We start from the raw sequence: 70,829 nt of genomic DNA, 5'->3' as shown, positions 1-70,829 counted from the left end.
AACCACGCCTGGGGGAAAATGGGAATGGAAATCTGGGAATTCTGGGAATTATGGGAAATCTGGGAGTTGGGATTTGGGGGTTTGGGGTTGGGAGTTGGGGATTTGGGGTTGGAATTCTGGGATTTGGGGATTTGGAATTCTGGCGGCTCCGCATCTGCGCCAGCTCTGGGACAGGGACCACGCCTGAGAAAAAATGGGAATAAAAATCTGGGAATTCTGGGAATTCTGTCTGGGAATTATTGGGAATTCTGGGAGTTGGGATTTGGGATTGAGGATTTGGGATTTGGGGATTTGGGGTCGGAATTCTGGGATTTGGGATCAAAATTCTGGGATTTGGGGTCGGAATTCTGGCGGCTGCGCATCTGCGCCAGCTCCGCCACGGGGACCACGTCTGGGAAAAATGGGAATAAAAATCTGGGAATTCTGGGAATTCTGGGAATTATTGGGAATTCTGGGAATTCTGGGATTGGGGATTTGGGGATTTGGGGTCGGGAGTTGGGGATTTGGGGTCGGGAGTTGGGGATTTGGGGTTGGAATTCCAGGATTTGGGGATTTGGAATTCTGGCGGCTCCGCATCTGCGCCAGCTCCGCCACGGGGACCACGCCTGGGAAATGGGGAGAAAATCTGGGAATTCTGGGAATTCTTGGGAATTCTGGGAATTCTGGGATTGGGGATTTGGGGTCGGGAGTTGGGGATTTGGGGTCGGAATTCCAGGATTTGGGGTTGGAATTCCAGGATTTGGGGATTTGGAATTCTGGCGGCTCCGCATCTGCACCAGCTCCGCCACGGGGACCACGCCTGGGGGAAAAGGGGAATGGAAAATCTGGGAATTCTGGGAATTCTTGGGAATTCTGGGAGTTGGGATTTGGGGATTTGGGGTCGGAATTCCAGGATTTTGGGTCGGAATTCTGGGATTTGGGGATTTGGAATTCTGGCGGCTCCGCATCTGCGCCAGCTCCGCCACGGGAACCACGCCTGGGAAAAATGGGAATAAAAATCTGGGAATTCTGGGAATTCTTGGGAATTCTGGGAATTCTGGGATTGGGGATTTGGGGATTTGGGATCGGGATTTCGGGATTTGGGATTGGAATTCTGGGATTTGGGGTCGGAATTCTGGGATTTGGGGTCGGAATTCTGGCGGCTCCGCATCTGCGCCAGCTCCGCCACGGGGAGCACGCCTGGGGGAAAATGGGAATAAAAATCTGGGAATTCTGGGAATTCTTGGGAATGCTGGGAATTCTGGGATTGGGGATTTGGGGTCGGGAGTTGGGGATTTGGGATGGAAATTCTGGGATTTGGGATTGGGAATGCCGGGAAGAGGCGGCTCCGCCACGGGAACCACGCCTGGGAAATGGGGAGAAAAACGGGAATAAAAATGGGAAAATTGGGAAAATTTGGGAATTCTGGGAGTTGGGATCGGGGATTTGGGATTGAGGATTTGGGATTTGGGGATTTGGGGATTTGGGATCAGGAATTTTGGGATTTGGGGATTTGGAATTCTGGCGGCTCCGCATCTGAGCCAGCTCCACCACGGGAACCACGCCTGGGAAAATCTGGGAATTCTGGGAAAATTGGGAATTCTGGGATTTGGGATGGAGGATTCGGGATTTGGGGTCAGAATTCTGGGATTTGGGGTCGGGATCCTGGGATTTGGGATGGGAATTCTGGGACTGGAGGTTGAAATTCCGAGATTTGAAGTTGGGAATTTGGGGTCGGGAACAGAGAGCAGGCCTGGGATAATGGGGAAAAATCTGGGAATTCTGGGAAAACTTGGGAATTTTAGGATGAGGGTTTGGGAAAAATAGGATTTGGGATTTGGGATTGAGGATTTGGGGTCAGGATCTGGGGATTTGGGGTCAGATTTTAAAGATTTGGGAGCGGGATTTGGGATTGGGGATTGGGGATCGGAATTCTGGGATTTGGGATGGGAATTCTGGGATTGGGGATTTGGGATTTGGGGATTTGGGGATTTGGGGATTTGGGATTGGAATTCTGGGATTTGGGATTGGAATTCTGGGATTTGGGATGAGATTTTGGGGATTTGGGATCAGGATTTCTGGGATTTGGGATTGGAATTCTGGGATTTGGGGTTGGAATTTGGGGATTTGGGATTTGGGGACTTGGGATGGGAATTCAGGGATTTGGGGATTTGGGGATTTGGGATCAGGATTTCTGGGATTTGGGATTGGAATTCTGGGATTTGGGATTTGGGAATTTGGGGATTTGGGATTTGGGACTGAGGATTTGGGATGGGAATTCTGGGATTTGGGATGGGAATTCTGGGATTTGGGATGGGAATTCTGGGATTTGGGGTTTGGGGATTTGGGATTGGAATTCTGGGATTTGGGATTGGAATTCTGGGATTTGGGGTCGGAATTCTGGGATTTGGGATTTGGGGATTTGGGATGAGGATTTCTGGGATTTGGGATTGGAATTCTGGGATTTGGGATTGGGATTTGGGGATTTGGGATGGGAATTCTGGGATTTGGGATTGGAATTCTGGGATCTGGGGTCGGAATTTGGGGATTTGTGATTTGGGACTGAGGATTTGGGATGGGAATTCTGGGATTTGGGATTTGGGGATTTGGGATCAGGATTTTGGGATTTGGGATTGGAATTCTGGGATTAGGGATTGGAATTCTGGGATTTGAGATTGAGGATTTGGGATGAGAATTTGGGATGTGGGGATTTGGGATCACGATTTCTGGGATTTGGGGTCGGAATTCTGGGACTTGGGATCAGGATTTCGGGGATTTGGGATCAGGATTTTGGGATTTGGGGTTGGAATTCTGGGATTTGGGATTGGAATTTGGGAATTTGGGATTTGGGGATTTGGGATCAGGAATTCTGGGATTTGGGGTTGGAATTCTGGGATTTGGGGTCGGAATTTGGGGATTTGGGGATTTGGGACTGAGGATTTGGGATGGGAATTCTGGGATTTGGGATTTGGGAATTTGGGATTTGGGCATTTCTGGGATTTGGGATTGGAATTCTGGGACTGGAATTTGGGAATTTGGGATTTGGGGATTTGGGATCAGGATTTTGGGATTTGGGATGGGAATTCTGGGATTTGGGATGAGATTTTGGGGATTTGGGATCAGAATTCCAGGATTTGGGATTTGGGATTGGAATTCTGCGATTTGGGATTGGAATTCTGGGATTTGGGGTCGGAATTCCGGGACTTGGGATTTGGGGATTTGGGATCAGGATTTCTGGGATTTGGGATTGGAATTCTGGGATTTGGGATTTGGGAATTTGGGATTTGGGCATTTCTGGGATTTGGGGTTTGGGGATTTGGGATTGGAATTCTGGGATTTGGGATTGGAATTCTGGGATTTGGGATGGGAATTCTGGGATTTGGGGTCGGAATTCTGGGATTTGGCATTTGGGGATTTGGGATGAGGATTTCTGGGATTTGGGATTGGAATTCTGGGATTTGGGATTGGAATTCTGGGATTTGGGATTTGGGGATTTGGGATGGGAATTCTGGGATTTGGGATGAGATTTTGGGATTTGGGGATTTGGGATCAGGATTTCGGGATTTGGGATTGGAATTCTGGGATTTGGGATTGGAATTCTGGGATTTGGGGTCGGAATTCTGGGATTTGGGGTCGGAATTCCGGGACTTGGGATTTGGGGATTTGGGATCAGGATTTCGGGATTTGGGATTGGAATTCTGGGATTTGGGATTGGAATTCTGGGATTTTGGATTGAGGATTTGGGATTGGAATTCTGGGATTTGGGATTTGGGGATTTGGGATTTGGAGTTTGGGGATTTGGGATTGGAATTCTGGGATTTGGGATGAGATTTTGGGGACTTGGGATCAGAATTCCGGGATTTGGGATCTGAATTCCAAGATTTGGGGTCTGGGATTTTAGCATTGAAATTCCACAGTTTGGGATTGGAATTTTGGGATTTGGGATTGGGAATTTTGGGATTTGGGATCGGAATTCCGGGATTTGGGACTGAAATTTGGGATTGAGGATTTGGGATCAGAATTCTGGGAATAGGAGGATTTGGGAACCAGATTCCCCTTCCACATCCCAAAATTCCAACCCCAAATCCCAAAAAATCCCCCCAAAAATGCCCCAAAACCCCCCAAAAATTCCCAGAAAATTCTCCCCAAAAAATCTCCAAAATTCCCATAATTCCAAAAGAATTCTCCCAAAAAAAAATTCTCCAAAAATTCCCCAAATTGCCCCAAAATTAAAAAAAAAAACCTCAAAAAAATTCCCCCAAATTGCCATCATTCCCCCCAAAAACTGCCCCAAAATTCCAAAAATTCCCTAAAAAATTCTCCCCCCAAAAAAACCCCAAAAATCCCTGAACTACCAAAAATTTCCCCCAAAATTTTCCAATAATTCCTAAAAAAATCTCCAAAAAATCCCCCAAAATCCCTCAATATACCCCCCAAAAATTCCTCAAAAAATCCTCAAAATCCCTAAAAAAATCCCGAATATCCACAAAAAAATCCCAAAAATCTTCCCCAAAAATCTCACCATAAAATTCCCAAATAATTCCTAAAAAAATCCTCAAAAAATTCCCATCAAGTTCCCAAAAATTACAAAGAAAAACCAAAAAAATCCCCCCCAAAAAATCCCAAAAAGGTTCCAAAAATTCCCAGAATTCCCAAAAAAAAATCCCAAAAATTGCCATAATTCCTAAAAATCTCCCCAAAAAATCCCCCCAAAAAATGGCCTAAAAATTATGAAAATAATCCAAAAAATTCCAAAAAAAATTCCAAAAAAATCCCAAAAATGCTCCCAAAAATTCCCAATAAAGCTCCCAAAAAAATCCCAGATTTTCCAAAAAATTCCTCAAAAAAATTCCCCAAAAATCATCCTAAAAAGTACCAAAAACCTCCAAAAAATCCCCAAAAAATCCCCAAAATTTCCAAAAAGTCTCCCCAAAAATTCCTCAAAGAATCTGCAAAAAAATTCTCCCCAAAAAAACTCCCAAAAAATTGCAAAAATAATTTTAAAATTACCAAAAACTCCCAAAAAATTCCCCCAAAAACTCAAAAAAATTCCCAAGAAAATTCCTCAAAAAATTCCTCAAAAATCCCCAGAAATTCCAAAAAATTCCTCAAAAAATTCCCAAAAATTCCAAAAAAATTCCCAAAATTGCCCCAAAGATTAAAGAAAAAATCCCCCAAAAAATCCCCAAAAAACTCCCAAAAAACCCCCAAAATTCCTCCACAAATTCCCAGAAAAATTCCCAAAGTTGTTCAAAAATTCCTCAAAAAATCCTCAAAAAATACCAAAAAATCCCCAAAAATTCCTAAAAAAATTCCCCAAAAATCCCCAAAAATTCCAACAAAGTTCCTCAAAAATTCCTCAAAAAAATCTCAAAAAATCTCCCAAAAATTCTCCAAAATTCCTCAACAAATTCCCAGAAAAATCCCAAAAAATTCCTAAAAAATTCCTCAAAAAATCACAAAAAAATCCCCAAAAATTCCTAAAAAATTCCCAAAAAATCTCCCAAAAATTCCAACAAAGTTCCTCAAAAATTCCTCAAAAACATCTCAAAAAATCTCCCAAAGATTCCCCAAAATTCATCAACACATTCCTAAAAAATCCCCCAAAATTCCTAAAAAAGTTCCCAAAAAAATCTTCAATAAAATCCCAAAAAATCCCCAAAAATTCCTAAAAAAGTTCCCAAAAAATCCCAAAAAATTCCAACAAAGTTCCTCAAAAATTCCTTAAAAAAATCTCAAAAATCTCCCAAAAATTCCTCAAAATTCCTCAAAAAATCCCAAAAAATCCCCAAAAATTCCTAAAAAAACTCCCAAAACATCCCCAAAAATTCCTTTAAAAGTTCTCAAAAAATCCCCAAAAATTCCAACAAAGTTCCTCAAAAATTCCTAAAAAAAAATCTCAAAAAATCTCCCAAAAATTCCCCAAAATTCCTCAACAAATTCCCAAAAAATCCCCAAAAATTCCTAAAAAAATTCCCCAAAAATCCTCAAAAAATCCTCAAAAATTCCTCCAAAAAATCTCCCAAAAAGTCCCAAAAAACTCCCAAAAATTACGAAAAAAAAATTTAAAATCACAAAAAATTCCCCCAAAATTGCCCAAAAACCTCCAAAAAATTCCCAAAAAATCCCCACCAAAAATTCCTCCAAAAAATCCCAAAAAAATTCCAAAATTACCCAGAATTTTCCCAAAACTGCCAAAAAATCTCTGAAAAATTTTTCAACAAATTCCCCAAAAAATTGCCAAAAAATCCCAAAAAATTCCCAAAAAATTCCTCAAAAATTTTCCCAAAATTACCAAAAAACTCCCAAAAATTCCTCAAAAAATTCCAAAACAAAAAATTCAAAGAAACCTCCCGAAAATCACCAAAAAAATCCAAAAAATCTGAAAAAAAACCCCAAGAATTGCCCAAAAACCTCCAAAAATTCCTCCAAATACTCCCAAAAAATTCCAAAAAAAGTCCCTAAAGCTTCCCAAAAATTCCTCCAAAAAATTCCCAAAAATCTCCCAAAGATCCCCCAAAAAAACTCCGAAAAATTACGAAAAAAAATTCAAAAAATCGCCAAAAAAACCCCAAAAATTGTCCAAAAACCCCCCAAAAAACAGCGAAATTTCCCCAAAAAACCCCAAATTTTCCCCAAATCCCCCAAAATTCCCAATTTCCCCCAGAATTCCCAAATTCTCTGACCTTCCAGCCGTGTCTCCAGCACGTGCAGGGAGTTGTGGAACGCCTGCAGCGCCCGGCGCAGCGCGGTCGGAGCGCCCTGAATTCCCGAATTTCCCGGAATTCCCGGATTTCCCGGAGTGCCCTCGGCCTCCTGGGAGGCCTCGGGGATTTTTGGGAATTCTGGGAATTGGGGGATGTCGGGAATTTGGGGAATTTGGGGGCTCTCGGCCATGAAGAGGAAGGTGCGGCCGATGGTGGCCCAGGCGCGCTGCTGCTCCACGGCGTCGTCCAGGGAACGGGCCAGAGACAGGTGCTGCAGCTGGTGCTGGGGGAAAAAAGGGGGAAATTGGGTAAAAATGGGGAAAATGGGGAGTTTTGGGGGAAATCTGGGGGAATTTGGGAAAAAATTGGGGGAATTTGGGGAAAAATTGGGGAAAAATTGGGAGGAAATTGGAGAAATTGGGACAAATTTGGGGCTCGGAGGGGTCCGGGAAAGGGAGAGGGGATGGAGGAGGGGATGGGAAAATGGGGGAAAAAAGGGGGAAATTGGTTAAAAATGGGGAAAATGGGGAATTTTGGGGGAAATCTGGGGGAATTTGGGGGAAAAATTGGGGGAAAAATTGGGGAAAAATTGGAGAAAATTTGAAGGAATTGGGAGGAATTTGGGGCTCGGAGGAGTTGGAGGAAGGGAGAGGGGATGGAGGTGGGGATGGGAAAATGAGGGGGGGAAAATGGGGGGAAAAAGGGGGAAATTGGTTAAAAATGGGAATGGGGGGTTTTGGGGGAAATCTGGGGGAAATTGGGAAAAACTTGGGGAAAATTGGGGGAAATTTGGGGAAAAATTGGTGAAAATTTGAAGGAATTGGGACAAATTTGGGGCTCGGAGGGGTCCGAGAGAAGCCAGGGCAGGGAGGGGAGCTGGGGAAAATGAGGGGAAAAAATGGGGTAAAAAAGGGGGAAATTGGTTAAAAATGGGGAAAATGGGGAATTTTGGGGGAAATCTGGGGGAATTTGGGAAAAATTGGGGGAAAATTGGGGGAAATTTGGAGAAAATTTGAAGAAATTGGGACAAATTTGTTGCTCGGAGGGGTCCGAGAAAAGCTGGGGCTGGGAGGGGAAAAGGGGAAAAGGAGGGGAAAAAATGGGTAAAAAAGGGGGAAATCGGTTAAAAATGGGGAAAATGTGGAATTTTAGGAGAAATTTAGGGGAAATTGGGGAAAAATTGGGGAAAAATTGGAGAAATTGGGACAAATTTGGGGCTCGGAGGGGTCCGAGAGAAGCCAGGGCAGGGAGGGGAGCTGGGGGAAAGGAGGGGGAAAAATGGGGGGAAAAAAGGGGGAAAATTGGTTAAAAATGGGGAAAATGGGGAATTTTGGGGGAAATTGGAAAAAATTGGGAAAGATGGGAGAAAGTGAGGAGGAAGTGGGAGAAAAATTGGGGAAAAATGGGGAGAAACTGCGGGAAAATTTGGGAGAAATTTGGGGAAAAAAGGGGGGAATTGGTGAAAATTGAGAGAAATTGGGGGACAATCTCCAATTCCCAACATTCCCAGAATTCCCAAAATTCCAATCCCGAATTCCCAAATTCCCAAATTCCCGAAATTCCAATCCCAAAATCCCAAAATTCCCCAAATCCAATCCCAGACTTCCCAAAATTCCAATCCCAGAATCACCAAAATCCCAATCCCGGAATTCCCAAAATTCCAATCCCAGAATTCCCAAAATTCCAATCCCAGAATTCCCAAAATTCCAATCCCAAATTTCCCCAAATCCAACCCTGAAATTCCTAAAATCCCATCCCAGATTCCCAATTGGGAATTGTGGGATTGGAATTCGGGATTTTTTGGGATTGGAATTTTGGGAATTCTGGGATTGGAATTTTGGGAATTCCGGGATTGGAATTTTTTGGAATCTGGGATTGGAATTTTGGGAATTGGGGACTGGATTCGGGAAATCTGGGATTGGAGTTTCGGGAATCTGGGATTGGAATTTTGGAAATCTGGGATTGGATTCTGGGAATTTTGGGAATGGATTTGGGGAATTTTGGGATTGGAATTTTTGGGAACTGGGCACTGGATTTTGGGAAATTTAGGATTGGAATTTTGGGAATTGAGGACCGGATTTGGGGAATTTTGGGGATTGGAATTTTGGGAATTGGAGACCGGATTTGGGGAATTTTGGGATTGGAATTTTGGGAACTGGGGACTGGATTTGGGGAATTTCGGGCTTGGATTTTGGGGAATTTTGGGAACTCTGGGACTGGATTTTGGGGAATTCCCTTCCTAGCACTCCCAGAATTCCCAGAATTCCCGTTTTCCCCCACCTCCAGGGCCTGCTGGAAGCGCTGCAGCTCGGCCAGGCTCTCCCCATTTCCATTCCCCTCTTTCCCAAACCCCCCCAAACCCCATCCCAGCACTCCCAGCACTCCCGGAATTCCCAGAATTCCCAGAATTCCCGGCATTCCCGGCATTCCCCACCTCCAGGGCCTGCTGGAAGCGCTGCAGCTCGGCCAGGCTCTCCCAATTTCCCATTTCCCTCTTTCCCAAACCCCCCCAAACCCCATCCCAGCACTCCCAGCACTCCTGGAATTCCCAGAATTCCCAGCATTCCCAGACCTCCAGGGCCTGCTGGAAGCGCTGCAGCTCGGCCAGGCTCTCCCCATTTCCCCATTTCCCATTCCCCTCTTTCCCAAACCCCCCCAAACCCCATCCCAGCACTCCCAGCACTCCCAGCACTCCCAGCACTCCCAGCACTCCCGGAATTCCCGGAATTCCCGGCATTCCCCACCTCCAGGGCCTGCTGGAAGCGCTGCAGCTCGGCCAGGCTCTCCCCATTTCCCCATTCCCCTCTTTCCCAAACCCCCCCAAACCCCATCCCAGCACTCCCAGCACTCCCAGCACTCCCAGCACTCCCGGAATTCCCGGCATTCCCGGCATTCCCCACCTCCAGGGCCTGCTGGAAGCGCTGCAGCTCAGTCAGGCTCTCCCCATTTCCCATTCCCATCTTTCCCAAACCCCCCCAACGCCCCCCAAACCCCATCCCAGCACTCCCAGCACTCCCAGCACTCCCAGAATTCCCAGAATTCCCGGCATTCCCAGCATTCCCCACCTCCAGGGCCGGCTGGAAGCGCTGCAGCTCGGCCAGGCTCTCCCCATTCCCCCATTTCCCTCTTTCCCAAACCCCCCCAAACCCCATCCCAGCACTCCCAGCACTCCCGGAATTCCCAGCATTCCCGGCATTCCCGGCATTCCCCACCTCCAGGGCCTGCTGGAAGCGCTGCAGCTCGGCCAGGCTCTCCCCATTTCCCAATTTCCCATTCCCCTCTTTCCCAAACCCCCCCAAACCCCATCCCAGCACTCCCAGCATTCCCAGCACTCCCAGAATTCCCGGCATTCCCGGCATTCCCAGACCTCCAGGGCCTGCTGGAAGAGCTGCAGCTCGGCCAGGCTCTCCCCATTTCCCATTTCCCTCTTTCCCAACCCCCCCCAAACCCCATCCCAGCACTCCCAGCACTCCCGGAATTCCCAGCATTCCCGGCATTCCCGGCATTCCCCACCTCCAGGGCCTGCTGGAAGCGCTGCAGCTCGGCCAGGCTCTCCCCATTCCCCATTTCCCATTTCCCTCTTTCCCAAACCCCCCCAAACCCCATCCCAGCACTCCCAGCACTCCCAGCACTCCCGGAATTCCCAGAATTCCCGGCATTCCCGGCATTCCCCACCTCCAGGGCCTGCTGGAAGCGCTGCAGCTCGGCCAGGCTCTCCCCATTCCCCCATTTCCCTCTTTCCCAAACCCCCCCAAACCCCATCCCAGCACTCCCAGCACTCCCGGAATTCCCAGAATTCCCGGAATTCCCGATTTTCCCCCACCTCCAGGGCCTGCTGGAAGCGCTGCAGCTCGGCCAGGCTCTCGCCATTTCCCATTCCCCTCTTTCCCAAACCCCCCCAAACCCCATCCCAGCACTCCCAGCACTCCCGGAATTCCCAGAATTCCGGGAATTCCCAGAATTCCCATTTTTCCCCACCTCCAGGGCCTGCTGGAAGCGCTGCAGCTCGGCCAGGCTCTCGCCCACCCTGCGGTGCGCCACGGCCGAGCCCAGCGCGTCCCCGGCCGCCCGCAGCAGCCGCAGCTCCTCCCGGTGCTGCTCCAGCGCCTCCTCGAAACGGCCTGGGACGGGGGAAAGGAACACCCTGAGCCCGGAATTCCAGCCCTGAGCCCGGAATTCCCAGCCCTGAGCCCGGAATTCCAGCCCTGAGCCCAGAATTCCCAGCCCTGAGCCCATTAATTCCAGCCCTGAGCCCAGAATTCCCAGCCCTGAGCCCATTAATTCCAGTCCTCATCCCGGAATTCCAAACTTCGATCTCAGAAATTCCAGCCCTGAGCCCAGAATTCCATCCCTGATCCCATTAATTCCAGCCCTGATCCCAGAATTCCCAGCCCTGAGCCCGGAATTCCAACCCTGAGCCCGGAAATTCCCAGCCCTAAGCCTGGAATTCCCAACCCTGAGCCCAGAATTCCCAGCCCTCCCGGTGCTGCTCCAGCGCCTCCTCGAAACGGCCTGGGACCGGGAAAGGAACACCCTGAGGCCGGAATTCCCAGCCCTGAGCCCAGAATTCCCAGCCCTGAGCCCGGAAATTCCAGCCCTGAGCCCGGAAATTCCAGCCCTGAGCCTGGAATTCCAGCCCTGAGCCCGGAATTCCAACCCTGAGCCCGGAATTATTGACCCTGAGCCCGGAATTCCCAGCCCTGATCCCGGAAATTCCAGCCCTGAGCCCGGAATTATTGACCCTGGTCCTATTAATTCCAGCCCTGAGACCGGAATTCCCAGCCCTGAGCCTGGAAATTCCACCCATTATCCCAGAATTATTGACACTGAGACCAGAATTCCAGCCCTGAGCCCGGAATTCCCAGCCCTGAGCCCGGAATTCCAGCCCTGATCCCAGAATTCCCAGCCCTCCCAGTGCTGCTCCAGCGCCTCCTCGAAACGGCCTGGGACCGGGAAAGGAACACCCTGATCACAAAATTCCAGCCCTGATCCCGGAATTCCAAACCCTGATCCCATAAATTCCAGCCCTGAGCCCAGAATTATTGACACTGAGACCAGAATTCCTAACCCTGATCCCAGAATTCCCAGCCCTGAGCCTGGAATTCCCAGCCCTGATCCCAGAATTCCCAACCCTGATCCAAAAATCCCAGCCCTGATCACAAAATTCCAGCCCTGATCCCGGAATTCCAGCCGTGATCCCGGAATTCCCAGCCCTGATCACGGAATTCCCAGCCCTAAGCCCATTAATTCCAGCCCTGAGCCTGGAATTCCAGCCCTGATCATGGAATTCCCAGCCCTGATCCCAGAAGTCCAGACCCTGATCCCACAAATCCAAAGTCTGATCCCATAAATTCCAGGCCTGATCCCAGAATTCCTAACCCTGATCCCAAAATCCCAGGCTTGATCCTGGAATTACAGACCCTGATCCCGGAATTCCAGCCCTGAGCCCAGAAATCCCAGCCCTGATCCCGGAATTCCAGCCCTGATCCCAGAAATCCCAGCCCTGATTCCGGAATTCCAGCCCTGAGCCCAGAATTCCAGCCCTGATCCCAGAATTCCCAGCCCTGAGCCCGGAATTCCAGCCCTGATCTCAGAATTCCAGCCCTGATCCCGGAATTCCAGCCATGATCCAAAAATCTCAGCCCTGATCCCAGAAATTCCAGCCTTGATCTCAAAATTCCAACACTGATCCCACAAATCCAAACTCTGATCCCAGAATTCCAAACCGTGATCCCAGAAATTCCAGCCCTGATCCCACAGATTCCAGCCCTGAGCCTAAAAATCCAAACCCTGATCCAAAAATTCCAGCGCTGATCCCAAAGATTCCAACCCTGACTGCCAAAATTCCAGACCTGATCCCGGAATTCCAGCACTGATCCACTAATTCCTGGCTTTGATCCCACAGATTCCAGCCCTGATCCCAGAATTCCAGCCATGATCCCACAAATCCAAACCCTGATTCCATAAATTCCAGCCCTGATCCCAGAATTCCAAACCCTGATCCCGGAATTCCAGCCCTGATCCCAGAATTCCAGCCCTGACCCCAGAATTCCAAACCCTGATCCCGGAATTCCAGCCCTGATCCCAGAATTCCGGCCCAGATCCCGGAATTCCAGCCCCGATACCACAAATCCCAGCCCTGGTCCCAGAATTCCAGCCCTGATCTCAAAATTCCAACCTTGTTCCCAAAAAATTCCAGCCCTGATCCCGGATTTACTGACCCTGAGCCCGGAACTGCAGACCCTGATCCCGGAATTCCAAACCCTGATCCCAGAGATTCCAACCATGATCCAGGAATTCCAAATCCTGATCCCAGAATTTCCAGCCCTGATCCCACAGATCCAATCCCAGCTCCCAAAATTCCAATCCTGGATCCCCAAATCCCAGCTCTGATCCTAAAGATTCCAGCCCCGATCCCAGAATTCCAAACCCTGATCCCGGAATCCCAGCCCTGATCTCAAAATCCCAATCCCAGACCCCAAATTCCAATCCCAGACCCCAAATCCCAATCCTGGATCCCAAAACTCCAATCCCAGTTTCCAAGATCCACTCGTAGAATTCCCCAATCCAAACCCTGATCCCACAAATCCAATCCCAGCTCCCAAAAATCCATTCCCAGTTTCCCATTCCCAGATCCACTCCCACTTTTCCCAGTTCAGAATTCCCAGTTTTTCCCAGTTTCTCACCCTGAGCAGCCAGGATCTCTCCAGCCCCATTCCCAGTTTCCCATTCCCATTCCAAATTTCCCATTCCCAGTTTCCCATCCCCAGCCCCATTCCCATTCCCAGTTTCCCCAGCCCATTCCCCCTTCTCCCAGTTTGGAATTCCCAGTATTCCCAGTTCAGAATTCCCATTTTCCCCTGGAATTCTCACCCTAAGCAGCCAGGATCTCTCCAGCCCCATTCCCATTCCCAGTTTCCCAGTTGGAATTCCCAATTTCCCATTCCCAGTTTCCCCAGCCCATTCCCCCTTCTCCCAGTTTCCCATTCCCAGCATTCCCAGTTCAGCATTCCCACTTTTCCCAGGAATTCCCTCTCACCCTGAGCAGCCAGGACCTCTCCATTCCCATTTCCCATTCCCATTCCCAGTTTCCCAATTTCCCAGTTTCCCATTCCCAGTTCCCCAGCCCATTCCCCCTCCTCCCAGTCCCATTTCCAGCATTCCCAGTTCAGAATTCCCATTTTCCCCTGGAATTCCCCCTCACCCTGAGCAGCCAGGATCTCTCCATTCCCATCCCCATTCCCATTCCCATTCCCAGTTCCCCATTCCCAGTTTCCCCAGCCCATTCCCCCTTCTCCCAGTCCCATTCCCAGCATTCCCAGTTCAGCATTCCCATTTTCCCCTGGAATTCTCACCCTGAGCCGCCAGGATCTCTCCAGCCCCATTCCCATTTCCCATTTTCCCATTCCCAGTTTCCCATTCCCAGTTTCCCCAGCCCATTCCCCCTCCTCCCAGTCCCATTCCCAGCATTCCCAGTTCAGCATTCCCACTTTTCCCGGGAATTCCCCCTCACCCTGAGCGGCCAGGACCTCTCCATTCCCATTTCCCATTCCCACTCCCATTCCCATTCCCATTCCCATTCCCATTCCCATTCCCAGTTCCCCATCCCAGAATTCCCAGTGCCCCATCCCAGTTCCATTCCCAGCTTCCCATTCCAGTTCGTTCCCAGTATTCCCAGTTTTCCATTCCCAGTATTCCCAGTTCCCCATTCCCAGTATTCCCAGTTCAGCATTCCCACTTTTCCCAGAAGTCCCCTCACCCTGAGCCGCCAGGACCTCTCCATTCCCATTCCCATTCCCATTCCCATTCCCATTCCCATTTCCAGTTTCCCAGTTTCCCATTCCCAGTTCCCCAGCCCATTCCTCCTTCTCCCAGTCCCCTTCCCAGCATTCCCAGTTCAGCATTCCCACTTTTCCCAGGAATTCCCCTCACCCTGAGCCGCCAGGATCTCTCCAGCCCCATTTCCCATTCCCATCCCCATTCCCAGTTCCCCATTCCCAGTTTCCCCAGCCCATTCCCACTTTTCCCAGTCCCCTTCCCAGTACTCCCAGTTCAGCATTCCCAGTTTTCCCAGGAATCCCCCTCACCCTGAGCGGCCAGGACCTCTCCATTCCCATTCCCATTCCCATTCCCATTCCCATCCCCATTCCCATTCCCATTCCCAATTTCCCCTTCCCCATTCCCAGTTTCCCCAGCCCATTCCCACTTCTCCCAGTCCCATTCCCAGCACTCCCAGTTCAGCATTCCCACTTTTCCCAGGAATTCCCCCTCACCCTGAGCAGCCAGGACCTCTCCATTCCCATTTCCCATTCCCATTCCCAGTTTCCCAATTTCCCAGTTTCCCATTCCCAGTTCCCCAGCCCATTCCCCCTCCTCCCAGTCCCATTTCCAGCATTCCCAGTTCAGAATTCCCATTTTCCCCTGGAATTCCCCCTCACCCTGAGCAGCCAGGATCTCTCCATTCCCATCCCCATTCCCATTCCCATTCCCAGTTCCCCATTCCCAGTTTCCCCAGCCCATTCCCCCTTCTCCCAGTCCCATTCCCAGCATTCCCAGTTCAGCATTCCCATTTTCCCCTGGAATTCTCACCCTGAGCCGCCAGGATCTCTCCAGCCCCATTCCCATTTCCCATTTTCCCATTCCCAGTTTCCCATTCCCAGTTTCCCCAGCCCATTCCCCCTCCTCCCAGTCCCATTCCCAGCATTCCCAGTTCAGCATTCCCACTTTTCCCGGGAATTCCCCCTCACCCTGAGCGGCCAGGACCTCTCCATTCCCATTTCCCATTCCCACTCCCATTCCCATTCCCATTCCCATTCCCATTCCCATTCCCAGTTCCCCATCCCAGAATTCCCAGTGCCCCATCCCAGTTCCATTCCCAGCTTCCCATTCCAGTTCGTTCCCAGTATTCCCAGTTTTCCATTCCCAGTATTCCCAGTTCCCCATTCCCAGCATTCCCAGTTCAGCATTCCCACTTTTCCCAGAAGTCCCCTCACCCTGAGCCGCCAGGACCTCTCCATTCCCATTCCCATTCCCATTCCCATTCCCATTCCCATTTCCAGTTTCCCAGTTTCCCATTCCCAGTTCCCCAGCCCATTCCTCCTTCTCCCAGTCCCCTTCCCAGCATTCCCAGTTCAGCATTCCCACTTTTCCCAGGAATTCCCCTCACCCTGAGCCGCCAGGATCTCTCCAGCCCCATTTCCCATTCCCATCCCCATTCCCAGTTCCCCATTCCCAGTTTCCCCAGCCCATTCCCACTTTTCCCAGTCCCCTTCCCAGTACTCCCAGTTCAGCATTCCCAGTTTTCCCAGGAATCCCCCTCACCCTGAGCGGCCAGGACCTCTCCATTCCCATTCCCATTCCCATTCCCATTCCCATCCCCATTCCCATTCCCATTCCCAATTTCCCCTTCCCCATTCCCAGTTTCCCCAGCCCATTCCCACTTCTCCCAGTCCCATTCCCAGCACTCCCAGTTCAGCATTCCCACTTTTCCCAGGAATTCCCCCTCACCCTGAGCAGCCAGGACCTCTCCATTCCCATTTCCCATTCCCATTCCCAGTTTCCCAATTTCCCAGTTTCCCATTCCCAGTTCCCCAGCCCATTCCCCCTTCTCCCAGTCCCATTCCCAGCATTCCCAGTTCAGAATTCCCATTTTCCCCTGGAATTCCCCCTCACCCTGAGCAGCCAGGATCTCTCCATTCCCATCCCCATTCCCATTCCCATTCCCAGTTTCCCATTCCCATTTTCCCCAGCCCATTCCCCCTCCTCCCAGTCCCCTTCCCAGTACTCCCAGTTCAGAATTCCCAGTTTTCCCAGGAATTCCCTCTCACCCTGAGCCGCCAGGATCTCTCCAGCCCCATTCCCATTTCCCATTCCCATTCCCATTCCCACTTTTCCCAGTTCCCCATTCCCAGTTTCCCCAGCCCATTCCCACTTTTCCCAGTCCCCTTCCCAGTACTCCCAGTTCAGCATTCCCACTTTTCCCGGGAATCCCCCTCACCCTGAGCAGCCAGGATCTCTCCAGCCCCATTCCCATTTCCCATTCCCATTCCCATTCCCACTTTTCCCAGTTCCCCATTCCCAGTTTCCCCAGCCCATTCCCCCTCCTCCCAGTTTCCCATTCCCAGCATTCCCAGTTCAGCATTCCCACTTTTCCTGGAATCCCTCTCACCCTGAGCCGCCAGGACCTCTCCAGCCCCATTCCCATTCCCAGTTTCCCATTCCCAATTTCCCATTCCCAGTTTCCCCAGCCCATTCCCCCTTCTCCCAGTTTGGAATTCCCAGTAATCCCAGTTCAACATTCCCATTTTCCCCTGGAATTCTCACCCTGAGCCGCCAGGATCTCTCCAGCCCCATTCCCAGTTTCCCATCCCCATCTCCATTCCCAATTTCCCATTCCTATTCCCATTCCCAATTTCCCATTCCCATTCCCACTTTCCCATTCCCAGTTTCCCCAGCCCATTCCCCCTCCTCCCAGTCCCCTTCCCAGTACTCCCAGTTCAGCATTCCCACTTTTCCCAGGAATTCCCTCTCACCCTGAGCCGCCAGGATCTCTCCAGCCCCATTCCCATTTCCCATTCCCATTCCCATTCCCACTTTTCCCAGTTCCCCATTCCCAGTTTCCCCAGCCCATTCCCACTTTTCCCAGTCCCCTTCCCAGTACTCCCAGTTCAGCATTCCCAGTTTTCCCAGGAATCCCCCTCACCCTGAGCTGCCAGGACCTCTCCATTCCCATCCCCATTCCCATTCCCATTCCCAATTTCCCATTCCCAGCTCCATTCCCAGTTTCCCCAGCCCATTCCCCCTCCTCCCAGTCCCCTTCCCAGTACTCCCAGTTCAGCATTCCCACTTTTCCCAGAATTCCCCCTCACCCTGAGCAGCCAGGATCTCTCCATTCCCATTTCCCATTCTCATCCCCATTCCTAATTTCCCATTCCCATCCCCATTCCCAGTTCCCCATCCCAGCATTCCCAGTATTCCCAGTTCAGCATTCCCACTTTTCCCAGAATTCCCCTCACCCTGAGCCGCCAGGACCTCTCCATTCCCAGCCCCATTCCCATCCCCATCCCCATTCCTATTCCCATTCCCAATTTCCCGTTCCCAATTTCCCATTCCCAATTTCCCCAGCCCATTCCCCCTCCTCCCAGTCCCCTTCCCAGTATTCCCAGTTCAGCATTCCCACTTTTCCCGGGAATTCCCCCTCACCCTGAGCCACCAGGATCTCTCCAGCCCCATCCCCATTCCCAGTTTCCCATCCCCATTCCCATTCCCAATTTCCCATTCCTATTCCCATTCCCAATTTCCCATTCCCAGTTCCCCATTCCCAGTTTCCCCAGCCCATTCCCTCTCCTCCCAGTCCCCTTCCCAGTATTCCCAGTTCAGCATTCCCATTTTCCCAGGAATTCTCACCCTGAGCCGCCAGGATCTCTCCATTCCCATTTCCCATTTCCCATTCCCAATTTCACGTTCCCAGTTCCCCATTCCCAGTTTCCCCAGCCCATTCCCCCTCCTCCCAGTCCCCTTCCCAGTACTCCCAGTTCAGCATTCCCAGTTTTCCCAGGAATTCCCCTCACCCTGAGCCGCCAGGACCTCTCCATCCCCATTCCCATCCCCATCCCAATTTCCCATTCCCAATTTCCCATTCCCAGTTTCCCCAGCCCATTCCCCCTTCTCCCAGTCCCATTCCCAGCATTCCCAGTTCAGCATTCCCAGTTTTCCCAGAAATTCCCCTCACCCTGAGCGGCCAGGACCTCTCCATTGCCATCCCCATTCTCAGTTTCCCATTCCCATTCCCAGTTCCTCATCCCAGAATTCCAAGTGCCCCATCCCAGTTCCATTCCCAGTTTCCCATTCCAATTCATTCCCAGTCTTCCCAGTTGCCCATTCCCAGCATTCCCAGTTCAGCAATCCCAGTTTTCCCAGGAATCCCCCTCACCCTGGGCTGCCAGGACCTCTCCATTCCCATTTCCCATTCCCATTCCCATTCCCAGTTCCCCATCCCAGAATTCCCAGTGCCCCATCCCAGTTCCATTCCCAGTTTACCATTCCCAGCATTCCCAGTTCAGCATTCCCACTTTTCCCAGGAATTCCCCTCACCCTGAGCCGCCAGGACCTCTCCAGCCCCATTTCCCATTCCCATCCCCATTCCCAGTTCCCATTCCCAGTTTCCCCAGCCCATTCCCCCTCCTCCCAGTCCCCTTCCCAGCATTCCCAGTTCAGCATTCCCACTTTTCCCAGGAATTCCCTCTCACCCTGAGCCGCCAGGACCTCTCCATTCCCATCCCCATTCCCATTCCCAGTTTCCCATTCCCAATTCCCCGTTCCCAGTTTCCCCAGCCCACTCCCCCTCCTCCCAGTCCCCTTCCCAGTACTCCCAGTTCAGCATTCCCACTTTTCCCAGAATTCCCCTCTCACCCTGAGCAGCCAGGACCTCTCCATTCCCATTCCCAGTTTCCCATCCCCATCTCCATTCCCAATTTCCCATTCCTATTCCCATTCCCAATTTCCCATTCCCACTTTCCCATTCCCAGTTTCCCCAGCCCATTCCCCCTCCTCCCAGTCCCCTTCCCAGTACTCCCAGTTCAGCATTCCCAGTTTTCCCAGAATTCCCCCTCACCCTGAGCCGCCAGGAGCTGCCCCAGGCGGTTGCAGGCCGTCGCCTCCTCCGCGGCGTTCCCGGCGCGCCGCCATTTCTCCTTGGATTTCTGCAGCTCTGCCCCCGGAATTCCCAACAAAAATCCAATTTTGGGAATGGTTGGGAAGGGAAAAATTCATTAAAATTTATTCATTTGGGAATTGGGGTTTTTGCTTTCCTGCAGGGGATTTTTGGGATGAGGGATTTGAGGAGGGAATGGGCAAAAGAAAAATAAATTCGGGGAATTTCTAGAAAAATCCAGGGAATTCTCACAAAAATCCAGGGAATTTTTAAAAGAATCCAAGGAATTCCCACAAAAATCCAGGGAATTTTTTAAAAATCCAGAGATTCAAAAAAGAAATCCAGAAAAATTCCACAAAAATTAAGGGAATTACTACAAAAATCCAAGGAATTCCCACATAAATCCAAGGAATTTCCACCAAAAATTCCCATAAAAATCCAAGGAATTTTACCCCAAAAATCGAGAAAATTCCAATAAAAATCCAAGGAATTTCCACCAAAAAATTCAGAAAATTCCCATAAAAATCCAAGGAATTTCCACCAAAAAATTCAGAAAATTCCCATAAAAATCCAAAGAATTTCCACCAAAAAATTCAGAAAATTCCCATAAAAATCCAAGGAATTTCCACCAAAAATTCAGAAAATTCCCATAAAAATCCAAGGAATTTCCACCAAAAAATTCAGAAAATTCCCATAAAAATCCAAGGAATTTCCACCAAAAAATTTAGAAAATTTCCATAAAAATCCAAGGAATTTCCACCAAAAATTCAGAAAATTCCCATAAAAATCCAAGGAATTTCCACCAAAAAATTCAGAAAATTCCCATAAAAATCCAAGGAGTTTCCCACAAACATTCAGAAAATTCCCATAAAAATCCAAGGAATTTTACCCCAAAAACTTCAGAAAATTCCCATAAAAATCCAAGGAATTTCCACCAAAAAATTCAGAAAATTCCCATAAAAATCCAAGGAATTTCCACCAAAAAATTCAGAAAATTCCCATAAAAGTCCAAGGAATTTCCACCAAAAAATTCAGAAAATTCCCATAAAAATCCAAGGAATTTCCACCAAAAAATTCAGAAAATTCCCATAAAAATCCAAGGAATTTCCCCCAAAAAATTCAGAAAATTCCCATAAAAATCCAAGGAATTTCACCCCAAAAATCCAGAAAATTCCCATAAAAATCCAAGGAATTTCCACCAAAAAATTCAGAAAATTCCCATAAAAATCCAAGGAACTTCCCCCAAAAATTCAGAAAATTCCCATAAAAATCCAAGGAATTTCCACCAAAAAATTCAGAAAATTCCCATAAAAATCCAAGGAATTTCCACCAAAAAATTCAGAAAATTCCCATAAAGATCCAAGGAATTTCCCCCAAAAATTCAGAAAATTCCCATAAAAATCCAAGGAATTTCCACCAAAAATTCAGAAAATTCCCATAAAAATCCAAGGAATTTCCACCAAAAAATTCAGAAAATTCCCATAAAAATCCAAGGAATTTCCACCAAAAAATTCAGGAAATTCCCATAAAAATCCAAGGAATTTCCACCAAAAATTCAGAAAATTCCCATAAAAATCCAAGGAATTTCCACCAAAAATTCAGAAAATTCCCATAAAAATCCAGGGAATTTCCACCAAAAAATTCAGAAAATTCCCATAAAAATCCAAGGAATTTCCACCAAAAATTCAGAAAATTCCCATAAAAAATCCAAGGAATTTCCACCAAAAAATTCAGAAAATTCCCATAAAAATCCAAGGAATTTCCACCAAAAAATCAGAAAATTCCCATAAAAATCCAAGGAATTTTACCAATAAATTCAGAAAATTCCCATAAAAATCCAAGGAATTTTACCCCAAAAATCCAGAAAATTCCCATAAAGATCCAAGGAATTTTTTTAAAAATCCAGGGAATTCCCACAAAAATCCAGGGAAATTTTTAAAAGCCCAGGGAATTCCCAAAAAAAATCCAGGGAATTCCTACAAAAATCCAGGGAATTTTTTAAAAAATCCAGGGAATTCCCAAAAAAAATCCAGAAAATTCCAAAGGAAATTCAGGGAATTCCCAAAGAAATCCAAGGAATTCCCAAAAGAATCCAAGAAATTTTTTAAAAATCCAGAAAATTCCCACAAAAATCCAAGAAACTCCCACAAAAATTGAGGGAATTCCTAAAAAAATGTCAAAGAAATTTCTATAAAATCCAGAAAATTCCCACAAAAATCCAAGAAATTCCCACCAAAGAAATCCCCCAAAATATTAAGATTTTTTTTTTTAAAAATCCAGAGAATTCCCCTCAAAATTTCCAGAAAATTCCCACAAAAATAAAAAAAATCCCCACAAAAATTGAAGGAATTAATAAAAAAAATAAAAAAATAATCCCATAAAAATCTGGGGAAATTCAAAAAAATCCAAGGAATTGTCACAAAAATCCAAAGAATTTTTTAAAAATCCTTCTGAAGTCTTCTGAAGGGAAAAAAAAAGGAGAATTTTTGGGGGAAAAGAAGGAGAAAAAGGGAAAAAAAGGAGAATTCTGGGGGGATTTTGGGTCTTTCTGAGGGGAAAAAAAGGGAAAATTGAGGGGGGATTTTGGAAGGAGAAAAAAGAGAATTTGGGGGCGATTTTGGGGCATTTTTTGGGTCTTTCTGAGGGACAAAAAAAAAAAAAAAAAAAGAGAATTTTGGGTGGGCTTTGAGCCCACCTGGGTGGGATTTGGAGCTCCTGGGAGGGGTTTGAAGGAAATTAATTTTTAAATAAAAAGTTAAACATTTGTGAGGGGATTTGGAGCTTTTGTGAGGGGTTTGAGGGATTGAAAAGTCCAAAAATAAAAATTTAAACATTCGTGAGGGGATTTGGAGCTTTTGTGAGGGGTTTGAGGGATTGAAAAACCCCAAAATAAAAATTTAAACATTTGTGAGGGGATTTGGAGCTTTTGTGAGGGGTTTGAAGGATTGAAAAGCCCCAAATTAAAAATTTAAACATTCCTGAGGGGATTTCGAGCTTCTGTGAGGGGTTTGAGGGATTAAAAAGCCCCAAAATAAATATTTAAATACTCGTGAGGGGATTTGGAGCTTTCGTGAGGGGATTGAGGGTTTGAAAAGCCCCAAAATAAAAATATAAACATTCGTGAGGGGATTTCGAGCTTCTGTGAGGGGATTGAGGGTTTGAAAAGTCCAAAAATAAAAATTTAAACATTTGTGAGGGGATTTGGAGCTTTTGTGAGGGGTTTGAGGGTTTGAAAAGTCCAAAAATAAAAATTTAAACATTTGTGAGGAGATTTCGAGCTTCTCTGAGGGGTTTGAGGGTTTGAAAATTCCAAAAATAAAAATATAAACATTCGTGAGGGACTTTTGAGCTTCTGTGAAGGGTTTGAGGGATTGAAAAACCCCCCCAAAAAAATTTAAATATTCGTGAGGGGATTTGGAGCTTCTGTGAGGGGATTGAGGGTTTGAAAAGTCCAAAAATAAAAATTTAAACATTTGTGAGGACATTTCGAGCTTTTGTGAAGGGTTTGAAGGTTTGAAAATTCCAAAAATAAAAATTTAAATACTCGTGAGGAGATTTCGAGCTTCTCTGAGGGGTTTGAGGGATTGAAAAACCCCAAAATAAAAATTTAAACATTCGTGAGGGGATTTGGAGCTTCTGTGAGGGGATTGAGGGATTGTAAAGTCCAAAAATAAAAATTTAAACATTTGTGACAGGATTTTGAGCTTTTGTGAGGGGATTGAGGGATTAAAAAGGCACAAAATAAATATTTGAATACTCGTGAGGAGATTTCGAGCTTTTGTGAGGGGTTTGAGGGATTGAAAAACCCCAAAATAAAAATTTAAACATTTGTGAGGGGATTTTGAGCTTTTGTGAGGGGTTTGAGGGTTTGAAAATTCCAAAAATAAAAATTTAAATACGCATGAGGAGATTTGGAGCTTTTGTGAGGGGATTGAGGGATTGAAAAGTCCAAAAATAAAAATTTAAACATTTGTGAGGAGATTTCGACCTTCTGTGAGGGGTTTGAGGGTTTGAAAATTCCAAAAATAAAAATATAAACACTCGGGAGGGACTTTTGAGCTTCTGTGAAGGGTTTGAAGGGTTGAAAAGCCCCAAGATAAAAATTAAACATTTGTGAGGGGATTTAGAGCTCCTCTGAGGGGTCTGGGGGATTGAAAAGTCCAAAAATAAAAATATAAACACTCGGGAGGGACTTTTGAGCTTCTGTGAAGGGTTTGAAGGGTTGAAAAGCCCCAAAATAAAAATTAAATATTCGTGAGGGGATTTAGAGCTCCTCTGAGGGGTCTGGGGGATTGAAAAGCCCCGGGGTGAAGATTTGAACCCCGTGAGGGGAATTCGGAGCTCCTGGGAGGGGTTTGAAGGTTGAAAAGCCCCAAAATAAAAATGTAAACACTCATGAGGGGATTTGAGCTCCTGTGAGGGGTTTCAGTGTTGGAAAAGCTCCGAAATAAAAATTTAAACACTCCTGAGGCGGTTTCAAGCTCCTGGGACGGGTTTGAAACGCCCCGGGGTGAAGATTTGAACCCCGTGAAGGGAATTGGACCTCCTCGGAGGGGTTTGAAGGTTGAAAAGCCCCAAAATAAAAATATCAACACTCGTGAGACGATTTTCAGCTTCTGTGAGGGGTTTCAGTGTTGGAAAACCCCCGAAAAAAAAATTTAAACACTCATTAAGAGATTTCAGATTCCTGGGAGGGGTTTGAAAAGCCCCGAGGTGAAGATTTGAACCCCGTGAGGGGAATTCGGAGCTCCTGGGAGGGGTTTGCGGGTCAGAGAAGCCCCGAGGTGAAGATTTAACCACTCGTGAGGGGATTTAGAGCTCCTGTGAGGGGTTTGAAGGCTTGAAAAGCCGCGGGGAGAAGATTTTAAACCCGTGAGGGGAACCGGAGCTCACGGCGGCCTGAGGGAAGGGAAATCCTGAGGGGACCGCGGGGCCGCCTGAGAAGGCTCCGGCTCGGGAGGGACTCCTGGAGCCCTGAGGGTGCCCGTGCCCCCTTCCAGCCCTCCTCCGAGCCCTTCCGGCCCCGTTTAACCCGCGGTCAGCGCCAGCAAAGCCCCCACTCACGGCGGATCTCCCGCGCCGCCTCAGCGCTCAGCTCGCCCGCCATTCCCGCCGCTCGCCGAGACCACGCCTCCCTCGCGTTCTGATTGGCCGAGCGCCGCCGTTTCGACCAATCAACGCCCGGAGAGGCGGGAAGGGACGCTACTATTGGTCAGTGAAAGGCCAAGTCCCGCCCCTTTGGTGAGGCGGGAAAAGGCGCTTCCGCCCGGTCTCAGCGGCGCCTTGGGGAGGGGTGGCGCCCCCTGGTGGCTCCCAGTAACTCCCAGTAACTCCCAGTTTGCTCCCAGTGATCCCAGTACCCCCATCCCAGTGCTCCCAGTATCCCCAGTAACCCCATCCCAGTGCTCCCAGTATCCCCAGTAACCCCATCCCAGTGCTCCCAGTATCCCCAGTAACCCCATCCCAGTGCTCCCAGTATCCCCAGTAACCCCATCCCAGTTCTCCCAGTATCCCCAGTAACCCCATCCCAGTTCTCCCAGTATCCCCAGTAACCCCATCCCAGTGCTCCCAGTATCCCCAGTAACCCCACCCCAGTGCTCCCAGTATCCCCAGTAACCCCATCCCAGTGCTCCCAGTATCCCTAGTAACCCCATCCCAGTAACTCCCAGTAACCCCTCCCAGTTCATTCCCAGTAAATCCCAGTTTGCCCCCAGTTCACTCCCAGTAGCTCCCAGTAACTCCCTCCCAGTTCATTCCCAGTACCTCCCAGTACTTCCCAGTTATTCCCAGTAACTCCCAGTAGCTCCCAGTAAATCCCAGTTCACTCCCAGTGCTCCCAGTAACCCCATCCCAGTGCTCCCAGTATCCCCATCCCAGTAATTCCAAGTGACTCCCAGTAAATCCCAGTTCACTCCCAGTAGCTCCCAGTTCACTCCCAGTAGCTCCCAATAGCTCCCAGTGTCTCCCAGTCGCTCCCAGCTCATTCCCAGTGCTCCCAGTATCCCCATCCCAGTAACTCCAAGTGGCTCCCAGTAAATCCCAGTCACTCCCAGTAACTCCCAGTTATTCCCAGTTCACTCCCAGTAAATCCCAGTTCGCTCCCAGTGCTCCCAGTATGCCCCTCCCAGTAACTCCCACTTCGCTCTTTTGGCCAAATCCATCAAAATTTGGGTCAAAATCGGCAAATTTTAGTCCAGATCACCCCAAAAACCTCCAATTTTGGTCCAAACCGACCCAAAAACCTCAAAATTTCACCCAAACCACCCCAAAGATTTGAAATTTGGGTCAAAACCTCCCCAGAACTTCAAAATTTGGGTAAAATCACAAATTTTGGTCCAAACCACCCCAAGAACCTCAAATTTTCATCCAAACCACCCCAAAACTCCAAATTTTGGGTCCAAACCACCCCAAAAATTTCCAATTTTGGGTCCAAAACTTCCAAGATTCATCCAAACCACCCCAAGAACCCCAAAATTTCATCAATTCCACCCCAAAACTTCCCAATTTTGGCTCAAACCGCTCCAAGAACCTCAAATTTGCACCAAAACCCCCAAAATTTGCACCAAAACCACCCCAAAATGTCCAATTTTGGTCCAAACCGAACCAAAAACTTCAAAATTTGGGTCCAAACCACCCCAAAAATTCTAATTTTGGCTCAAAACCCTCCAAGAACCTCAAATTTGCACCAAACCCCCAAAATTTGCACCAAAACCACCCCAAAATGTCCAATTTTGGGTCAAACCTTCCAATTTCCAGCAAAACCACCCAAAATCTTCACATTTGGACCTAAACCACCCCAAATCCTCAAAATTTTGGGACAAATGCAGAAAATTTGGGTCAAAATAGGCAAATTTTGGGTCCAAACCACCCCAAAAACCTCCAATTTTGGTCCAAACCGACCCAAAAACCTCAAAATTTCACCCAAACCACCCCAAGGATTTGAAATTTGGGTCAAAACCTCCCCAGAACTTCAAAATTTGGGTAAAATCACAAATTTTGGTCGAAACCACCCCAAAAACCTCAAATTTTCATCCAGACAACCCCAAAACTTCAAAATTTGGGTCCAAACCACCCTAAAACTTCAAAATGTGGGTCAAAACCACCCCAAGAACCCCAAAATTTCATCAATTCCACCCCAAAACTTCCCAATTTTGGCTCAAAGCGCTCCAAGAACCTCAAATTGGCACCAAAACCACCCCAAAATGTCCAATTTTGGGTCAAACCTTCCAATTTCCAGCAAAACCACCCAAAATCTTCACATTTGGACCTAAACCACCCCAAATCCTCAAAATTTTGGGGCAAATGCAGAAAATTTGGGTCAAAATCGGCAAATTTTCATCCAAATCACCCCAAAAACATCAAATTTTGGTCCAAACTGACCCAAAAACCTCAAAATTTCACCAAAACCACCCCAAGGATTTGAAATTTGGGTCAAAACCGCCCCAAATCCGTCAAAATTTGGGTCAAAATCAGCAAATTTGGGTCAAAACCACCTAGAGAACCTCAAATTTTCATCCAGACAACCCCAAAACTCCAAAATTTGGGTCCAAACCACCCCAAAAATTCCCAATTTTGGGTCCAAAACTTCCAAGTTTCATCCAAACCACCCCAAGAACCCCAAAATTTCATCAAATCTACCCCAAAACTTCCCAATTTTGGCTCAAACCTCTCCAAGAACCCCAAATTTTCATCCAAACCCCCAAAATTTGCACCAAAACCACCCCAAAATGTCCAATTTTGGGTCAAACCTTCCAATTTCCATCAAAACCACCCAAAATCTTCACATTTGGACCTAAACCACCCCAAATCCTCAAACTTTTGGGGCAAATGCAGAAAATTTGGGTCAAAATAGGCAAATTTTAGTCCAGATCACCCCAAAAACCTCAAATTTTGGTCCAAACCGACCCAAAAACCTCAAAATTTCACCCAAAACCACCCCAAGGATTTGAAATTTGGGTCAAAACCTCCCCAAATCCGTCAAAATTTGGGTCAAAATCAGCAAATTTGGGTCAAAACCACCTCAAGAACCTCAAATTTTCATCCAGACCAACCCAAAACTCCAAATTTTGGGTCCAAACCACCCCAAAACTCCAAAATTTGGGTCCAAACCACCCCAAAACTCAAAAATTCGGGTCCAAACCACCCCAAAACTCAAAAATTCGGGTCCAAACCACCCCAAAAATTACCAATTTGGGTCCAAACCACCCCAAAAACTTCCAAGTTCCATCCAAACCACCCCAAGAACCCCAAAATTTCATCAAATCCACCCCAAAACTTCCCAATTTTGGCTCAAACTGCTCCAAGAACCTCAAATTTGAACCAAAACCCCCAAAATTTGCAACCAAAACCACCCCAAAATGTCCAATTTTGGGTCAAACCTTCCAATTTCCAGCAAAACCACCCAAAATCTTCACATTTGGACCTAAACCACCCCAAATCCTCAAAATTTTGGTCAAATGCAGAAAATTTGGGTCAAAATCAGCAAATTTTGGTCCAAACCACCCCAAAAACCTCAAATTTTGGTCCAAACCGACCCAAAAACCTCAAAATTTCACCAAAACCACCCCAAGGATTTGAAATTTGGGTCAAAACCTCCCCAGAACTTCAAAATTTGGGTAAAATCAGCAAATTTTGGGTCCAAACCACCCCAAGAACCTCAAATTTTGATCCAGACCACCCCAAAACTCCAAAATTTGGGTCCAAACCACCCCAAAAATTTCCAATTTTGGGACCAAACCACCCCAAGAACCCCAAAATTTCATCAAATCCACCCCAAAACTTCCCAATTTTGGCTCAAACCGCTCCAAGAACCTCAAATTTCCTCCAAACCCCCAAAATTTGCACCAAAACCACCCCAAAATGTCCAATTTTGGGTCAAACCTTCCAATTTCCATCAAAATCACACAAAATCTTCACATTTGGACCTAAACCACCCCAAATCCTCAAATTTTGGGGCAAATGCAGAAAATTTGGGTCAAAATCAGCAAATTTTGGTCCAAACCACCCCAAAAACCTCAAATTTTGGTCCAAACTGACCCAAAAACCTCAAAATTTCACCCAAACCACCCCAAGGATTTGAAATTTGGGTCAAAACCTCCCCAGAACTTCAAAATTTGGGTAAAATCACAAATTTTGGTCCAAACCACCCCAAGAACCTCAAATTTTGAACCAAACCACCCCAAAACTCCAAATTTTGGGTCCAAACCACCCCAAAACTCCAAAATTTGGGTCCAAACCACCCCAAAACTCAAAAATTCGGGTCCAAACCACCCCAAAAATTCCAAAATTTGGGTCCAAACCACCCCAAAAACTTCCAAGTTCCATCCAAACCACCCCAAGAACCCCAAAATTTCATCAAATCCACCCCAAAACTTCCCAATTTTGGCTCAAAGCGCTCCAAGAACCTCAAATTGGCACCAAAACCACCCCAAAATGTCCAATTTTGGGTCAAACCTTCCAATTTCCAGCAAAACCACCCAAAATCTTCACATTTGGACCTAAACCACCCCAAATCCTCAAAATTTTGGTCAAATGCAGAAAATTTGGGTCAAAATCGCCAAATTTGGGTCCAAACCACCCCAAAAACCTCAAATTTTGGTCCAAACCGACCCAAAAACCTCAAAATTTCACCCAAACCACCCCAAGGATTTGAAATTTGGGTCAAAACCTCCCCAGAACTTCAAAATTTGGGTAAAATCACAAATTTTGGTCGAAACCACCCCAAAAACCTCAAATTTTCATCCAGACAACCCCAAAACTTCAAAATTCGGGTCCAAACCACCCTAAAACTTCAAAATTTGGGTCCAAACCACCCCAAAACTCAAAAATTCGGGTCCAAACCACCCCAAAAATTTCCAATTTTGGGTTCAAACCACCCGAAAAGTCCAAAATTTGGGTCCAAACCACCCCAAAACTCAAAAATTCGGGTCCAAACCACCCCAAAAATTTCCAATTTTGGATCCAAACCACCCCAAAAACTTCCAAGTTTCATCTAAACCACCCCAAGAACCCCAAAATTTGCACCAAAACCACCCCAAAATGTCCAATTTTGGTCCAAACCGAACCAAAAACTTCAAAATTTGGGTCCAAACCACCCCAAAACTTCCCAATTTTGGTTCAAAAGCCTCCAAGAACCTCAAATTTGCACCAAAACCCCCAAAATTTGCACCAAAACCACCCCAAAATGTCCAATTTTGGGTCAAACCTTCCAATTTCCATCAAAACCACCCAAAATCTTCACATTTGGACCTAAACCACCCCAAATCCTCAAACTTTTGGGGCAAATGCAGAAAATTTGGGTCAAAATCGCCAAATTTGGGTCCAAACCACCCCAAAAACCTCAAATTTTCGTCCAAACCGACCCAAAAACCTCAAAATTTCACCCAAACCACCCCAAGGATTTGAAATTTGGGTCAAAACCTCCCCAAATCCAGCAAAATTTGGGTCAAAATCGGCACATTTTGGTCAAAACCACCCCAAGAACCTCAAATTTTCATCCAAACCACCCCAAAACTCCAAAATTTGGGTCCAAACCACCCCAAAAATTTCCAATTTTGGGTCCAAAACTTCCAAGTTTCATCCAAACCACCCCAAGAACCCCAAAATTTCATCAATTCCACCCCAAAACTTCCCAATTTTGGCTCAAACTGCTCCAAGAACCTCAAATTTGCACCAAAACCCCCAAAATTTGCACCAAAACCACCCCAAAATGTCCAATTTTGGGTCAAACCTTCCAATTTCCATCAAAACCACCCAAAATCTTCACATTTGGACCTAAACCACCCCAAATCCTCAAAATTTTGGGACAAATGCAGAAAATTTGGGTCAAAATCAGCAAATTTTGGTCCAAACCACCCCAAAAACCTCAAATTTTGGTCTAAACCGACCCAAAAACCTCAAAATTTCACCAAAACCACCCCAAGGATTTGAAATTTGGGTCAAAACCTCCCCAGAACTTCAAAATTTGGGTAAAATCACAAATTTTGGTCGAAACCACCCCAAGAACCTCAAATTTTCATCCAGACAACCCCAAAACTTCAAAATTTGGGTCCAAACCACCCCAAAAATTTCCAATTTTGGGACCAAACCACCCCAAGAACCCCAAAATTTCATCAAATCCACCCCAAAACTTCCCAATTTTGGCTCAAACCGCTCCAAGAACCTCAAATTTCCTCCAAACCCCCAAAATTGGCACCAAAACCACCCCAAAATGTCCAATTTTGGGTCAAACCTTCCAATTTCCATCAAAACCACCCAAAATCTTCACATTTGGACCTAAACCACCCCAAATCCTCAAAATTTTGGGACAAATGCAGAAAATTTGGGTCAAAATCAGCAAATTTTGGTCCAAACCACCCCAAAAACCTCAAATTTTGGTCTAAACCGACCCAAAAACCTCAAAATTTCACCCAAACCACCCCAAGGATTTGAAATTTGGGTCAAAACCTCCCCAGAACTTCAAAATTTGGGTCAAAATTGGCAAATTTGGGTCAAAACCACCTCAAGAACCTCAAATTTTCTTCCAGACAACCCCAAAGCTCCAAAATTTGGGTCCAAACCACCCTAAAAATTCCAATTTTGGGTCCAAACCACCCCAAATCTTCTAAATTTGGGTCCAAACCACCCCAAGAACCCCAAAATTTCATCAAATCTACCCCAAAACTTCCCAATTTTGGTTCAAACCGCTCCAAGAACCCCAAATTTTCACCCAAACCCCCAAAATTTGCACCAAAACAACCCCAAAATGTCCAATTTTGGGTCCGACCTCTCCGATTTTGGTAAAACCGCCCCCAAAAAAACCCAAAAATTGGAAAACTCCCCCAAATTTTTATTCTCTCCTAAAACCAGCGGGCGGCCGCTCCCCAAAACCCCCAAAATCCCCAAATTTTCCCCAAAATCTCCTCGGTTTTGCCGAATTTTGGCCGTTTCCGGGATTTTTTCCGTCGGTTCCGAGGCTTTGCCGTCGATTTTTGGGGATTCGGGGTCGGGTTGGGCTCGAGGTGGTTCCGGGTGGGGTTGGGACCTCCCGGGTGGGTTTGGAATCGTTTTGGGTGGATTTGGCTCAGTTTTGGTGGTTTCAAACCAATTTTGATTGGTTTCAAGATCTTCGTGTTGAGTTTTGACCAATTTTTGGTAGTTTTGACCAATTTTCGATGGTTTCAACCGATTTTTGATGGCTTCTCAACCCTTCCATTGGGTTGACACCAATTTTTGGCATTTTCAGCCCATTTTGGGGAATTTCAAGCCATTTTTAATGAGTTTAGGTCAATTTCTGGTGGTTTCAAGACCTTTCTGGTGGGTTTGGGCCAAGTTTTGGTGGTTTCAAACCAATTTTTGATGGTTTCAAGATCTTCATGTTGAGTTCTGCCCATTTTTTTTTGTAGTTTTGACCAATTTTTGATGATTTCAACCAATTTTTGCTGGTTTCTAGACCCTTCCATTGGGTTTACACCAATTTTTGGTGGTTTCAAACCATCTTCGGATGGTTTCAAGACCCTCCTGTTGAGTTTTGACCATTCCTTGATGGTTTAAAACCATTTTGGTGGTTCCAACCAATTTTTGATGGTTTCAAGAACTTTCTGTTGGGTTCACACCAAATTTTGGAGGTTTCAAACCAATTTCTGATGTTTCAAGACCTTTCTGTTGGGTTTTGACCAATTTTTGGCATTCTCAAGCCAATTTTGGTGGATTTAGATCCATTTTTGATGGTTTCAAGACCTTTCTGTTGGTTTGGACCAAATTTTGGTGGTTTCAAACCAATTTTTGAAGGTTTCAAACCAATTTTTGATGGTTTCTAGACCCTTCCATTGAGTTTACACCAATTTTTGGCATTTTCGACCAATTTTTGGTGGTTCCAACCAATTTTTGATGGTTTCAAGACCTTCCCCCTGAGTTTTGACCATTTTTTGAAGGTTTCAAACCAATTTTTGATGGTTTCTTGACCCTTCCATTGGGTGTGCACCGATTTTTGGTGGTTTCAAACCATTTCTGGTGGGTTTAGGACAATTTCGGTGGCTTTAGGACAATCTTTGATGTTTCAAGACCTTCCTGTTGGGTTTGCACCAATTTTTGGCATTTCCAAACCAATTTTTGGTGGGTTTTGACCAATTTTTGGTGGTTTCAAGATCCTTCTGGTGGGGCTGGAAGAACTTTTGGTGGTTTCAAGGCAAATTTTGTGATTTTAGGACAATTTTTGATGCTTTCAAGACCTTTCTCTTGAGTTTTGACCATTCTTTGAAGGTTTCAAACCAAATTTTTGATGGTTTCTAGACCCTTCCATTGGGTTTACACCAATTTTTGGCATTTTCGACCAATTTTTGGTGATTCCAACCAATTTTTTGATGGTTTCAAGACCTCTCCGTTGAGTTTTTGACCTTTTTTTGATGGTTCTAAACCATTTTTGGTGGTTTCAAGACCTTCATGTTGAGTTTTGCCCATTTTTTGGTAGTTTTGACCAATTTTTGATGATTTCAACCAATTTTTGATGATTTCAACCAATTTTTGCTGGTTTCTAGACCCTTCCATTGGGTTTGCACCAATTTTTAGTGGTTTCAAACCATCTTCGGATGGTTTCAAGACCCTCCTGTTGAGTTTTGACCATTCCTTGATGGTTTAAAACCATTTTTGGTGGTTCCAACCAATTTTTGATGGTTTCAAGAACTTTCTGTTGGGTTTACACCAAATTTTGGAGGTTTCAAAACAATTTCTGATGTTTCAAGACCTTTCTGTTGGGTTTGGACCAAATTTTGGTGGTTTCAAGCCAACTTTGGTGGATTTAGATCCATTTTTGATGGTTTTAAGACCTTTCTGTTGGTTTGGACCAAATTTTGAAGGTTTCAAACCAATTTTTGATGGTTCCAACCAATTTTTGATGGTTTTAAGACCCTTCCATTAAATTTACACCAATTTTTGGCATTTTCAAGCCATTTTTGTTGGTTTCAACCAATTTTTGATGGTTTCTAGACCCTTCCATTGAGTTTACACCAATTTTTGGCATTTTCAACCAATTTTTGGTGGTTCCAACCAATTTTTGATGGTTTCAAGACCTTCCCCCTGAGTTTTGACCATTTTTTGAAGGTTTCAAACCAATTTTTGATGGTTTCTCAACCCTTCCATTGGGTTTAAACCAAGTTTTGGTGGTTTCAAACCATTTCTGGAGGGTTTAGGACAATTTCGGTGGCTTTAGGACAATTTTTGATGTTTCAAGACCTTCCCGTTGGGTTTGCACCAATTTTTGGCATTTCCAAACCAATTTTTGGTGGGTTTTGACCAATTTTTGGTGGCTTCAAGAACCTTCTGGTGGGGCTGGAAGAACTTTTGGTGGTTTCAAGGCAAATTTTGTGATTTTAGGACAATTTTTGATGCTTTCAAGACCTTTCTCTTGAGTTTTGACCATTTTTTGAAGGTTTCAAACCAATTTTTGATGGTTTCTAGACCCTTCCATTGGGTTTACACCAATTTTTGGTGGTTTCAAGTCCTTTCTGTTGGGCTTAGACCAAATTTTGAAGGTTTCAAACCAACTTTTGATGGTTCCAACCAATTTTTGGTGGTTTCAAGACCCTTCTGTTGAGTTTTGCACATTTTTCGATGGTTCTAAACCATTTTTGGTGGTTTCAACCAATTTTTGATGGCTTCTAGACCTTCCCGTTGAGTTCACACCAATTTTTGGCATTTTCAAACCACTTTTGGTGGGTTTAGCACAATTTTTTATGATGTCAAGACCATTCTATGGAGTTTTGACAATTTTTTGGTAGTTTTGACCAAATTTTGGAGGTTTCAAACCAACTTTTGATGGTTTCAAGACCTTTCTGTTGAGTTTGGACCAAATTTTGGTGGTTTCAAGCCAATTTTGGTGGATTTAGATCCATTTTTGATGGTTTCAAGACCTTTCTGTTGGGTTTGAACCAAATTTTGAAGGTTTCAAACCAATTTTTGATGGTTTCAACCAATTTTTGATGGCTTCTAGACCTTCCCGTTGAGTTCACACCAATTTTTGGCATTTTCGACCAATTTTTGGTGGTTCCAACCAATTTTTGATGGTTTCAAGACCTCTCCGTTGAGTTTTTGACCCTTTTTTGAGGGTTCTAAACCATTTTTGATGGTTTCTAGACCCTTCCATTGGGTTTGCACTAATTTTTGGTGGTTTCAAACCATCTTCGGATGGTTTCAAGACCCTCCTGTTGAGTTTTGACCATTCCTTGATGGTTTAAAATCATTTTTGGTGGTTCCAACCAATTTTGATGGTTTCAAGAACTTTCTGTTGGGTTTACACCAAATTTTGGAGGTTTCAAACCAATTCCTGATGTTTCAAGACCTTTCTGTTGGGTTTTGACCAATTTTTGGCATTTTCAAGCCAATTTTGGTGGATTTAGATCCATTTTTGATGTTCCAAGACCTTTCTGTTGGGTTTGGACCAAATTTTGAAGGTTTCAAACCAATTTTTGATGGTTTCAACCAATTTTTGATGGTTTCAAGACCCTTCCATTGAGTTTACACCAATTTTTGACATTTTCGACCAATTTTTGATGGTTTCAACCAATTTTTGATGGTTTCAAGACCTTCCGCTTTGAGTTTTTACCATTTTTTAAAGGTTTCAAACCAATTTTTGATGGTTTCTCAACCTTCCATTGGTGTGCACCGATTTTTGGTGGTTTCAAACCATTTCTGGTGGGTTTTAGGACAATTTCGGTGCTTTAGGACAATCTTTGATGTTTCAAGACCTTCCCGTCGGGTTTGCACCAATTTTTGGCATTTCCAAACCAATTTTTATTGGGTTTTGACCAATTTTTGGTGGTTTCAAGAACCTTCTGGTGGGGCTGGAAGAACTTTTGGTGGTTTCAAGGCAAATTTTGTGATTTTAGGACAATTTCTGATGCTTTCAAGACCTTTCTCTTGAGTTTTGACCATTCTTTGATGGTTTCAAACCAATTTTTGATGGTTTCTAGACCCTTCCATTGGGTTTACACCAATTTTTGGTGGTTTTAAGACCTTCCCGTTGAGTTTTGACCAAATTTTGAAGGTTTCAAACCCAACTTTTGGTGGTTCCAACCAATTTTTGATGGTTTCACGACCTTTCTGTTGAGTTTGGACCAAATTTTGAAGGTTTCAAACCAACTTTTGGTGGTTTTAACCAATTTTTGATGGTTTCAAGACCCTTCTGTTGAGTTTTGACCATTTTTTGATGGTTCCAACCCATTTTTGGTGGTTTCAGGACCTTCCCGTTGGCTTTACACCAATTTTTGGCATTTTCAAGCCAATTTTTGACTCTTTCAAGCCATTTTTGTTGGGTTTAGGACAATTTTGGTGGATTTAGGACCATTTTTGATGGCCCCACCACCGTTCCGTTGGGTTTTGCCCAAATTTTGGTGGTTTCCAACCATTTTTGGTGCTTTCAACCCAATTTTGACGGTTTCAAGACCTCTCTGCAGGGTTTCAACCAAGTTTCGGTGGTTTCCAACTCTTTTTGATGGTTTCACCCCATTTTTTTGTGGTTTCAAAACCTTTTCTTCTATTTTTAACCCTTTTTGGATGGTTTCAAACCAATTTTGGTGGTTTCCAGAACTTTCTTTCGGGTTTACATCAATTTCTGGGCGTTTCCAGCAACTTTTTGGCTCTTCTCACCCATTTTTGATGGTTCCAAGCCAATCCCATTTCCTCGCCACCGACTTTGGTCTCTTCCAACCCATTTTTGTCCCTTCCAACCCATTTTTGCCAATTCCAACCCATTTTTGTCTCTTCCAACCCTTTTTTGATGGTTCCAAGCCAAGTCCATCTGGTCACTTCCAATTTTTCTCTCTTCCACCTCATTTTTGTCTCTTCCAACCCATTTTTAACAATTCCAACCCATTTTTTCTCTCTCCCAACCCATTTTGTTCACTCTCAACCCATTTTTGACAGTTCCAAGCCAATTCCATTTCCTCACCACCAACTTTTGTCACTTTCCCACCAACCTTTGTCTCTCCCAACCCATTTTTACCAATTCCAACCCATTTTTCTCTCTTCCAACCCATTTTTCTCTCCTCCAACCCATTTTACCAATTCCAGCCCATTTTTTGTCTCTTCCTAACCCATTTTTGACGGTTCCAACCCAACTCCATTTGCTCACCACCAGCTTTTGTCACTTTCCCCACCAACCTTTGTCTCTTCCAACCCATTTTTTGTCTCTTCTACCCCATTTTTGTCTCTTCTACCCCATTTTGGTCTCTTCCAACACATCTCTGGTCTCTTCCGAACCCATGTTTTCTCTCCTCCAACCCATTTTACCAAATTCCAACCCATTTTTGTCTCTCCCAACCCATTTTTGTCACTTCCAACCCATTTTTGTAAAAAAAAAAAAAAAAAAAAAAATTCCCCCATCCCCCCCCAACCCCCACCCCACCCACCACCCCCCCCTCCCCCCCACCCTGTAATTTCCAACCCATTTTGGTCTCTTCCAACCCATTTTGGTCTCTTCCAACCCATTTTTACCAATTCCCACCCCTTTTTCTCTCTTCCAACCCATTTTTCTCTCTTCCAACCCATTTTTCTCTCTTCCAACCCATTTTTCTCTCCTCCAACCCATTTTTACCAATTCCAACCCATTTTTGTCTCCTCCAACCCATTTTTCCAATTCCAACCCATCTTTGTCTCTTCCAACCCATTTTTACCAATTCCAACCCCTTTTTCTCTCTTCCAACCCCTTTTTCTCTCTTCCAACCCATTTTTACCAATTCCAAGCCTTTTTGGTCACTTCCAACCCCTTTTTCTCTCTCCCAACCCATTTTTTACCAATTCCAACCCATTTTTACCAATTCCAACCCATTTTTGTCTCTTCCAACCCATTTTGGTCTCTTCCAACCCATTTTTGGTCTCTTCTACCCCATTTTTGTCTCTTCCAACCCGTTTTTCTCTCTTCCAACCCATTTTTCTCTCCTCCAAGCCATTTGTACCAATTCCACCCCATCTTTGTCTCTTCCAACCCATTTTTCTCTCCTCGAACCCTTTTTTGTCTCTTCCAACCCATTTTGGTCTCTCCCAACCCATTTTTTGTCACTTTCAACCCATTTTTACCAATTCCAACCCATTTTGGTCTCTCCCAACCCATTTTTGATGCTTCCAACCCAACTCCATTCCCTCACCACCAACTTTTGTCACTTTCCCACCAACCTTTGTCTCTTCTCACCCATTTTTGATGGTTCCAAGCCAACTCCATCTGGTCCCCACCAACTTTGGTCTCTCCCAACCCATTTTTGTCTCTTCCAACCCATTTTTGATGGTTCCAACCCAACTCCATTTGCTCACCACCAACTTTTGTCACTTTCCCACCAGCCTATGTCTCTTCCAACCCATTTTTGCCTCTTCTACCCCATTTTTGGTCTCCTCCAACCCATTTTTGGTCTCTTCCAACCCGTTTTTGTCTCTTCCAACCCATTTTTACCAATTCCACCCCATCTTTGTCTCTTCCAACCCATTTTTGTCCCTTCCACCCCATTTTTGTCCCTTCCAGCCCATTTTGGTCACTTCCAACCCATTTTTGGTCTCTTCTACACCATTTTTGTCTCCTCCAACCCATTTTTCCAATTCGAACCCATTTTTGTCTCTTCCAAACCATTTTTCTCTCCTCCAACCCATTTTTCCAATTCCAACCCATTTTTGTCCCTCCCAACCCATTTTTGACGGTTCCAACCCAACTCCATTTGCTCACCACCAACTTTTGTCACTTTCCCACCAACCTTTGTCTCTTCCAACCCATCTTTGGTCTCTTCCAACCCATTTTTACCAATTCCAACCATTTTTCGGCTCTTCTACCCCATTTTTGTCTCTCCCAACCCATTTTGGTCACTTCCAACCCGTTTTTGTCTCTTCCAACCCATTTTTACCAATTCCAACCCATTTTTGTCACTTCCAACCCATTTTGGTCTCTTCCAACCCATTTCTGGTCTCTTCTACCCCATTTTTGTCTCTTTCCCACCCATTTTTCTCTCCTCCAACCCATTTTTCCAATTCCAACCCATTTTTGGCTCTTCCAACCTATTTTTGGTCTCTTCCAACCCATTTTTGCCAATTCCACCCCATCTTTGTCCCTTCCACCCCATTTTTGTCCCTTCCAACCCATTTTTGATGGTTCCAAGCCAATTCCATTCACTCACCACCAACTTTTGTCACTTTCCCACCAACCTTTGTCTCTTCCAACCCATTTTTCTCTCTCCCAACCCATTTTTGGTCTATTCTACCCCATTTTTGTCTCTTCCAACCCGTTTTTCTCTCTTCCAACCCATTTTTCTCTCTTCCAACCCATCTTTGTCTCTTCCAACCCATTTTTCCAATTCCAACCCATTTTTACCAATTCCAACCCCTTTTTCGTCTCTTCCAACCCATTCTTGGTCTCTTCCAACCCATCTTTACCAATCCCAACCCATTTTTGTCACTTCCAACCCATTTTTCCAATTCCAACCCATCTTTGTCACTTCCAACCCATTTTTGGTCTCTTCCAACCCATTTTTCTCTCCTCCAAGCCATTTTTACCAATTCCACCCCATCTTTGTCTCTTCCAACCCATTTTTCTCTCCTCGAACCCTTTTTTGTCTCTTCCAACCCATTTTGATCTCTCCCAACCCATTTTTTGTCACTTTCAACCCATTTTTACCAATTCCACCCCATTTTGGTCTCTCCCAACCCATTTTTGATGCTTCCAACCCAACTCCATTTCCTCACCACCAACTTTTGTCACTCTCCCACCAACCTTTGTCTCTTCTCACCCATTTTTGATGGTTCCAAGCCAACTCCATCTGGTCCGCACCAACTTTGGTCTCTCCCAACCCATTTTTGTCTCTTCCAACCCATTTTTGTCCCTTCCACCCCATTTTTGTCCCTTCCACCCCATTTTTGATGGTTCCAACCCAACTCCATTCCCTCACCACCAACTTTTGTCACTTTCCCACCAACCTTTGTCTCTTCTCACCCATTTTTGCCTCTTCTACCCCATTTTTGGTCTCTTCCAACCCATTTCTGGTCTCTTCTACCCCATTTTTGTCTCCTTCCCACCCATTTTTCTCTCCTCCAACCCATTTTTTGGCTCTTCCAACCCATTTTTGGTCTCTTCCAACCCATTTTTGCCAATTCCAATCCATTTTCACCAATTCCACCCCAACTTTGGTCTCTTCCAACCCATTTTGGTCTCTCCCAACCCATTTTGTCACTTCCAACCCATTTTTGATGGTTCCAAGCCAATTCCATTCACTCACCACCAACTTTTGTCACTTTCCCACCAACCTTTGTCTCTTCCAACCCATTTTTGTCACTCTCAACCAATTCTTGATGGCTCCAAGCCAATCCTGTTTCCTCACCACCAATTTTTGTCTCTCCCAACCCATTTTTTGTCTCTCCCAACCCATTTTTGGTCTCTTCTACCCCATTTTTCTCTCTTCCAAGCCATTTTTACCAATTCCAACCCATCTTTGTCACTTCCAACCCAATTTGGTCTCTTCCAACCCATTTTGGTCTCACCCAACCCTTTTTTGGTCACTTCCAACCCATTTTTCTCTCCTCCAACCCATTTTTCCAATTCCAACCCATTTTTGGTCTCTTCCAACCCGTTTTGGTCTCTTCCAACCCATTTTGGTCTCTCCCAACCCATTTTTGTCACTTCCAACCCATCTTTGTCTCTTCCAACCCATTTTTACCAATTCCATTCCATTTTTGTCACTTCCAACCCATTTTGGTCTCTTCCAACCCATTTTTACCAATTCCAACCCATTTTTGTCTCTTCCAACCCATTTTTCTCTCTCCCAACCCATTTTTGGTCTTTTCCAACCCATTTTTGTCTCTCCCAACCCATTTTGGTCTCTTTCAACCCATTTTTGGTCTCTTCTACCCCATTTTTGGTCACTTCCAACCCGTTTTTCTCTCCTCCAACCCATTTTTCCAATTCCAACCCATTTTTGTCTCTTCCAACCCATTTTTCTCTCCTCCAACCCATTTTTCCAATTCCAACCCATTTTTTACCAATTCCAATCCATTTTTTACCAATTCCAACCCATTTTTACCAATTCCAACCCCTTTTTCTCTCTTCCAACCCATTTTTCTCTCTTCCAACCCATTTTTCTCTCTTCCAACCCATTTTTTACCAATTCCAACCCATTTTTTGCCAATTCCAACCCATTTTCGTCTCTTCCAACCCATTTTTTACCAATTCCAACCCATTTTTTACCAATTCCAACCCATTTTTTACCAATTCCAACCCATTTTTCTCTCTTCCAACCCATTTTTTACCAATTCCAACCCATTTTTCTCTCTTCCAACCCCTTTTTCTCTCTTCCAACCCATTTTTCCAATTCCAACCCATTTTTTACCAATTCCAACCCTTTTTTTGTCTCTTCCAACCCATTTTTGTCTCCTCCAACCCCTTTTTCTCTCTTCCAACCCATTTTCACCAGTTCCAACCCATTTTTACCAATTCCAACCCCTTTTTCTCTCTTCCAACCCATTTTTACCAATTCCAACCCATTTTTTACCAATTCCAACCCATTTTGGTCACTTCCAACCCAACCCCACCCCCTCACCACCAACTCCTCCCTCTCCCACCCCCTTCCCCCCCCAATTTTTCCCCCTCTCTTCCGACCCGCTTCCAACCGCTCCGACTCCATCCTTTAATACTCCCAACGCCGCCGACAACGCCGCCGCTAAAACTCCTCCACCTCCTCCCTCCCTCCCTCCCACCCCCCCCGGAAAAAAACCCCCCCCCGCCCGAGTCAGGGTTTATTTTTGGATCTGGAATATAAAAAGCCGCAGGTTGATGTTCTTGGCCGCCAGCAGTTTGTTGCACTCCACCGAGTCGACGATGGGCAGCGCCATGTAGTCGGTCTCGTTGCTCTCGTTGCTGAAGACGAAGTGGTAGATGACCGGGTTGATCTTGACGTCGTCGTAGGGCCCCTCGAGGAGGAGGAAGGAGCACTCCATGGGCGAGTTGACCTTGCTCTTGAGGATCAGCTGGAAGCTCAGCGTGCGCTTGCACGACAGGTTGGGGTTGCGCTCCGAGTCGTTGACGCGCGCCTTCAGCACCCAGGTCTGGTTGAGCACGGTCAGGCGCGGCGTCTCGTAGTACAGGCGCGTGATGAAGTCGTCCGTGCGGTACGGGCGGAACTGAACCTCTGGGAAAGGCGGGAAAATGGGAAGAAAGCGGGAAAAAATTGGGATTAGAGATGGGAAAAGGGCTGGGAATAAGGCAGGAATTGTCATGGAATTCCTACGGATTCATCGGCCTCTTAGAAGGTTCCAGAAGGCATCATCACATCCTACAAGGATTCACCATAATCCTACAAAATTCCGGGAATTGTCACCAGCAGATCCTACAAGGATTCATCATTATCCTGCAAAGTTTCCATAACTAGAACTGGATCCCAAAAGGATTCACCAAGATCCTACAAAACTCCCGGAATTATCACCGGATCCCAAAGCTGAGTCACCAAGATCCGACAACATTCCCAGGATCATCATCAGATCCTAAACTCCATTCCTCAGGATGGTCCAAAGACGGGATCTCATTCCCATCCCAGTCCATCCCAGTCCATCCCAATCCATCCCAGTCCATCCCAGTCCCATCCCAGTCCATCCCAATCCCATCCCCATCCATCCCAGTCCATCCCAGTCCATCCAGGGATGAAGTCGTCCGTGCGGTACGGGCGGAACTGAACCTCTGGGGAAGGCGGGAAAATGGGAAAAGTTTGGGATTAGAGATGGGAAAAGGGCTGGGAATAAGGCAGGAATTGTCACAGAATCTGTACGGATTCATCGGCCTCTTAGAAGGTTCCAGAAGGCATCACCAGATCCTACAAGGATTCAACGTCATCCTCCAAAATTCCTGGAATTATCAACGGATCCTACCAGGATTCATCGTTATCCTGCAAAGTTTCCATAGCTAGAACTGGATCCCAAAAGGATTCACCAAGATCCTACAAAATTCCGGGAATTGTCACCAGCAGATCCTACCAGGATTCATCGTTATCCCACAGAAGTCCCAAAATTATCAAGAGCCCCTAAAAGGACCCACCAGGATCCTACAAAATTCCTGGAATTGTCACCAAAGCTGAGTCACCGTTATCCTACAACCTTCCCAGGATCATCAGCAGATCCTAAACTCCATTCCTCAGCATGGTCCAAAGCCGGGATCACGATCCCATCCCAGTGCCATCCCAGTCCATCCCAGTTCCATCCCAGTCCCATCCCAGTCCATCCCAGTCCATCCCAGTCCCTCCCAGTCCCATCCCAGTTCCATCCCAATCCATCCCAATCCCATCCCAGTCCATCCCAGTCCATCCCAGTCCATCCCAGTCCCATCCCAGTCCCTCCCAGTCCATCCCAGTCAATCCAATCCCATCCCAGTCCATCCCATTCCCATCCCAGTCCATCCCATTCCCATCCCAATCCCATCCCAGTCCATCCCAGTCCATCCCAGTCCATCCCGATCCCATCCCAGTCCATCCCAGTCCATCCCAGTCCATCCCATTCCCATCCCAGTCCATCCCAGTCCATCCCAATCCCATCCCAGTCCATCCCAGTCCATCCCAGTCCATCCCAGTCCATCCCAATCCCATCCCAGTCCATCCCAGTCCATCCCAGTCCCATCCCAGTCCATCCCAGTCCATCCCAGTCCATCCCAGTCCATCCCAGTCCCATCCCAATCCCATCCCAGTCCATCCCAGTCCATCCCAATCCCATCCTAGTCCCATCCCAGTCCATCCCAATCCCATCCCAGTCCATCCCAGTCCATCCCAATCCCATCCCAGTCCATCCCAGTCCATCCCAGTCCCATCCCAATCCCATCCCAGTCCATCCCAGTCCATCCCAATCCCATCCCAGTCCATCCCAGTCCATCCCAGTCCCATCCCATTCCCATCCCAGTCCATCCCATTCCCATCCCAATCCCATCCCAGTCCATCCCAATCCCATCCCAGTCCATCCCCGTCCATCCCAGTCCATCCCAATCCCATCCCAGTCCCATGCCAGTCCATCCCAGTGCATCCCAGTCCATCTCAGTCCATCCCAATCCCATCCCAGTCCATCCCATTCCCATCCCAGTCCATCCCATTCCCATCCCAGTCCATCCCAATCCCATCCCAATCCCATCCCAGTCCATCCCAATCCCATCCCAGTCCCTCCCAGTCCATCCCAGTGCATCCCAGTCCATCCCAGTCCATCCCAATCCCATCCCAATCCCATCCCAGTCCATCCCAGTCCATCCCAGTCCATCCCAGTCCATCCCAGTCCATCCCAATCCCATCCCAGTCCATCCCAGTCCCATCCCAATCCCATCCCAGTCCATCCCAATCCCATCCCAGTCCCATCCCAGTCCATCCCAGTCCCATCCCAGTCCATCCCAGTCCATCCCATAATTTCTGGAATTCTCATTGGATCCCACAAGGATTCCTCAGAATCCTGAAAAATTCCCCAAATCCTCCCAAGGTCCCAAAAGGACCCACCAGGATCCCACAGAATTCCCAAAATTCTCCTCAGGTCCCAAAAGGATCCACCAGGATCCCATAAAATTCCCAGAATTCTCCTCAGGTCCTACAAGGACCCACCAGGATCCCACAGAACTCCTGGAATTCTCCTCAGATCCCAAAAGGATCCACCAGGATCCCATAAAATTCCCAGAATTCTCCTCAGGTCCCAACAGGATCCACCAGGATCCCACAGAACTCCCAGAATTCTCCTCAGGTCCCACAAGGATCCACCAGGATCCCACAGAACTCCCAGAATTCTCCTCAGGTCCCAAAAGGACCCACCAGGATCCCACAGAATTCCTGGAATTCTCATTGGATCCCACAAGGATTCCTCAAGATCCTGAAAAATGCCCAAAATTCTCCCACGGTTCCAAATGGCTTCACCGGGATCCCACGGAAGATCTTTGGAGAACCCCAAAGAACCTTCTGAAATCCATGGAACCTTCTGAAATCCATGGAGAACCCTTGGAGAACCTCAAGGAACCTTCTGAAATCCATGGAGAGCCACATGAGAACCCCGTGAAACCTTCTGAAATCCATGGAAAACTCCTGAAGAACCCCAAGTGACCTTCTGAATACCACTGAGAACCCCTGGAGAACCTCAAAGAACCTTCTGAAAACCATGGAAAACCCTTGGAGAACCCCACAGAACCTTCTGAAATCCAGGGAAGACCTTTGGAGAACCCCATAAAACCTTCTGAAATCCATGGACAGCTCTTGGAAAACCCCATAAAACCTTCAAGAAACCCCAAAGAACCTTCTAGAAACCCCAAAAAACCTTCCAAAAACCATGGAGAACCCTTGGAGAACCTCAAAGAACCTTCTGAAAACCATTGGGAACCTTTGAAGAACCTCATAAAATCTTCTGAAAGCCATGGACAACTCTTGGAGAACCCCAAAAAACCTTCTGAAAACCATGGAAAGCCCTTGGAGAACCCCATAAAACCTTCTGAATTCCATGGAGAAACCTTGGAGAACCCCAAAGGACCTTCTGAAATCCATACAGAACCTTTGGAGAACATCAAAGAACCTTCTGAAAACCATGGAGAAGCCTTGAAGGACCCCATAAAACCTTCTGAAATCCATGGAAAGCCCTTGGAGAACTCTAAAGAACCTTCTGAAGTCCATGGAAAGCCCTTGGAGAACTCCATAAAACCTTCATAAATCCTCAAAAAACCTTCAGAGATCTATGGAAAACCCTTGGAGGAGTCCATAAAACCTTCTGAAAACCATGGAGAACCACAGGAGAACCCCATAGAACCTTCTGAAATCCATGGAGAAACCTCGGAGAACCCCATAAAACCTTCTGAAAACCATGGAGAACCTTTGAAGAACCCCAAAGAACCTTCTGAAAACCATAGAAGACCTTTGGAGAACTCCATAAAACCTTCTAAAAACCATGGAGAACCCCATAACACCTTCTGAAAACCATGGAGAATCCTTAGGGAACCCCATAAAACCTTCTGAATTCAATGGAGAACCATTGTAGAATCCCAAAGGACCTTCTGAAATCCATACAGAATCTTTGAAGAACATCAAAGAACCTTCTGAAAACCATGGAGAATCCTTGAAGGACCCCATAAAACCTTCTGAAAACCAGGGAAGACCTTTGGAGAACCCCATAAAACCTTCTGAAAACCATGGAGAACCCTTGGAGGACTCCATAAAACCTTCTGAAAACCATGGACAGCTCTTGGAGAACCTCAAAGATTCTTCTGAAGTCCATGGAAAACTCTTGGAGAACCTCAAAACACCTTCTGAAAACCATGGAGAACCCTTGGAGAACCCCATAAACCCTTCGAAATCAATGGAGAACCCTCGAAGAACCTCAAAGAACCTTTTGAACACCATGAAGAACCTTTGGAGAACCCCAAAACACCTTCTGAAAACCATGGAGAACCCTTGGAGAACCCAAAAACACCTTCTGAAATCCATGGACAACTCTTGGAGAACCCAAAAACACCTTCTGAAAACCACGGAGAACCCATGAGGAACTCTGTAAAACCTTCTGAAATCCATGGACAACTCTTGGAGAACCCCAAACCATGGAGAACCATTGGAGAACCACATGAAACCTTCTGAACACCATGGAGAACCCTTGGAGAACCCCAAAAGACCTTCTGAGAACCTTGGAGAACCTTTGGAGAACCCCAACGAACCTTCTGAAAATCATGGTGAATCCTTGAGGAAAACCTAAGAAGCCTGTGAGATCCATGAAAACCCTTGGAGAACCCCAAAGAACCTTCTGAAAACCATGAAGAACTCTCGGAGAACCCCATAAAACCTTCTGAAATCCATGGAGAACCTTTGGAGAACGCCAAAAGACCTTCTGAAATCCATGGAGAACCCTGGCAGAACCCAAAAACACCTTCTGAAAACCATGGGGAACCTTTGAAGAACCTCAAAGAACCTTCTGAAAACCATGAAGAACCCATGAGGAACTCCATAGAACCTTCTGAAATCCATGGACAACTCTTGGAGAACCCCAAAACACCTTCTGAAAACCACGGAGAACCCAGGAGGAACTCTGTAAAACCTTCTGAAATCCATGGAAAACTCTTGGAGAACCCCATAAAACCTTCTGAATTCCATGGAGAACCCTTGGGGGACCCCATAAAACCTTCAAGAAACCCCAAAGAACCTTCTAGAAACCCAATAAAATCTTCGGAAAACCATGGAGAACCCTTGGAGAACCCCAAAACACCTTCTCAAAACCACGGAGAACCCATGAGAAACTCTGTAAAACCTTCTGAAATCCATGGACAACTCTTGGAGAACCCCATAAAACCTTCTGAATTCCATGGAGAACCCTTGGAGAACCCCAAAACACCTTCTGAAATCCATAGAGAACCTTTGAAGAACATCAAAGAACCTTCTGAAAACCATGAAGAATCCTTGAAGGACCCCATAAAACCTTCTGAAAACCATGGACAGCTCTTGGACAACCTCAAAGAACCTTCTGAAAACCACGGAGAACCTTCTAGAAACCCCATAAAACCTTCTGAAAACCATGGAAAATCCTGGGAGAATCTCAAAGAACCTTCTGAAAACCACGGAAAACCTTCTAGAAACCCCATAAAACCTTTTGAAAACCATGGAAAACTCTTGGAAAACCTCAAAGAACCTTCTGAAAACCCCGGAGAACCTTCTAGAAACCCCATAAAACCTTCTGAAAACCATGGAGAACCCTTGAGGAACCCCAAAACACCTTCTGAAAACCACGGAGAACCTTCTAGAAACCCCATAAAACCTTCTGAGAACCTTGGACAACCCTTGGAGAACCCCATAAAACCTTCAAGAAACCCCAAAGAACCTTCTAGAAACCCCATAAAACCTTCTGAGAACCTTGGAGAACCCTTGGAGAACCCAAAAAAGACCTTCAGAAAATTCCAGAAATTCTGTGGAATTCTGGTGGACCTCCATACCGGTGTAGCCGATCTTCTCGAAGCTGAGCAGGCTGAAGATGCTGTTGTAGAGCTGCATCTCCTTCTTGCGCGTTTGGTCCATCTCGTCCAGGATGTCCATGAGCTCGTTGCCCGTCTTGGTGGGGTGGGAGCACTCGGCCTCGTGCACCGAGAGCTCGTGGAAGGGGCCCTGCCAGGGACACCCGATGCGCTTGTACTTGCACTGCGTCACCCTGGAGAACGGAGAAAATGGGACCATTTTGGGGCAATGTGGGACAGTTTGGGACAATTTGGGGAATTTTGGGACAATTTGGGACAATTTGGGGAATTTTGGGGGGTTCTTGAGATGAAATGGTCCCAAAACTCCAAAAAACTCCAAAAAAATCCAAAAAAAAAGCCAAAAAATCCATGACATGATTTTGGTGGTGCTCCATGAAAGATCTCAAGAACTTCCAGGTGTCCCACCATCCCAAAACCACCAAAAACCACCTCAGAACCACCAAAAACCATCCTAGATCCACCAAAAACCACCTGGAGACTCCATAAAACCTCATCAAATCCCCAACAGCCTTCTGGTGGTGCTCCATGAAAGATCTGAAGAACTCTGAGGTGTCCCACCATCCCAAAACCACCAAAAAACCACCTCAGAACCACTGAAAAACCTCCTGAATCCACCAAAACCACCTGGAGACCCCATAAAACCTCACAAGATTCCTGACCTGTCCTAGCACTCCTACTTAAGTGGTGTTCCACAGATCTCACGAACTTTGAGGTGTCCCACCAACCCAAAAGCACCATAAAACAACCTAAAACCACCAAAAAACCTCCTGAATCCACCAAAAACCACCTGGAGACTCCATAAAACCTCATCAAATCCCCAACAGCCTTCTGGTGAAACATCTCAAGAACTCTGAGGTGTCCCACCACCCTAAAAGCACCAAAAACCACCTCAGAACCACCAAAGAACCTCCTGAATCCACAAAAAACCTCCTGGAGACTCCATAAAACCTCATCAAATCCCCAACATCATGCTGGTGGTGCTCCATGAAAGATCTCAAGAACTTTGAGGTGTCCCATCACCCCAAAACCACCAAAAACCATCCCAGAACCACCAAAAACCTCCTGAATCCACCAAAAACCACCTGGAAACTCTATAAAACCTCATCAAATCCCCAACATCATTCTGGTGGAACATCTCGAGAACTTTGAGGTGTCCCACCACCCTAAAAGCACCAAAAACCACCCCAAAACTACCAAAAAACCTCCTGAATCCACAAAAAACCTCCTGGAGACTCCATAAAGCCTCATCAAATCCTCAAAATCCGTCTGGTGAAACATCTCAAGAACTTTGAGGTGTGCCACCACCCCAAAAGCACCAAAAACCACCCTAAAACCACCAAAAAACCTCCTGAATCCACCAAAAACCACCTGGAGACTCCATAAAACCTCATCAAATCCCCAACATCATTCTGGTGCTGCTCCATGAAAGATCTCAAGAACTCTGAGGTGGCCTACCAGCCAAAAACCACCAAAAACCACGTCAGAACCACCCCAAAACCTCCTGAATCCACTAAAAACCACCTGGAAACTCCATAAAACCTCATGAAATCCTCAACATCTTTCTGGTGAAACATCTCAAGAACTTTGAGGTGTCCCACCACCCTAAAACCACCATTAGACAACCTAAAACCACCGAAAAACCTCCTGAATCCACCAAAAACCACCTGGAGACTCCATAAAACCTCATCAAATCCCCAACATTCTTCTGGTGGTGCTCCACATAAGATCTCAAGAACTTTGAGGTGTCCCACCACCCTGAAACCACCAAAAACCACCTCAGAACCACCCCAAAACCTCCTGAATCCACCAAAAACCACCTGTAGACTCCATAAAACCTCATCAAATCCTCAAAAAAAATCCTCAAAAATCCCTCAGATCCCGGACCTGTCCTGGCACTCCTCCTTCTGGTGGCGCTCGAGCAGGGAGCGGGGGAACTGGCGGGCGCAGAAGCCGCACTCGGCCGGCAGCTCGCTGACCGCCTTCTCCACGGCCAGGTTGCGGCAGCAGAGGCTCTTGGAGATCTCGCAGCGACAGTTGGGACACGTGGCCTGCTCCTCCTTCAGCCGCGAGTCAGCCAGGAGATGGATGAAGCAGCCGGCGCACATCAGGTGACCGTTGGTGCACTGGTGGAACATTCCAGAAAAAGAAAAAAAAAAAAAAATGGGAATTTTTGGAGATTTTTTGAGGATTTTTGGGGGATTTTTGGGGATTTTGGGGGATTTTGGGGGATTTTGGAAGATTTTTGGGAATTTTGGGAAATTTTTGGGGGATTTTGGAGGAGTTTTTGGGGACTTTTGGGGATTTTTGGGGGATTTTTGGGGATTTTTGGGGATTCTTGGGAATTTTGGGGGATTTTGGGGGGGGATTTTTGGGAATTTTTGGGTTTTGTTTTTTTTTTTTTGGAGATTTTTGGGGGGATTTTGGGGGATTTGGGGGGATTTTTTGGGGCATTTTCTTGGGCATTTTTGGGGATTTTTTGGGGGGATTTTTGGGGATTTTTGGGGGGATTTTTGGGGATTTTCTTGGGCATTTTGGGGAATTTTTGGCAATTTTTGGGGATTTTTTGGGGGACTTTTGGGGATTTTTGGAGAATTTTTGGGAATTTTTGGGGGGATTTTGAGGGGTTTTTTTGGGATTTTTGGAGATTTTCGGGGGGATTTCGGGGGATTTTTGGGGGGATTTTTGGGGGATTTTGGGGGATTTTTTGGGGAATTTTTTGGAATTTTTGGAGGGATTTTCTTGGGCATTTTTGGGGATTTTTGGGATTTTTGGGGATTTTTTGGGGGGATTTTTGGGGATTTTTTGGGGGACTTTTGGGGATTTTTGGGGAATTTTTGGGAATTTTTGGGGGGATTTTGAGGGGGTTTTTTGGGATTTTTGGAGATTTTGGGGGGGATTTGGGGGGATTTTTTGGGGATTTTTGGGGGATTTTGGGGGATTTTTTGGGGATTATTGGGAATTTTGGGGGATTTTTTTGGGGGGGGATTTTTGGGGAATTTTTGGGAATTTTGGGGGATTTTTTGGGGAATTTTTTGGAATTTTTGGGGGGATTTTTTGGGATTTTCTTGGGCATTTTTGGGGATTTTTTGGGGGGATTTTTGGGGATTCTTTGGGGGATTTTTGGGGATTTTCTTGGGCATTTTTGGGAATTTTTGGCAATTTTTGGGGATTTTTTGGGGGACTTTTGGGGATTTTTGGGGAATTTTGGGGGGGATTTTGAGGGGTTTTTTGGGGATTTTTGGAGATTTTGGGGGGGATTTGGGGGGATTTTTTGGGGATTTTTGGGGGGGATTTTTTGGGGCATTTTGGGAATTTTGGGGGATTTCTTGGGGAATTTTTGGGGGGATTTTTGGGGCATTTTGGGAATTTTGGGGGGATTTCTTGGGGAATTTTTGGGGGGATTTTTGGGGGATTTTTGGGAATTTTTGGGGGGATTTTGGGGGATTTTTGGGGGGATTTTTGGAGATTTTGGGGGATTTTTGGGGGGATTTTTTGGGGATTTTTGGGAATTTTGGGGGGGATTTTGGGGGATTTTTGGGGGGATTTTTAGGAATTTTTGGGGATTTTTTGGGGGACTTGTGGGGATTTTTGGAGGATTTTTGGGGAATTTTTGGGAATTTTTGGGAGGATTTTTGGGGTTTTTTGGGGGGATTTTTGGGGGGATTTGGGGGGATTTTTTGGGGATTTTTGGGGATTTCTTGGGCATTTTTGGGAATTTTTTGGAAATTTTGGGGGATTTTTTGGGGGATTTTGAGGGATTTTTCAGGATTTTTTGGGGAATTTTGGGTGATTTTGGGAATTTTGGGGGACTTTCAGGGGAGTTTTGGGGGATTTTTGGGGAATTTTTGGAATTTTGGGGGGATTTTTGGGGATTTTCTTGGGCATTTTTGGGGATTTTTTGGGGATTTGGGGGGAATTTTTTGGGGATTTGAGGGATTTTTCGGGATTTTTTGGGGAATTTTGAGTGATTTTGGGAATTTTGGGGGACTTTTTGTGGATTTTTTTTTATTTTGGGGGAATTTTGGGGGGATTTTTGGGGAATTTTTTTTGGAATTTTGTGGGGATTTTTGGGGATTTTTGGGAATTTTGGGGGATTTTGGAGGAATTTTTGGGGATTTCTTGGGGAATTTTTGGGGGGATTTTTGAGGGATTTTGGGGATTTTTGGAGGGACTTTCTGGGGGGATTTTGGGGGATTTTGAGGGATTTTGGGGGAATTTTGGGGATATTTTTTGGGGGGGATTTTTGGGGATTTTTTGGGGGAATTTTTGGGGATTTTTGGGGGATTTTTTTGGGAATTTTTGGGGATTTTTGGGGGGATTTTTGGGGGGATTTTTGGGGGGATTTTTGGGGGGATTTTTTGGGGGAATTTTTTGGGGATTTTTTGGGGGGATTTTTTGGGGGGATTTTGGGGGATTTTGGGGGAATTTTTGGGGGATTTTGGAGGGATTTTTCGGGATTTTTGGCAATTTTGGGGAATTTTGGGGGATTTGGGAGAATTTTAGGGATTTTTGGGAATTTTGCGCATTTTTTGGGGATTTGGGGGGAATTTTTGGGGGGATTTTTGGGGGGAATTTTGGGGGATTTTGGGGGGATTTTGGGGAATTTTTGGGGATTTGCAAAAGGGAAACTGAGGCACGGCGGGGTCACGGAGACGTCCTACAAAATCCCCCATGGGAAAGGTCCAGTCTGGCTTTTAAAGGGTTAAATTACTGGGGGGAATGACCATTCATATTCCCGTTATTAATCATTAATATTCATCATTAATAATCTTAATTGATTTGCATTTTTTTCCTCATTTTCCTCCCTTATTCATCAATTTTATTAATCCCTAATATTCCCAATATTTCCCCCGTTATTTAACAATATTTTCCCCTATTATTAATCCCCAATATTCCTAATATTTCCCCCGTTATTTAACAATATTTTCCCCTATTATTAATCCCTAATATTCCCAATATTTCCCCCGTTATTTATCAATATTTCCCCCTATTATTAATCCCTAATATTCCCAATATTCCCCCTTATTTATCAATATTTCCCCTATTATTAATCCCTAATATTCCCAATATTTCCCCCATCATTTATCAATATTTCCCCTATTATTAATCCCTAATATTCCTAATATTTCCCACCTTATTTATGAATATTTTCCACATTAATAATCCCTAATATTCCCAATATTCCCCCCTTATCTATCAATATTTCCCCTATTATTAATCCCTAATATTCCCAATATTTCCCCTTTATTTATCAATATTTTCCCCTATTATTAATCCCTAATATTTCCAATATTTCCCCCATTATTTATCAATATTTCCTCTATTATTAATCCCTAATATTCCTAATATTTCCCCTTTATTTATCAATATTTCCCCTATTAATAATCCCTAATATTCCCAATTTTTCCTAATTAATTTATCAATCTTTTCCGCTATTATTAATCCCTAATACTCCCAATATTTCCCCATTATCTATCAATATTTTTCCCATTATTAATCCCTAATATTCCCAATATTTCCCCTTTATTTATCAATATTTTCCCCTATTATTAATCCCTAATATTTCCAATATTTCCCCCACTATTTATCAATATTTCCCGCTATTATTAATCCCTAATATTCCTAATATTTCCCCTTTATTTATCAATATTTCCCCTATTATTAATCCCTAATATTCCTAATATTTCCCCTTTATTTATCAATATTTGCCCTATTATTAATCCCTAATATTCCTAATATTTCCCACCCTATTTATCAATATTTTCCACATTAATAATCCCTAATATTCCCATTTTTTCCTAATTAATTTATCAATCTTTTCCCCTATTATTAATCCCTAATACTCCCAATATTTCCCCATTATCTATCAATATTTTCCCATTATTAATCCCTAATATTCCCAATATTTCCTCTTTATTTATCAATATTATTAATCCCTAATATTCCCAATATTTCCCCGTTATTTATCAATCTTTTCCCCTATTATTAATCCCTAATACTCCCAATATTTCCCCATTATCTATCAATATTTTCCCTATTATTAATCCCTAATATTCCCAATATTTCCCCTTATTTATCAATATTATTAATCCCTAATATTCCCACTATTTCCCCGTTATTTACCAATATTTTCCCCATTATTAATCCCTAATATTCCAAAATTTTCCTAATTCATTGATCAATATTTTCCCTATTATTAATCCCTAATATTCCCAATATTTCCTCTTTATTTATCAATATTATTAATCCCTAATATTCCCAATATTCCCCCTTTATTTATCAACATTTTACCTATTATTAATCCCTAATATTCCCATTTGGAATTCCCCATTGATCCCCATTGATCCCCACTGATCCCCAATTCCCTACTGGAATTCCCTATTGATCCCCATTGATCCCCTTGGATCCCCAATTCCCTATTGGAATTCCCGATGGATCCCCATTGATCCCCACTGATCCCCAATCCCCATTGATCCCCATTGATCCTCAATTCCCTATTGGAATTCCCGATGGATCCCCAATTCCCCATTGATCCCCAATCCCCATTGATCCCCATTGATCCCCAATTCCCCATGGATCCCCAATTCCCATTGATCCCCATTCCCCATGGATCCCCAATTCCCTATTGGAATTCCCCATTGATCCCCACTGATCCCCAATGCCCAACTGATCCCCAATTCCCATTGATCCCCACTGATCCCCATTGATCCCCAATTCCCCATGGATCCCCATTGATCCCCAATGCCCAACTGATCCCTAATTCCCATTGATCCCCACTGATCCCCATTGATCCCCATTGATCCTGATCCCCATTGATCCCCACTGATCCCCATTGATCCCCAATTCCCCATGGATCCCCAATTCCCCATTGATCCCCATTGATCCCCAATTCTCCATTGATCCCCATTGATCCCCATTGATCCCCAATGCCCAACTGATCCCCAATTCCCCATTGATCCCCACTGATCCCCATTGATCCCCATTGATCCTGATTCCCATTGATCCCCAGTTCCCATTGATTCCACATTGATTCCCATTGATCCCCAATTCCCATTGACCCCTACTGATCCCCATTGATCTCCATTGATCCCCATTGATCCCCATTGGAATTCCTCAATTCCCCATTGATCCCCAATTTCCCATTGATCCCTAATGGATCCCCATTGATCCCCATTGGAATGCCTCAACTCCCCACTGATCCCCAATTTCCCATTGATCCCCACTGATCCCCATTGATCCCCATTGATCCTGATTCCCATTGATCCCCAGTTCCCATTGATTCCACACTGATTCCCATTGATCCCCAATTCCCATTGACCCCTACTGATCCCCATTGATCCCCATTGATCCCCACTGATCCCCATTGATCCCTAATGGATCCCCATTGATCCCCATTGGAATTCCTCAATTCCCCACTGATCCCCAATTTCCCACTGATCCCTAATGGATCCCCCTTGATCCCCATTGGAATTCCTCAATTCCCCACTGATCCCTAATGGATAGCCATTGATCCCCATTGGAATGCCTCAACTCCCCACTGATCCCCAATTTCCCATTGATCCCCACTGATCCCCATTGATCCCCATTGATCCTGATTCCCATTGATCCCCAGTTCCCATTGATTCCACATTGATTCCCATTGATCCCCAATTCCCACTGATCCCTACTGATCCCCATTGACGCCCATTGATCCCCATTGATTCCCATTGATCCCCATTGATCCCCATTGGAATGCCTCAATTCCCACTGATCCCCAATTCCCCATTGATCCCCACTGATCCCCATTGATCCCCATTGGAATTCCTCAATTCCCCACTGATCCCCAATTTCCCACTGCTCCCTAATGGATCCCCATTGATCCCCATTGGAATTCCTCAATTCCCCATTGATCCTCAATTTCCCACTGATCCCTAATGGATCCCCATTGATCCCCATTGGAAGGCCTCAATTCCCCACTGATCCCTAATTTCCCATTAATCCCTAATGGATCCCCATTGGAATTCCTCAATTCCCCATTGATCCCTAATTTCCCATTGATCCCTAATGGATCCCATTGATCCCCATTGGAATTCCTCAATTCCCCACTGATCCCCAATTCCCCATTAATCCCTAATGGATCCCCATTGATCCCCACTGGAATTCCTCAATTCCCCACTGATCCCCAATTTCCCACTGATTCCCTAATGGATCCCCACTGATCCCCATTGGAATTCCTCAATTCCCCACTGATCCCCAATTTCCCACTGATTCCCTAATGGATCCCCATTGATCCCCATTGGAATTCCTCAATTCCCCATTGATCCCCAATTTCCCATTAATCCCCAATGGATCCCCACTGATCCCCATTGGAATTCCTCAATTCCCCACTGATCCACAATTTCCCATTGATCCTCACTGATCCTCATTGATCCCCATTCCCCATGGATCCCCAATTCCCTATTGGAATTCCCCATTGATCCCCATTGATCCCCAATTCCCCATGGATCCCCAATTCCCTATTGGAATTCCCCATTGATCCCCATTGATCCCCAATCCCCATTGATCCCTAATTCCCTATTGGAATTCCCCATTGATCCCCACTGATCCCCAATTCCCCATTGATCCCCATTGATCCCCACTGATCCCCATTGGAATTCCTCAATTCCCCACTGAACCCCACTGATCCCCATTGATCCATAATGGATCCCCATTGATCCCCACTGGAATCCCTCAATTCCCCACTGATCCCCACTGATCCCCACTGATCCCCATGGATCCCCAATTCCCATTGATCCCTAATTCCCATTGATCTCCCATTCCCCACTGGAATACACCACTGATCCCCAGTGATCCCCAATCGATCCCCACTGATCCCCAATTCCCCACTCATCCCCAATTCCCATTGATCCCCAATGGATCCCCAATCCCCACTGATCCCTAATGGATCCCCAATCCCCATTGATCCCCAATGGATCCCCAATTCCCATTGATCCCCAATGGATCCCCAATTCCCACTGATCCCCAATGGATCCCCAATTCCCACTGATCCCCAATGGATCCCCAATCCCCATTGATCCCCAATGGATCCCCACGGATCCCCGCTGGAATTCCTCAATTCCCCATTGATCCCCACTGATCCCCATGGATCCCCAATTCCCCACGGATCCCAGATTTAATTAATCCCGGATTTAATTATTCCCACAGTTAATTATTCCCAGAGTTAATTAATCCCCAATTTAATCAATCCCAGAATTAATTAATCCCAGATTCAGTTAATTTCAGATTTAATCACTTCCCGATTTAATTCATCCCAGGATTTAATTCATCCCATAATTAATTAATCCTGAATTTAATTAGCACCAAATTTAATTAATGCCAGGTTTAATTAATCCCCAATTTAATTAATCCATGGTATTAATTAATCCCAGCTTTAATTAAGCACAGATTTAATGAATCCCCAATTTAATTAATCCCAGATTTAATTAATCCCAGCTTTAATTAATCACAGATTTAATGAATCCCCAATTTAATTAATCCCAGATTTAATTAATCCCAGAATTAATTAATTTCATATTTAATTAATCCCAGAATTAATTAATTTCATATTTAATTAATCCCAGATTTAATTAACCCTGAATTTAATTAATCTGTGGCATTAATTAATCCCGGATTTAATTAATCCCAAATTTAATAATCCCAGATTTAATTATTCATTGATTTAATTACTCCCAGATTTAATTAATCCCAGCTTTAATTAATCACAGAATTAATTAATCAATCCATCATGGCATTAATCAATTCATTGGAGCCCACCCTGGAATTAATTAATCCCAGAATTAATTAATCCTAGAATTAATTACTAAATCCCAGACCTAATTAATCAAGTAATCAATTAATTAATCCCAGAACTAATGAATCAATCCCTGGATTAAACAATCAATGAATTAATTAATTGCTCCCACCCTGGCATTAATTAATCCCAGATTAATTAACCCCAGCTTTAATTAATCCCAGAATTAATTCCTCAGTCAACCCCTGAATTAATCAATTAATCAATCAATCAATTAGTCCATCAATTAATCAATTGAATAATCAATCAATCAATTAATCAATCAATAGCCAATTCACTGGCTCCCATCCAGGCATTAATTAACCCCACAATTAATTAATTCCTGAATTAATTAATCAATCCATCCATCCCTGAATCAATCAGTCACTCCATTAATTAACTAATTAATCAATCAATTAATCAATCAATACCCAATTTATTGGATCCCATCCTGGCATTAATTAACCCCAGATTTAATTACTCCCAGACTTAATTAGTCAATCAATTAATCAATAAACTAATTAATCAATAATCAATCAATATCCAATTAATTAGATCCCATCCTGGCATCAATTAACCCCAGCTATAATTAATCCCAGAATTAATTAATCAATCAATCAATCCCTGAATTAATCAATCACTCAATCACTCAATCAATCAATCCAATCAATCAATCCCCAATTCATTGGATCCCATTCTGGCACTAATTAACCCCAGATTTAATTACTCCCAGACTTAATTACTCAATCCCTGAATTAATCAATCCATTAATCAATCGCTGAATCAATCAATCAATCAATCGATCCCTCAATCAATCAATCAATCACCAATTAATCAGTTCCCATTCTGGCACTAATTAACCCCAGATTTAATTACTCCCAGACTTAATTAATCAATCCCTGAATTAATCAATCCATTAATCGATCCCTGAATCAATCAATCAATCAATCAATCACCAATTAATCGGTTCCCATCCTGGCACTAATTAACCCCAGATTTAATCACTCCCAGACTTAATTAATCAATCCCTGAATTAATCAATCCATCAATCGATCCCTGAATCAATCAATCCATCAATCAATACCCAGTTAATCGGTTCCCATCCTGGCACTAATTAACCCCGGATTTAATTACTCCCAGACTTAATTAATCAATCCCTGGATTAATCAATCCATTAATCAATCGCTGAATCAATCAATCAATCAATCAATCACCAATTCATCAGTTCCCATTCTGGCACTAATTAACCCCAGATTTAATTACTCCCAGACTTAATTAATCAATCTCTGAATCAATCAATCCATTAATCGATCCCTGAATCAATCAATCAATCAATCGATCCCTGAATCAATCAATCAATCAATCAATCACCAATTAATCGGTTCCCATCCTGGCATTAATTAACCCCAGAATTAATTAATTGACCCCTCCATCCTTGCCTTTGGTGGCCCCTGGGACACTTTGGTGGCCCAGGAGGTGACAAAGGAGCCCCTGGTGGCCCAGGGGGGGCATTTGGTGGCCCTGAGGGGACTTTGGTGGCCCCTGAGGGGACTTTGGTGGCCAGTGGGACACTTTGGTGGCCCAGGAGGGGACTTTGGTGGCCACCAGGAAGGTTTGGTGGCCCCCAGCAGGGTCTGGTGACCCTGGGGGGGCTTGGTGGCCCCTGGGACACTTTGGTGGCCCTGAGGGGACTTTGGTGGTCCAGGGGGTGACAAAGGAGCCCTTGGTGGCCCAGGGGGGGCATTTGGTGGCCCCAGACCTTGGTGGCCCCTGAAGGGGGTTTGGTGGCCACTGGGACACTTTGGTGGCCCTGAGGGGGGTTTGGTGGCCATGGGAGAGCATTTGGTGGCCACTGGGCTTCGTGGCCCCTGGGGAGGGTTTGGTGGCCCAGGAGGGGACAGGGCCACTCTGGGATGGTTTTGGTGGCCACTGGGACACTTTGGTGGCCACCAGGAGGGCTTGGTGACCCAGGAGGGGACAGGGACCCCCTGGGGGGGGGGGGGGTTGGTGGCCCCTTCGAGGGGTTTAGTGGCCCAGGAGGTGACAAAGGAGCCCTTGGTGGCCCCTTGGGGGGGTTTGGTGGCCCAGGAGGGCACAGGGCCACCCTGGGATTGTTTTGGTGGCCCTGAGGGGACTTTGGTGGCCCTGGGTGTGACAAAGGAGCCCTTGGTGGCCCAGGGAGAGCATTTGGTGGCCCCAGGGCTTGGTGGCCCCTGGGGGGGTTTGGTGGCCCAGGAGGGGACAGGGCCACTCTGGGATGGTTTTGGTGGCCCTGAGGGGACTTTGGTGGCCACTGGGACACTTTGGTGGCCACCAGGAAGGTTTGGTGGCCCAGGAGGGGACAGAGACCCCCTGGGTGGGGGAGGTTTGGTGGCCCTCGGAACCATTGGTGGCCCCCAGGGGGACTTTGGTGGCCCATGAGGGGACAGAGCCACCCTGAGGGGACTTTGGTGGCCCCTGGGACAGTTTGGTGGCCCAGGAGGGGACAGAGAGGCCCCTGGGGGGGGTTGGTGGCCCCTGGTGAGGATTTGGTGGCCCATGAGGGGACAAGGCCACTCTGGGATGGCTTTGGTGGCCCCTGGGACACTTTGGTGGCCCCTTCGAGGGGTTTGGTGGCCCAGGGGGTGACAAAGGAGCCCTTGGTGGCCCGGGGGGGCATTTGGTGGCCCCAGGGCTTGGTAGCCCCTGAGGGGGGTTTGGTGGCCACTGGGACACTTTGGTGGCCCAGGAGGGGACAAAGGAGCCCTTGGTGGCCCAGGGGGGGATTTGGTGGCCCCTGGGACACTTTGGTGGCCCTGAGGGGGGTTTGGTGGCCACTGGGACAGTTTGGTGGCCACCAGGAGGGTTTGGTGGCCCAGGAGGGGACTTTGGTGGCCCCTGGGACACTTTGGTGGCCCCTTAGAGGGATTTGGTGGCCCAGGGTGTGACAAAGGAGCCCTTGGTGGCCCAGGGGGGCATTTGGTGGCCCCAGACCTTGGTGGCCCCTGAGGGGGGTTTGGTGGCCACTGGGACACTTTGGTGGCGCTGAGGGGACTTTGGTGGCCCAGGGAGAGCATTTGGTAGCCCCAGGGCTTGGTGGCCCCTGGGGAGGGTTTGGTGGCCCTGAGGGGACTTTGGTGGCCCCTGGGACACTTTGGTGGCCACCAGGATGGTTTGGTGGCCCAGGAGGGGACAGGGACCCCCTGGTGGGGGGGGGGGGGGGGGTTTGGTGGCCCCTTCAAGGGGTTTAGTGGCCCAGGAGGTGACAAAGGATCCCTTGGTGGCCCCTTGGGGGGGTTTGGTGGCCCAGGAGGGCACAGGGCCACCCTGGGATTGTTTTGGTGGCCCTGAGGGGACTTTGGTGGCCCTGGGTGTGACAAAGGAGCCCTTGGTGGCCCAGGGAGAGCATTTGGTGGCCCCAGACCTTGGTGGCCCCTGGGGAGGGTTTGGTGGCCCAGGAGGGGACAGAGCCACTCTGGGATGGTTTTGGTGGCCCCTGAGGGGACTTTGGTGGCCACTGGGACACTTTGGTGGCCACCAGGAAGGTTTGGTGGCCCAGGAGGGGACAGGGACCCCCTGGGGGGGGAGGTTTGGTGGCCCTGGGACACATTGGTGGCCCCTGAGGGGACTTTGGTGGCCCATAAGGGGACAGAGCCACCCTGAGGGGACTTTGGTGGCCCCTGGGACAGTTTGGTGGCCCAGAAGGGGACAGAGAGGCCCCTGGGGGGGTTTGGTGGTCCCTGGTGAGGATTTGGTGGCCCATGAGGGGACAGGGCCCCTCTGGGATGGCTTTGGTGGCCCCTGGGACACTTTGGTGGCCCCTTCAAGGGGTTTGGTGGCCCAGGGGGTGACAAAGGAGCCCTTGGTGGCCCAGGGGGGATTTGGTGGCCCCAGGGCTTGGTAGCCCATGAGGGGGGTTTGGTGGCCCCTGGGACACTTTGGTGGCCCTGAGGGGGGTTTGGTGGCCACTGGGACAGTTTGGTGGCCACCAGGAGGGTTTGGTGGCCCAGGAGGGGACTTTGGTGGCCCCTGGGACACTTTGGTGGCCCCTTAGAGGGATTTGGTGGCCCAGGGGGTGACAAAGGAGTCCTTGGTGGCCCAGGGAGGGCATTTGGTGGCCCCAGGCTTTGGTGGCCCATGAGGGGACTTTGGTGGCCACTGGGACACTTTGGTGGCCACCCTGAGGGTTTGGTGGCCCAGGAGGGGACAGTGACCCCTGGGGGGGGGTTTGGTGGCCCCTTCAAGGGGTTTAGTGGCCCAGGAGGTGACAAAGGGGCCCTTGGTGGCCCCTTGGGGGGGGTTGGTGGCCCATGAGGTGACTTTGGTGGCCCCTGGAGAGGTTTTGGTGGGCCCTGAGGAAGTTTGGTGGCCCTGGCGAGGATTTGGTGGCCCAGGAGGGGACAGGGACACCTTGGGGGGGGGGGGGGGGGTTTGGTGGCCCCTGAGGGGACATTGGTGGCCCCTGGGATGGTTTGGTGGCCCAGGAGGGGACAGGGCCACTCTGGGATGGTTTTGGTGGCCCTGAGGGGACTTTGGTGGCCCTGGGGCAGCTTTGGTGGCCCAGGAGGGGACAGAGAGGCCCCTGGGTGGGGCTTTGGTGGCCCCTGGGACACTTTGGTGGCCCCTTCGAGGGGTTTGGTGGCCCAGGGGGTGACAAAGGAGCCCTTGGTGGCCCAGGGGGGGCATTTGGTGGCCCCAGGGCTTGGTGGCTCCTGAGGGGGGTTTGGTGGCCCCTGGGACACTTTGGTGGCCCAGGAGGGGACAGAGCCACTCTGGGATGGCTTTGGTGGCCCTCGATGAGCCCTGAAGGGACAGGGGGGTGACAGGGCCACCAGGGGTGTGACACTGCTGTCCCCAAGGGGGGGGGTGACAGGGCCACCAAGGGGGGGGGAGAGGGGTGACAGGGCCACCAGGCATTGTCCCCATGTCCCCAAGGGGGTGTCCCTGATCCCTGAGGGTGTCCCCAAGGGGGTGGCCCTGTCCTCAAGGGGTGTCCCTGTCCCCAAGGGGTGTCCCCAAGGGGATGGCCCCGTCCCAGGGGGTGTCCCTGTCCCCAAGGGGTGTCCCTGTCCCCTGAGGGTGTCCCCAAGGGCTGTCCCTGTCCCCAAGGGGGTGGCCCTGTCCCCACGGCGGTGTCCCCAAGGGGGTGTGTGTCCCTGTCCCAAGGGGGTGGCCCTGTCCCCACGGCGGTGTCCCCAAGGGGGTGTGTGTCCCTGTCCCAGGGGGGTGTCCCCAAGAGGGTGTCCCTGTCCCCTGAGGGTGTCCCCAAAGGGGTGTCCCTGTCCCCTGGGGGTGTCCTCAAGGGGGTGTCCCTGTCCCCAAGGGGGTGGCCCTGTCCCCTGAGGGTGCCCCCAAGGGGGTGTCCCTGTCCCCAAGGGGGTGGCCCTGTCCCCAAGGGGATGTCCCTGTCCCCAAGGAGGTGTCCCTGTCCCCAAGGGGGTGTGTGTCCCTGTCCCAGGGGGGGTGTCCTCAAGGGGGTGTCCCTGTCCCCAAGGGGGTGTGTGTCCCTGTCCCAGGGGGGTGTCCCTGTCCCCTGAGGATGTCCCCAAAGGGGTGTCCCTGTCTCCAAGGGGGTGTCCCTGTCCCCTGAGGGTGTCCCCAAAGGGCTGTCCCTGTCCCCAAGGGGGTGGCCCTGTCCCCACGGCATGTCCCCAAGGGGCGTGTGTGTCCCTGTCCCAAGGGGGTGCCCCTGTCCCCTGGGGGTGTCCTCAAGGGGGTCTCCCTGTCCCCAAGGGGGTGGCCCTGTCCCAAGGGGATGTCCCTGTCCCCTAGGGGTGTCCTCAAGAGGGTATCCCTGTCCTCTGGGGGTGTCCCCAAGGGGATGTCCCTGTCCCCAAGGGGGTGGCCCTGTCCCCACGGCGGTGTCCCCAACGGGGTGTGTGTCCCTGTCCCGGGGGGAGTGTCCCTGTCTCCAAGGGGGTGTGTGTCCCTGTCCCGGGGGGAGTGTCCCTGTCCCCAAGGGGGTGTGTGTCCCTGTCCCAGGGGGGTGTCCCTGTCCCCTGGGGGTGTCCCCAAAGGGGTGTCCCTGTCCCCTGGGGGTGTCCCCAAGGGGGTGTGTGTCCCTGTCCCAGGGGGGGTGTCCCCAAGGGGGTGTCCCTGTCCCCAAGGGGGTGTGTGTCCCTGTCCCAGGGGGGTGTCCCTGTCCCCTGGGGGTGTCCCCAAGGCCGTGTCCCTGTCCCCTGGGGGTGTCCCCAAGGCCGTGTCGCTGTCCCCGATCCCCTCACGACCTCTCCCCGCTGCCCCCTCCGCCCGGTCCCGGTGCCACCACCGCTGTCCCCATGTCGTCCCCCCTGTCCCCAAAGTGTCGCCTGACCTGATAGACGGAAGCCTTGGGCAGATCGAGGCACACGGTGCAGCAGAGCACGGAGTAGAGGCGCTCCTCCAGCTTCACGCTGCCCGCCGCCCCCTCCGCGCCGCCGCCGCCGCTCCCGGCCGCCCTCAGCCGCTTCTTGGGCGGCGCGTCGGGATCGGCGCCCGCCTCCAACAGCAGCGCCGCCGCTTCTTCCGCGCCGCCGCTTTCGCCGCCGCCCCCCAGAGCGGCCACGGCTGCGGGACCGGGAGCGGCCGAGGAAGGAGCGGAGGGAGCGGCGGGGCCGCCGCCGGCATCGCGCTCCTCCGGCCCGGACATCGCCGCCATCGCCGCCGCCTCACCCCGCCGCCATCTTGGCCGCCCTCACGGCTTCCCCTCAGGGGTGGAGCCGATGGGAGGGAGGGAGAGGCGGGGCGGGAAATGAGGGAGCCAATGGGAGGGCGGGGAGGGAGGAGCGAAGGGTGAGGCGGCCAATGGGAGGGTGAGGTTTGGGGTTGAGGGCGGGGATTTCAACGGCAGGGACGGCGGCTGCCGGTAGAGGGGGCGGGGCTTGGTGGCGTCACTGGGGAAGGACCAATGGAAGGAGGGGGAGGGCAGAAGGCGGGGCTTGGGGGCGGGGCTTGTGGCGGGAGCGCGCGGGGGGGGGCGCTCTCGGGGCCACCAGTACGGACCAGTATAAACCAGTATGGCACCAGTATGGACCAGTATGGGACCAGTATAATCCAGTATGGCACCAGTATGGGCCAGTATGGGACCAGCATAAACAAGTAGGGACCAGTATGGACTAGTATAAACTAGTATGGACCAGTATGGGCAAGTATGGACCAGTATAAACCAGTATGGGCCAGTATGGACCAGTATAAACCAGTATGGGCCAGTATGGATCCGAATAATCCAGTATGGGCCAGTATGGACCAGTATAAACCAGTATGGGCCAGTATGGACCAGTATAAACCAGTATGGGCCAGTATGGATCCGAATAATCCAGTATGGACCAGTATGGGACCAGTATGGACCAGTATAAACCAGTATGGGCCAGTATGGACCAGTATGGACCAGTATAGACCAGTACAAACCAGTTTGAACTACTATGGATGAGTATGGACCAGTACAGACCAGTATAAACCAGTATGGGACCAGTATGGACCAGTATGGACCAGTATAAACCACTATGGACCAGTATGGGACCAGTATGGACCATAGACCAGTATGGGACTGGTATGGCCCAGTATGGACCAGTAAGGACCAGTCTGGACCAGTATGGACCAGTATGGGACCAGTATAAACCAGTATGGACCAGTATGGGACCAGTATAAACCAGTATGGACCAGTATAAACCAGTATAGACCAGTATGGGCCAGTATGGACCAGTATGGACCAGTATAAACCAGTATGGGCCAGTATGGACCAGTATGAACCAGTACAAACCAGTTTGAATGAGAATGGATGAGTATGGACCAGTATGGAGCAGTACAGACCAGTACAAACCAGTATGGACCAGTGGGGATCAGTATAAACCAGTATGGACCAGTATAAACCAGTATGGGCCAGTATGGACCAGTATGGGACCAGTATAATCCAGTATGGACCATAGACCAGTATGGGACTGGTATGGCCCAGTATGGACCAGTAAGGACCAGTCTGGACCAGTATGGACCAGTATAATCCAGTATAAACCAGTATGGACCAGTATGGGACCAGTATGGACCAGTATAGACCAGTATGGACCAGTAAGGACCGGTATGGACCAGTATGGACCAGTATGGACCAGTATAAACCAGTATGGACCAGTATAAACCAGTAAAAACCAGTATGGGATCAGTATAGACCAGTATGGGACCAGTATAATCCAGTATAGACCAGTATGGGACCAGTATAATCCAGTATAAACCAGTATGGGACCAGTACAAACCAGTTTGAACTAGTATAGATGAGTATGGAGCAGTATGGACCAGTACAGACCAGTATAAACCAGTATGGACCAGTAGGGATCAGTATAAACCAGTATGGACCAGTTTGAACTGGTATGGACCAGAATGGACCAGTATGGACTCAAATAAACCAGTATGGACCAGTACGGACCAGTATGGACCAGTATAGGACCAGTCTGGACCAGTATAGACCAGTTTGAACCAGTATGGACCAGTATGGGACCACTAAGGACCAGTATAAACCAGTATGGGACCAGTCAGGACTGGTAAAGACCAGTATGGACCAGTATGGACTGGTAAAGACCAGTATGGACCAGTTTAATCCAGTATAAACCAGTAAGGACCAGCCTGGACTGGGATGATCAGTATGGACCAGTACAGACCGGTATGGACCAGTATGGACCAGTATGGCCCAGTACGGACCAGTCTGGACCAGTACAGACCAGTCTGGACCAGTACAGACCAGTATGGACCAGTAAGGACCAGTACGGACCAGTCTGGACCAGTACAGATCAGTATGGACCAGTACAGACCAGTCTGGACCAGTAAGGCCCAGTACGGACCAGTATGGACCAATAAGGACCAGTATGGACCAGTCTGGACCAGTACAGACCAGTCTGGCCCAGTACAGACCAGTATGGACCAGTATAAACCAGTAAAAACCAGTATGGGATCAGTATAGACCAGTATGGGACCAGTATAATCCAGTATAGACCAGTATGGGACCAGTATAATCCAGTATAAACCAGTATGGGACCAGTACAAACCAGTTTGAACTAGTATAGATGAGTATGGAGCAGTATGGACCAGTACAGACCAGTATAAACCAGTATGGACCAGTAGGGATCAGTATAAACCAGTATGGACCAGTTTGAACTGGTATGGACCAGAATGGACCAGTATGGACTCAAATAAACCAGTATGGACCAGTACGGACCAGTATGGACCAGTATAGGACCAGTCTGGACCAGTATAGACCAGTTTGAACCAGTATGGACCAGTATGGGACCACTAAGGACCAGTATAAACCAGTATGGGACCAGTCAGGACTGGTAAAGACCAGTATGGACCAGTATGGACTGGTAAAGACCAGTATGGACCAGTTTAATCCAGTATAAACCAGTAAGGACCAGCCTGGACTGGGATGATCAGTATGGACCAGTACAGACCGGTATGGACCAGTATGGACCAGTATGGCCCAGTACGGACCAGTCTGGACCAGTACAGACCAGTCTGGACCAGTACAGACCAGTATGGACCAGTAAGGACCAGTACGGACCAGTCTGGACCAGTACAGATCAGTATGGACCAGTACAGACCAGTCTGGACCAGTAAGGCCCAGTACGGACCAGTATGGACCAATAAGGACCAGTATGGACCAGTCTGGACCAGTACAGACCAGTATGGCCCAGTACAGACCAGTATGGACCAGTACAGACCAGTCTGGCCCAGTATGGACCAGTATGGCCCAGTAAAGACCGGTACGGCCCAGTACAGACCAGTCTGGCCCAGTACAGACCAGTATGGACCAGTACGGACCAGTCTGGCCCAGTCTGGCCCAGTACAGACCCGTCTGGCCCAGTACAGACCGGTACGGCCCAGTCTGGCCCAGTACAGACCAGTATGGCCCAGTAAGGCCCAGTACAGACCAGTCTGGCCCAGTCTGGCCCAGTATGGCCCAGTAAGGCCCAGTACAGACCAGTCTGGCCCAGTACAGACCGGTACGGCCCAGTCTGGCCCAGTCTGGGCCCTGTCTCCCCCCCACCTCCCCGATTGTCACCGCAGGGACCCCAAAGTGTCACCTCAGGGTGCCCCGTCCAGAGCCACCAACAGCGCCACCCCAGTGCCACCATCACCGGTGTCACCTGTGCCACTCCAGTGCCACCATCACCGGTGTCACCACCCCAGTGCCCCCCCAGTGTCACCATCCCAGTATCACCGTAACCAGTGCCACCACCCCAGTGTCACCTGTGCCACCCCAGTGCCACCATCACCGGTGTCACCACCCCAGTGCCACCCCAGTGACACCACCCCAGTGTCACCGTCACCAGTGCCACCACCCCAGTGTCACCCCAGTGCCACCACCGCAGAGTCACCACCCCAGTGTCACCTGTGCCACCCCAGTGCCACCATCACCGGTGTCATCACCCCAGTGTCACCTGTGCCACCCCAGTGCCACAATCACCGGTGTCACCACCCCAGTGTCACCTGTACCACCCCAGTGTCACCACCCCAGTGCCACCATCACTGGTGCCACCATCACCAGTGCCACCCCAGTGCCACCCTAGTGTCACCGTCACCAGCACCACCACCCCAGCGTTACCACCCCAGTGTCACCTGTGCCACCCCAGTGTCACCACTCCAGTGTCACTGTCACCAGCACCACCACCCCAGTGCCACCCCAGTGTCACCTGTGCCACCCCAGTGTCACCACCCTAGTGTCACCGTCACCAGCACCACCACCCCAGTGCCACCCCAGTGTCACCTGTGCCACCCCAGTGCCACCATCACCGGTGTCACCACCCCAGTGTCACCTGTGCCACCCCAGGGTCACCACCCCAGTGCCACCATCACTGGTGCCACCATCACCAGTGCCACCCCAGTGTCACCACCCTAGTGTCACCGTCACCAGCACCACCACCCCAGCGTTACCACCCCAGTGTCACCTGTGCCACCCCAGTGTCACCACTCCAGTGTCACCGTCACCAGCACCACCACCCCAGTGCCACCCCAGTGTCACCTGTGCCCCACCAGTGCCACCTGGACCACACCCAGTGCCACCTGCGCCACCCCAGTGCCATCCCCCCAATGCCACCACAGTGCCACCAGCTGGGTGCCACCCTGCCTTTAATGGTGTCACCCCAGTGCCACCTTGGTGCCACCCTGATGTCCTTCACTGGTGTCCCCGCAGTGCCACCAGCACCAGTGTCACCCAAAGCCACCACAGTGCCACCACCCCAGTGCCATCCTGATGTCCTTTACTGGTGTCCCCACAGTGCCACCAGCACCCCAGTGTCACCACCCCAGTGCCACCCTGGTGCCACCCCGCCGTCCGTCACCGCTGTCCCCGCAGTGCCACCTCCTGCTCCCGCAGTGTCCCCAGCAGCGCCACGCTGGCCGCCACCCTCACCCAGGGGACAGCCCCCGGTGCCACCGCGTCCCCGAGCGCCACCAGTGCCGCCGCCACCGCGCCGGTGACGCTGCCAGTGCCACCATCAGTGTCACAGCAGTGCCATCGCCAGTGTCACAGCAGTGCCACCATCAGTGTCACAGCAGTGCCACCATCGCTGTCACACCAGTGCCATCGCCAGTGTCACAGCAGTGCCACCATCAGTGTCACAGCAGTGCCACCAAAGCCATCATCACAGTGCCACCCCTGCTGTCACACCACTGCCATCCCAGTGCCACCATCGGTGTCACACCAGTGCCACCACTGCCACCTCAGTGCCACCACCACCAGGGTCACCCAGTGCCACCACCCCAGTGCCACCTGCCTTTACTGGTGTCCCCGCAGTGCCACCACCCTGGTGTCACCCAAAGCCACCACAGTGCCACCACCTCAGTGCCACGCTGATGTCCTTTAATGGTGTCACCACAGTGCCACCAGCACCAGTGCCACCACCCCAGTGCCACCACCCCGGTGCCCCCCGGTGCCACCCAGTGCCACCACCCCGGTGCCACCCCGCCGTCCGTCACCGCTGTCCCCGCAGTGCCACCTCCTGCTCCCGCAGTGTCCCCAGCAGCGCCACGCTGGCCGCCACCCTCACCCAGGGGACAACCCCCGGTGCCACCGCGTCCCCGAGCGCCACCAGCGCCGCCGCCACCGCGCCGGTGACACTGCCGGTGAGCGCGGCCAGCGCCAGCAGCGAGGCGGCCGTCAGCGCGGTGACAAAGTGACCCGCGGGGACAAAGTGACCGGCGGTGACAAAGCGCGGCCACCCCGCGGCCAGCGCGGCCACCGCCGTCCCCGAGGCCAGCAGGACAGCGGCGGTGGCGCTGTCACCGCTGAGGCGGTGGCACCCGAAGGCCACCAAGGGCTGGGACAGCACGGAGCAGATCCAGGAGGGCGGAGGGGACGGTGGTGGCACCTCGGGGACATCGAGGGGACGCGGAGGGGACAGCGCGGTGCTGGCGGCCACCAGCGCCTGCAGGAGGAAACCGGCGGCGGGGCCGGGTGTCACCTGTGGGGACAGAGGGGACAGCGGGGGGACACTGTGGGGGGTGGCATGGGGACAGCGGGGGGACATTGAGGGGACATTGAGGGGACATCAGGGGGACATTGTGGGGGGGGTGGCATGGGGACGGGGTGGGGACATTGAGGGGACATTGAGGGGACACTGAGGGGACATTGTGGGGGATGTCATGGGGACATTGAGGGGACAGCGGGGGGTGGCATGGGGACAGCGGGGGACATTGAGGGGACATTGAGGGGACATCAGGGGGACATCATGGGGACATTGAGGGGACATGGTGGGGACATTGAGGGGATGTCATGGGGACATTGAGGGGACATTGAGGGGATGTCAGGGGGACATCATGGGGACATTGAGGGGACATGGTGGGGACATTGAGGGAACATCAGGAGGACATTGAGGGGACACCATGGGGACACAAGGACATGGTGGGGACATTGAGGGGACATGGTGGGGACATGGTGGGGACACTGTGGGGACATGGTGGGGACATGGTGGGGACACAAGGACATTGGGCGGACATCAGGGGGACACCTTGGGGACATTGTGGGGACATGGTGGGGACATCGAGGGGACATGGTGGGGATGTCACAGGGACATGGTGGGGATGACATGGGCACATCGAGGGGACACTGTGGGGACACTATGGGGACACCTGGGGACACCATGGGGACATGGTGGGGACATTGTGGGGACATCAAGGGTGGCCAGGCCACCTGTCACCTGTGGGGACATCAAGGGGACAACACAGGGACATGGTGGGGATGTCATGGGGACATGGTGGGGACCCCTTGGGGACATGGTGGGGGGGACATGGGGACATGGTGGGGACAGGGGTGGCCAGGCCACCCGTCACCTGTGGGGGGACATGATGGGGACATGGTGGGGACACCTTGGGGACATGGTGGGGGGGACATGGGGACATGGTGGGGACAGGGGTGGCCAGGCCACCCGTCACCTGTGGGGGGACATGATGGGGACATGGTGGGGACATCATGGGGACAGGGGTCAGGGCATGGCATGGGTGGCACAGGTGACACAGGTGACATGGCACAGGTGACACAGAGTGGCCCAGGGTGGCCCAGGTGACACAGAGTGACACTGTCCCCACGGTGTCCCCTCAGCATCCCCCTGTCCCCACTCCCCCTCTCCCTGCCTGTCCCCAAAGTGTCCCCAAGGTGTCCCCAAGGTGTCCCCAAGGTGTCCCCCATCCCTGGTGTCCCCAATGTCCTCAGGGTGTCCCCAAGGTGATCTCCAAAGTGTCCCCAGTGTCCCACCCTGTCCCAGGTGTCCCCAATGTCCCCAAGGTGTCCCCAATGTCCCCACC

The 70,829-nt window shown here is 48.2% G+C and overlaps 3 protein-coding genes and 2 long non-coding RNA genes across 6 annotated transcripts in view; all 5 read right to left on the bottom strand.

The window, feature by feature from the left end:
• The window catches only part of TONSL (tonsoku like, DNA repair protein), a 32,412-nt gene extending 7,904 nt beyond the window's left edge, over positions 1–24,508 (bottom strand). The window contains exons 1-5 of the mRNA XM_059848625.1: positions 24,403–24,508; positions 19,300–19,395; positions 10,665–10,807; positions 6,666–6,969; positions 1–8 (exon numbers count right to left, since the gene is read on the bottom strand). The exon at positions 1–8 is cut by the window's left edge and continues 122 nt beyond it. Coding sequence (XP_059704608.1) covers positions 1–8; positions 6,666–6,969; positions 10,665–10,807; positions 19,300–19,395; positions 24,403–24,445 — 594 coding nt within the window. The 5' untranslated portion in view covers positions 24,446–24,508. The remainder of the gene's footprint in view (positions 9–6,665; positions 6,970–10,664; positions 10,808–19,299; positions 19,396–24,402) is intronic.
• Positions 24,509–35,880: 11,372 nt separating this feature from the next.
• Positions 35,881–36,555, bottom strand: LOC132336482 (uncharacterized). Its single transcript, XR_009488877.1, has 2 exons — positions 36,472–36,555; positions 35,881–36,287 (listed from the first exon to the last, which is right to left on the bottom strand). It is a non-coding gene; the product is annotated as an uncharacterized LOC132336482 (long non-coding RNA).
• A 202-nt stretch (positions 36,556–36,757) lies between these two features.
• On the bottom strand, positions 36,758–40,898 carry LOC132338700 (uncharacterized). The gene is made up of 2 exons (XR_009489506.1): positions 38,219–40,898; positions 36,758–37,695 (listed from the first exon to the last, which is right to left on the bottom strand). It is a non-coding gene; the product is annotated as an uncharacterized LOC132338700 (long non-coding RNA).
• Positions 40,899–41,060: 162 nt separating this feature from the next.
• ZFTRAF1 (zinc finger TRAF-type containing 1) lies at positions 41,061–63,748 on the bottom strand. Of its 2 annotated transcripts, XM_059868479.1 has the most exons (5): positions 63,671–63,718; positions 63,382–63,470; positions 49,166–49,404; positions 47,243–47,454; positions 41,061–41,465 (listed from the first exon to the last, which is right to left on the bottom strand). In XM_059868479.1, exons 1-5 carry the CDS (start codon positions 63,672–63,674, stop codon positions 41,074–41,076), a joined length of 936 nt encoding a protein of 311 aa, XP_059724462.1. In that variant the 5' UTR covers positions 63,675–63,718; the 3' UTR covers positions 41,061–41,073. The 2 variants fall into 2 exon arrangements, with proteins under 2 accessions (XP_059724462.1, XP_059724452.1); XM_059868469.1 differs by having other exon boundaries at positions 63,382–63,748.
• A 5,120-nt stretch (positions 63,749–68,868) lies between these two features.
• TMEM276 (transmembrane protein 276) overlaps positions 68,869–70,829 on the bottom strand; it is a 4,164-nt gene continuing 2,203 nt past the window's right edge. Inside the window, exon 3 of the mRNA XM_059848497.1 lies at positions 68,869–69,490. Within this exon, the coding sequence (XP_059704480.1) occupies positions 69,002–69,490 (489 nt within the window). The 3' untranslated portion in view covers positions 68,869–69,001. The remainder of the gene's footprint in view (positions 69,491–70,829) is intronic.

Source organism: Haemorhous mexicanus, chromosome 1 (genome assembly GCF_027477595.1).
Source record: "Haemorhous mexicanus isolate bHaeMex1 chromosome 1, bHaeMex1.pri, whole genome shotgun sequence".
In the NCBI taxonomy this organism is placed as follows: Eukaryota; Metazoa; Chordata; class Aves; order Passeriformes; family Fringillidae; genus Haemorhous; species Haemorhous mexicanus.
This window is presented reverse-complemented; position numbering and strand designations above follow the sequence as displayed.

Excerpts from the sequence above, each read along its gene's own strand:
- ZFTRAF1 (XM_059868469.1), bottom strand. The coding sequence starts at position 63,705 with ATGGCGGCGATGTCCGGGCCGGAGGAGCGCGATGCCGGCGGCGGCCCC. Across the intron at positions 49,405-63,381 it reads CCAAGGCTTCCGTCTATCAG|TGCACCAACGGTCACCTGAT; the intron begins GTCAGGCGACAC and ends ATGTTCCACCAG. Across the intron at positions 41,466-47,242 it reads CGAGAAGATCGGCTACACCG|AGGTTCAGTTCCGCCCGTAC; the intron begins GTATGGAGGTCC and ends CGCCTTTCCCAG.